Source organism: Bidens hawaiensis, unplaced genomic scaffold (assembly GCF_021521415.1).
Source record: "Bidens hawaiensis isolate Kalapana, Puna unplaced genomic scaffold, B.hawaiensis_p1.1 tig00009413_1, whole genome shotgun sequence".
NCBI classification, from domain to species: Eukaryota; Viridiplantae; Streptophyta; class Magnoliopsida; order Asterales; family Asteraceae; genus Bidens; species Bidens hawaiensis.
In genome coordinates, this window is record NW_027491695.1 from 377,970 (window position 1) to 450,058 (window position 72,089).

The following is a 72,089-nucleotide window of genomic DNA, read 5'->3' on the forward strand; positions in this document are numbered from 1 at the left end:
ATGGGATATCTTAACAACCGCCTCCATGAACCACATTTCTATGCTTGCAAAGACACGTTAAAGCAAGTAAACCAATGGGAGAGGTACAAGAAATTCGTGAAAGGGCCATGGTTGCATGTTTTGAATCAAAAGGGTAAAGTTGTAACCGAACTGACCAAGGAGTTTTTAGCCTCGTTCTTTTTCAAGAAGAGGAATTTGTCTATGTGGGATGATGATGCAGTTGAGTTTAGGTGTGGGGGAGAGTGGTACATGACATCGATCACTCAGTTGGGGATCGATTTGGGTATTTAGACGAGTGATGAAATCGACAGTCCCATCTGGTACGACATCATGACTACATTTCCAGATAAGGATGCTGACGAGTAAGCAGAAGCGGGTGATACCTAGTAACAAGCATGGGAATAATTGAGCTTTGGGGATGAGGCCTACTGTGCCAGCAGCACAAAGAGCACCGCCTTACATGACCCACTCATGAGATACATTCACCAACTGCTGAGCCACACAGTCACAACACGTGGTCAGAGTGAGGGAGTCGTGAATCTTAGGGATTTATGGGCCCTGTATTGCATCAAGAATGACATAGCTTTCAAAATCACTTATCTGTTCTGTCGGCTGTTCAAAACAAATGCAAATACAAAGAGCTTAAGTACCCCGATATTTGGTGGTCCGTGGGGATATACAAGATTTACAAAGCTTACCGTGCAGACACAGAGGGTACCTGAATCCCAAATCCGATCGCACTCGACCTCAGTTTCTGTATCAGCATGCAAATGGTTCAAAAATTCAGCTGACACCCGGAGTTGTGGAGCTTTCAGGATGCCCTGAACCATATTTGGGATCCTGAGGACCCGACTGAGATGACGATAAAGGGCATACCCGAGAGGAGAGGAGGATCACCACCCCGTAGGGCTGTTCTAAAAGCTCGCGGATCGTGGCTGCTCGAAACCCACTCGAAAAAAGCTCGGCTCGAAAATGCTCGATTCTGAATGAGCTCGACTCGACTCGGCTCGATTTCTAAACGAGCCAAGCACGAGCCAGGGTCATCTCATCTCGTGGCTTGGTCTTCTCTCGACTCGTTAGCTCGGCTCTTTGGTTCGTTTAGATTAAACCCTAAATTTTAATATCTATATATAATAATATCATACCAAGAAATAAATAAATAAATAAAAATTATACATAGATTATGTCATTCGATACCTAAAACCTTATAAAAGAATAACGAAAATAAAACAAGTAAATTTATAAATTCTCTAGTTTATAAATTTTTATAATATGTATGTTTAAGTTATATTTTTTGTATTTTATATATCAAAATTTGTAAAATACAAAATAAAAAAAATAATAAATAAAAAATAAAAAAATTAAAGGAGTCCGGCTCGACGAGCTCAAGCTCGGCTCGAGCTTTATACAAGCCGATCTCGAACTCGTTTTTTCAGCTCGATAAAGAAAACGAGCCGAGCTCGAGCCAACTCGATTTATTTCAAGCTCGAGCACACTCTGGCTCGACTCGACTCGGCTCTTTTACAGCCGACCTTCCGCCACACTTACCATCCGCAGGGCGGCAAATCATCATCAGGAGACGGCCCCAGCTCGTCATACCACAACCAGTACTCGTTTGAGGGCCTATACCGGCTCATTGACCAATTCCAGACTCACACTACCGCCTCTTTTGACAGGTTATCAGGACAGATTGCGGACTCAAACGCATAAAGGGCCGAAGATTATGCAGAGACGATGTGAGAGATCAACCAGTTGAGTGATCGCATGGACAGGCAATGGGGACACTTCGACCCGGACATGGGAAACTGGCGAGCAGCGGCACTGGTAGGTCTGGTATGGGCATGGGTTTGGGTAGAAGTACTTTATTGACATTATTATCATGTTTGTTTAAACAATTTACATTCTGTCATTTATTTGTTTGGTTGGATACTTTTTATGGTCGTGGGTGTCGAGACATTTTCATAGGTACTTATTTAGCCCATGTGGGCAGGGTATGCATGATTCCATACCCGATTTTCAGTAGTATTATGCTTGGTTGTTTATAGTTGTTTGCAGTTTTTATTATTCAGGTACAAAACAGGAAAAATGATGAAAAACAGGGGACGCTCTGTCGAAATTTCGTTAACCCGTAGGGTAGTACCTTTCCACTTCATATAAATCTGATTATAAATCGTTTATGAATCTTTTCACATTGAGGACAATGTGAGATTCAAGTGTGGGGAGGTGAATTACTTGACCAATTGCTTGCTCAACTAATTATAAAATTCTCTATTAAACAAAATTTCTGTAGCAAACAAAGACTATTGTTCAAAATCAAACCAAAATAAAGTCTAAGAAATTTTTTTACAAATAGCCAACCAAAAATCTATTATAACCAAAAGTGAAAAAGTAAAAAGAAGTTTTGTAATATTGAGAATAAATTTGTGCAAAATATGGCGTTTATACCAATTCCTCCGTTACTGTGAAATAAACCTCATGCCATATAAATAATTTTTTCGGAAGCTTTGAGTGAGTCATATGTTTCGTGTGATTTAAACTTGTCGCAATTATTCATTTCAAGACCGCACGAAGCGTTGTATATGGAAGAAGGTAATATTTACGCCATCCCCTCAAACCATTCTCCAAATTACAAATCCCAACTAAACCAAAACCTTACCACTTTATCTCTCTCACCGATAAAATACAACACTGGTCTTTTACCAGCAGACCCTAAAGAACTGGAAATGCATTCTTTCGATTTCAATTTCCTTTGAAACATACATTTCGCAACACCTTGGTTGCCTCCAGAACTTAGGGAGAGAATTTTTCTCTTTAAAAATTAGGTGAGGAAAAAGTGGCGGCAAGACGAACAAAGGCCACCATTTTGTGAACTTTCTAAAAACGCAATGAAAAGAAGAGCAAAAGGATATAAATGATGCTTAGGATGTAGAAACTGGTCCCACGAAGGAAGATGTAGGAAAAGTCAAACTCGGTCTCAACATGAATATACCGAACTAATGAGGGTGGGGGGTTTTTAGGCTCAAAGCCGAACGATCCATTAGAGTTGGGAGTTATGTTCAGAGCAGGATTGAGGAAGAACTGATTCACATCCTTGACAAAACTGGTCTTGACGATCTGACCATAAAAGAGTCACTAGGTTTGTAAAAAAAATGTAAATCGGGAGAAAAGAAGCTAATCATTGAAGATATCTTAAGATTCCTGGCAATCAGAAGAAGTTGTATTTACCATCCTCATTAACCAAAGCCCATGAACCAACAAACACCAATCCCTATTTAAACAAAACAAACCCATATTAGCTTGTAACTTCCCGTTTTCTCATTTCGGTTAATAAAATAAAATGTGAGTTATTATGAGTTGGGCTAGTGTTGGGTTAAATAGATATGGGTTATGAACATAGATAAAAAAGGAAGGAAGAAAAGCCCATGGGCTTATGGCTTAAGCCCATGATCCATGATATATAAACCTTAGTTAACCCATAATCTATTAATTCCACTCATTCCATTAGCCGAAATAACCAAGGAAACCCGAGTATCGATCCGAGGTAATAACGTTATGATATTAAATGGATCAAACCCGCTAGATCTAATCGCGAAATGACGAGCCGACACCCTAAACTGTTAAAGTCACGGATCTAATCGCGAAATGACGAAGCTTAGACTTTTACTGCTTTCACAGAGATATCCTAAATAATGAGTCTTTTCTTTAGGTACCGTATCACTTAGTTGGGAGAATAGCCCCAATCTCCTTTTGCTGAAGGTGTAGAAGCATTACCGTAGCCTCTTCTGTTGCTTGGCCATTTCGATCTACGAATGGCTAAGCTCTATTGGGCGGTGGCTTATCGAAGCACTACTTGATAAAATCAGTAATATCAAGAAAGACTTGCCCTTTTGGTGAAGTTGCTTTTCTTCTCTTACGATATTTCTCGATATTTCTAGTTGGATGAAAAGATCGCTCCTAAATGAGGTCTCTCTTACAGTTCAAGAGTTTTGAAAGGCTTTTAGCACGGGAAGGGGATTTTACTTCTTAGAAGGATATAAACTACCTAGATATTTGTATGTACGGGTCTCTTTAATGGAGGACTCAAAGAAATACCTTAAGCTCTTATGATCTGTGTAGATAGTACACTTAGTACCATGCAGATAATGTCTCCATATCTTGAGAGCATGTACTACTGCTGCTAGCTCTAGATCATGCGTCAGATAATTACTCTCATGAAACTTCAACTGTCTAGACGCATAAGCGATCACTTTTCCTCGTTGCATCAACACGCAACCTAACCCACGATGCGAGGCATCAGTACAAACAACCAAATCCTCGTTGCCATCAGGTAGAGAAAGGATTGGAGCTTGTGTGAGTCTTTTCTTTAATTCCTCGAAAGCTTCTTCTTGAAACTTACCCCAACTGAATACTACGGTCTTTCGGGTCATCCCGGTCAATGGTGCGGCTATCTTAGAGAAGTCTTCGATGAATCTCCTGTAATAACTAGCCAACCCTAAGAAACTTCGTATATCAGTCAGGTTTTGCGGAGTCTTCCAGTTTGTTATCGCCTCCATTTTAGCCGATATTGGTACATGTGTGTCAGTAGTTCATAGTCTAGCATTTGTAATCGAGTCTGTAATGCAATTATGTTTTGATTATGTTTATTTTTGTAACACGCGAAGTTGTCAACAAGTTCGCTCTGGCGAACTTGTTGAATCAGCGAAGTTATTGACAACTTCGCCTATGGCGAAGTTGTCGTGTTTATATACTGTTTCAGCCGAAACAGTTAGTGTTGGTCGTTTAGGGTTTTCGGTTCAGTTGTTCAGTGAACGTGTTACGTGTCATTATCTGTAATAGTGACCTCGGGTCACGTGTTTGTTATCAATATAACGTGTTTGGTTTATTGCTTGTGTGTTCGATCTCTACATACTCTACACTCGTATCTACCTACGCAGGGATTCCGCACCTGCGTTGTTAGCGACATCCCGTGTACGATCCGTTCAGGAGCCTACAATTGGTATCAGAGCCATCGGCTCGATTGTGAGGTTCGGGATTTCAAGCGGGTGTAGAAAACGTCTCGTTTAACCTATTCGCGGGACGTGTTTTTGTTGGGATTGTGTTTTGCTCGTGCTTGACAGTCATTTTCATGCCATTGCATTGATCGGAAACTGCTGGATTGACGAAATCAGATCTAAACAGTTTCCTTGTTCATCGGGCGAAGTTACCGTTCTTCGGGCGAAGTTACCATTCTTCAGGCGAAGTTGCCGTCACTGGAATTAGGGTTTCGGCGAAGATATAAGGATTAGCGAAGTTAACCACAACTTCGCTTACCTCATAAGTTCGCCTTAGCGAAGTTATCCGCAACTTCGCTTTCCACCCAAGTTCGCTTACCTCCTAAGTTCGCTCATTCTAAGCGAAGTTATTTTTAACTTCGCCAAGTCAAGCGAATTTAAGACCCAGCGAAGTTCTCTTTTCAGCGAAGTTAACTTTCAAGCGAAGTTATTCTTAACTTCGCCTACTGAGCTGAATATTTTTTTTATTCTCAGGTTTTTCAGGTTTTCGCAAGGATGTCGTCAATTAACATCTCCGATTTGGTCAAGATGGAAGTAGAAGCGGGGTCAGCCACTAAGGCCCCGAGGTTGATGAAAGGAACTGACTTCGTGGCATGGAAGGACAGATTCATCCAATACAATAAATACCAGGATGCCAAAATGTGGGTGTGCATCCAGGAATGATATATCCCTCCAACTATGCAATACGAAGGCCGTGACGTGGTTAGGAAGTACAGCAAAATGGAGGACGAAGAAAAGAAAATGTATGAGGCTGAGAGCAAGGCCCATGCAGCTATAACAATGGCACTTCCTCAAGAGGTTCTCCACACTTTCAGAAAGTACACTTCTGCGAGAGAGCTTTGGGATGCTCTTGAAAATAGATTCGAGGGGAATGTGGGTATCCGTGCATCAAAGATCAAACTCTTAAAGACCCAGTTCTCCGTCTTCAAATTTTTGAAGAACGAATCACTGGATGATATTATCACCAGATACTATCATCTAATGACAGAGCTTAGCAATTATTCGATTGCCTATCGAGAAGAAGAGATTGTTGAAAAGCTTCTCGATGCTCTCCCACCGAAGTGGGAAATGTACACCGTTCTTATGAGGGAAGAAAGAGACTTTCCAAATTATGATCTGGAAACAGCAGTAAACAAGCTCAGAACTTATGAGCTTAATATGGTTCGAAAAGAAACACCAACAGATCAGATACAAGACCCTGGTATGTATGGTGCAAAGGTTAACTCAGGCTCAAGTTCGAGGCCTGAATCTGCTGCTTTTTACTCGAAAGGGGAGTCAGGTCCTGACTCTTCTCATGAAGGAAACGTTTCTGTGAACATGAACGGTGATGTCTGTTTCGTTGCTGGAGGATCAAGTACTTCAAAGCCTCAAGCATCCTCAAGTGGTTTTTCTGCAAATGCCTCAAGCAATAATTATTCCAAGATGCCTATGAGTGTAAAATCTGCTGAAGAGCAGTTTGCAGTCTATGCATCATTTATTGCTTCCTACGAAAACTACATCCAGGGGAAGATTGTGGACCCTGCTGTACTGGATGAGGACTACGACCAGATCGATGCTGATGATCTGGAGGAGATGGATTTGCAATGGCAAATGGCTATGATTGTGAGGCGTGTAAAACGGTTTATGAACAAAACTGGGAGAAAGTTTGTTGGTGGTAGGCCCGGGTTCGACAAATCCAAGGTAAGGTGCTATAATTGTCAACAGTACGGGCACTTTGCCAAGGAATGCAGAAATGAGAGGGTTGAACGAGGACAAGGTCGGCCTACACAACACTCTGGAGTTAACAGAGAGATTAACGCCATGTTGACCAGAGAAGCAGGTGAGTACAACTGGAACCTGCATTCAAGTGGTTCTGGTGAGCAAGCGAACATGGCTGAGTCTGAAGTTGAAGAATGTGAGAAGATTGATGGAAATGAGAAAGCTAATGAAGAAGAAACCGCTTTCATGGCAGATGACAAGGATAATCGCTCCGAGGTAAGTACTAAGAATATTTGTACTAGTTGTGAGAATTTGTCTGAGCAACTCACTACGATAACTGATCAGTACGTCCGTTTAGATGCTGATTTTAAAACTATTAAAGAAGATCACCATTTTACGAAAGCAAGAGAAACAAGTTATAAAACTAAAATAAAATCATGTGAAAAAGACATTCAAAGCTTAAAAACTAAACTTGCTGAGAAAATTGAAATAATTGATCTTAGTTATGAAGTTTTAGAAGAAAAAACTAAAGTGATTGCTGATCGGAATAAACAGATTGCTGACCACCAGGTGAAGGTGGTGGAACTGAACCGCAAACTTGAGCAGTTCAGGAATTCCTCGGCCATCCTTGATCACCTCGTGAGTGATCAAGGTACCTCTGCAAAGAGGGGAGGAATCGGTTATCACGAAGTTCCACCACCCTTTAACCACAACTATACGTATAATCCGAGTGTTCAGAAATCTGTTGATTTCGAGGTTACTCAGACAACTCCCATCAAGGTTACAAATATAGAACCAAGTGTTAGCTGTGGCGAATCGAGTTCGCCTGTTTCTAGTGTGAATATTTCTGTTTCGAGTCCAGTCTCATCGGATTCGGATAAGTTGTCCGAATCTGGTCAGACAAAAGAGAAGGTAGGGTTACCCACCGATGGAGATAAAAATAAAACTTCTAAAAAGAGTTCTCCACTCAATCCGTACGTCCCACCTTATGTGAAACGAACGGCTGGTAACGCTGCCTCTACATCCAAACCAACATTTGACAAGAAAATGGAGAGTCGATGTTGCTTTAGATGTAACAAGTTAGGACATCTAGTTGCAGATTGCCCTTTGAAGCCGAGATTCAGAGGTGTGAAGCCAAATAAAACTGAGTATAAGCGTCATTTTGCTACTGCTAAAAATGAAAACTTTACAAAATGCCAAAATGTAACGAATTCAAGTTTCCATAAAAACAAACCTCAGTTTTACAACCAAACCAAAAGATATAACACTGTAAATTCACAAAGGTTTGGGAGGCTTTACCCTCAATCTGCAAGGAGATTTTCTAACAGGACTTACAGAAATTATCCTGATGCTAACTTGAGAAAGCCAGGGTACGGGACGTATCGATCCAAGACCAATTGGTCTTGGGTCCCAAGATTCTAACTCTTTGTTTTATTGTGCAGGAACAGTTGAACAGGGCTGCCAACAATCTCTGGATTGTAGATAGCGGCTGTTCCCGGCACATGACGGGCAACAAACACTTGTTGCAAGATTTAAAACCTGTTCAGGGAGCAAGAGTTAGTTTTGCTGGTGAGAGCGGTGGTAGGATTACTGGTAGAGGAACAGTGTCGAATGGGAGAATGACACTTGAGAATGTAAATTTTGTGGAGGAATTAAAGCACAATCTGCTGAGTGTGTCGCAGATTTGTGATAAAGATTACACTGTCCATTTCACGAAGAATGAAGCGATCGTATTGAAGCCTGGTTTTCAGATACCAGACGAATGGATAGTTATGAAAGCTCCACGTGAAACGAATACATATGTGATGGACATGAGGTCTACTGAAATGGCCACCGGAGAATCTTGTTTAATGACAAAAGCAAGCGAATCAGAATCAGAATTGTGGCACAGGAGAATGGGACATATTCATCTTCGGAAGATGAACTTCATTGTCAAGAATGGGCTTGTGATGGGCGTTCCCTTAAAAAGTTTTAACTTTGAAGACAAATGTATAGCATGCAAGAAGGGAAAGCAACACAAGAAATCCCATCTCACCAAGAAGATTAATTCTATTGCCGGTACTCTAGAACTACTTCATATGGATCTCTTCGGTCCAGTGAATGTAAAAAGTCTAGGTGGTACTTCTTACTGCTTGGTGATAACTGATGACTACTCGCGATACTCGTGGGTATATTTTCTGAAAACAAAAGACGAGACAACTCAGATGGTGAAGAATCTAATTACAAAAGTTGAGAACGTCATGAGTAAATCAGTTAAATACATCAGAAGCGACAATGGGACAGAGTTCAAGAACTTTGAAATGGAAATCTTCTGTCTTCAGAAGGGAATTGAACATCAATACAGCGCTCCGTATACTCCACAACAGAATGGAGTGGCTGAAAGGAAGAACCGAACGTTAATTGAAGGAGCCAGAACTATGCTGGCAGACTCGAAGCTTCCTGTGATGTTCTGGGCTGAAGCAGTTGCTACAGCCTGCTATGTTCTGAATAGGGTGTTAACCGTTAAGAGACTTGGAAAAACTTGTTACGAGCTTATGCACGGAAGGAAGCCCAACTTGTGCGGTCTTGAACCATTTGGGTCTCCTTGTTCGATTTTGAAGACTAATTCGAAATTTGGTGAAGTAGCCGATGAAGGAATCCTAGTCGGTTATGTTGTTGGGACTCCCAATAGACGGGTCTTCAATACGTCGACTTGCAAGGTGGAGGTGGTTTGTAACACCGACATTACTAGTTACCAACCGCCAAAACCAAGCAATGGACCTGCTGAGCTTTTCGACTATGTTAAACTTTTTAAGTCGTTTAACGTACCTGATTTGGAAATTTCTGAAGAAGACGAAAGAGCTGTGACGAAGATGATACTTGATGAGGAAGAGAATCTATTGCAACATCAGATGGTTGAGAAATCTCAACCTTCCACATCAAACCCTATCGATACCCCTGCGGCCTCAACTGAAGATGAGTTTATCAATCCTTTTCACTCTCAGCCAGAAACAACCATAGATGAGATCTCTTCAAATTTGGAAGATAATTTGCATGTTGGTGCTGTTCCGACCACGAGAATTCACAAAGATCACCCATTGGAGAATATTATAGGTGATGTGTCCTCCGGTGTACAAACCAGAAGTAGCTTGAATGAGCACACCTGTGTTTATACAAGCATAAAAGAAACGGGTATAATGAATGAATGTTTGTACTCCTGCTTTATAAGCCAAATTGAACCAAAGAATTATCAAATGGCTTTAAAGGACAGCTCGTGGGTCGAAGCCATGCAAGAAGAGTTGGCTCAGTTCGAGAAAATGGAAGTTTGGACTTTGGTTGAAAAACCAAGGAATGTGCATGCTATAGGCACAAAATGGGTGTTCAAGTGTAAGAGAGATGATAAGGGAATTATCGTAAGAAATAAGGCTAGGCTGGTTGTTAAAGGTTTTAATCAGCAAGAGGGTATTGATTACAATGAGGTGTTCGCTCCTGTTGCCCGGTTAGAAGCGATTCGATTGTTTTTGGCGTTTGCTGCATTTAAAAAGATGAAGGTATTTCAGTTGGATGTGAAGAGCGCGTTTCTAAACGGGAAAGTTGATGAGGTTGTGTATGTTGAGCAACCTCCGGGTTTTCCTGACCCAGACTTTCCTGATCACGTATACAGGTTGAGCAAGGCGTTGTATGGGCTACATCAGGCACCTCGTGCCTGGTATTCAACGTTATCAGACTACTTGCTGGAAAATGGTTTTGAAAGGGGATTGATCGACAGTACGTTGTTTGTGAAGAGAGAAGGATGTGACTTCCTGCTGGTTCAAGTCTACGTGGATGATATCATTTTTGCTGCATCAAGAGTATCCATGTGTCAGGATTTTGAGGCTGTCATGAAGAAACGATTCGAGATGAGTGCTATGGGTGAACTAACTTTCTTTCTAGGATTGCAGGTTGATCAGAAGAAGGACGGGATGTTCATTCATCAAACGAAGTACGTTCATGATGTGCTGAAAAGATTCAAGATGGAGGACAGTTCTCCATATGATACTCCAATCTGCGTCAATCACAAATTGGGTGCTGAAACAGATGGTGACGCAGATGTGGTCCCAACTCTGTATCGGGCGATAATAGGTTCTTTAATGTATTTAACTGCTTCTAGGCCTGATATAATGTTTGCTGTTTGTCTTTGTGCTCGTTTTCAGGCAAACCCAAAGGAATCTCACATGAAAGGTGTGAAGAGGATTTTGCGGTATCTCAGAGGCAAGCCGAAACTAGGGTTGTGGTACCCGAAGGGAGGAGACGTTGAACTGGTGGCATATACAGATTCTGATTATGGAGGATGCAATCAGAGTCGGAAGTCAACCTCAGGAGGCTGTCAGTTTCTTGGAGGAAGATTAGTTTCCTGGCAGTGCAAGAAACAGACATCAGTTGCAATTTCAACATGCGAAGCTGAATACATGGCAGCATCCAACTGCTGCTCTCAGGTTTTGTGGATTCAGCAACAATTGCGCGACTATGGTCTGAATTTCTTACTCACTCCTATTTTAATTGATAACACTGCCGCCATCTCAGTAATTAACAATCCCGTGAAGCACAGTAAAACTAAGCATATTGACATTCGTCATCATTTCATACGGGATTGTGCTGAGAAGAAACTGATCAAGATAGAAAAAGTTGATACACTTGAAAATTTTGCTGACTTGTTTACAAAAGCGTTTGATAAATCCAGATTTCAAAACCTAATTGAGCTGAACGGGATGATCAATCCCGAGTAACCATGTCTTTGTGTGTATTAAAAAAAAAAATTGTGTCATTATTGCTTAAAATTAGTCGGTTACCTCAGTTTGACGGACATATCCACGGATATGTTTTGGTCCTCGTTTCTACTTAGAAAATGAGGGTCGCCATTAACCGGAAGACTGAAAGTGACCGGGGCAGTTATGACGTGTGTTCTTTCAGTTGCTGAAAATTAGTCGGTCATTCTTAGTAAGAAGGACACAAACCTGTATGTGGTCGGTCCAGTTGATCCATTGGATCTTCAGGATTGCCGTTTACCTGACGACTTTGACGTGATCGGGGCGATTGAAATCAAAATTTTAGAGGGAAATGAAATTACTTTTCAAGTCTAATACTTCGTAAGAAGTTCTTTGCTGTGTTTAACAGAAAATTGATCCAACCTTGGAAAATGATATATATACTGATTGTGTGTGCTTAACTAGTGAAGTTATTAGGCTTAAAAGGCTTTAGAACAGTCATTGTATGTCATGGTAATTTTTATGGTGCGTAAAAGTGTATGTGATACTAACTTAAACTACTCGAATTTACGTGGAAACTCCTTAAGAGTTTTGTATGTCTTCATACATATCTTTTCGAAGGATAGGCAGAAAAGCAACTACCCAGTCATACACGAGCCCGTGAGTGTTCTGATTCCCGTGAAGAAAGCATTTCAAGACACTGCAGTGATCCAGATTCGGGACTTGCAGTGGTTTAGTACTCCGAAGTCAATAAGAATGTTTGGTTAAAAAAAAAAAAAAAAAAAATTTATTATTATACATGTATATTTTTTTTAGTACTTATGAGAAATAGTAACAATCAAGACTTCTCAATTTTGGAGTAAGAAGAGAACGGGAAGCATACAACGAGTATATACAAGTTAATCAGACACTATGGGTCGAAGTCAATTCGGGGTGACTTGGGTATAGCCAAATACGCTTTGAGAATAGATAGAAGACATCATTATCTCTGAGTTGTTGCCCACTTAAAATTTTGAGCTTAACTGAACCTTAATCCGTATCACAGAAACGATGAAAACCATTTAAGTTATTTACATGCTTACAACCTGTTTCTCTATGTCATAATACAGCTAAACACGGATCCAAGTGACAGTCACGCAGTTAGTATGATTCCTGTTCGGATCTTTTCTAAAAACGTAGTGGTCCCTGACTAGACTGAAATTTGATCCCTTATTTCGTTAAATTTTTATAAGTTTTTCTATTTTTGTAGTTGTGTTATTGTAAAACTGGTTACTTGGACATGATCATTTTTGTTTAACTCTTTTTGGAAGCTTCTAATGTTAAGTGCAGGATTCTTCAAACTTAAAGGGTTGATTTTGAAAATTACGGGCGAAGTTGTTGAATTCGGCGAAGTTGTTCTTAACTTCGCCTAGGCGAAGTTAAGCGTAACTTCGCCTGAACAGACTCTGCCCTATATAAGGATTTTCTTTCTGGAACAGTACCATTTATTTCAAAACTCCGGCGAACATAAAATCATAAACCTTATTATCCGGCGATCTTGTTTACCTTCCGTTTTCGATCTTTGATTTCAGTTTCTAGTGTTCATTGACGGTATGTGTTGTCAATATCATTCCCAAACTTACTCGTTCGTTATAGTTTAACCCGGTTCGAGACCTCGGGTCGTCGAACCTTCAAAACCTAGTTTTTCAACCGTGTATTACGTGTTCATGGACGACCTTTACGTCTCAAAATCATTAATCTATGCTGTTCTCCACTCCTAAATCGTCAAATCGTTGCGAAAACATCGGACCTAAACCGATTGAATCTGAACAGTCGCCGTTTCAGATTCAGGCGAAGTTATGGTTAAGGCGAAGTTATCCGCAACTTCGCCTGAAGCTTAATTTCGCCTGTGGCGAAGTTATCCGTAACTTCGCCCTGAACTCAAGTTCGCCTAAGGCGATGTTGTGATAAGGCGAAGTTATCATCAACTTCGCCTATACCAATTTACTTAACAGTTTTTAGACGAACTTACAGATAAAGCGAAGTTGTTCCCAACTTCGCCTCACCTTTAAGTTCGCCTGTACAGGTTTATTCACAACTTCGCACGTGGTACAAAGCGAACTTGTGAGTTGCTTAACTGTTCTCTAACTTGTTTTGTTTTGTGCAGATATGGCCGCTGTTGGAGGTGCTGGTGGTGATGACGGTGATGATCAACGACAATTCTTTCCGGCCCATAACCAGTACATCATTTTAGATCCAGACGTAAGAGGCGTAGAAGACTACAGGGAGATAATCACATTTCTCCAGCGATCAAGAGTCTTTCATGCGATCACAAATACACTGCCCATTTCCCTGCCTAACATTGAAGACCTTTGGCAGACAGTGTACTATGATTGCAGGCCTGAGCCTCCGGTGATGCGAGCAACCGTAAATGGTCATAACATACAGTTTTCCTCGGAAGATATACGGTTGGCTCTGCAGTTCGGTGAAGAAACAAGAGATGACCCAACGGAGTTCGTAGCTCCTTTCCGTGATGGAGCTTATTTGAGGATGGGTTATTCGGGTCCGCTGGGGGACTCGCAGAGGAGGAAAGGGTTTTGCTGGATCAATGGCGCTTCCTGATGCATGTATTGATTGTATGCATGTCCGGCAGGAAGGCAGGAACAGATGGGATGGGAGCGACGATGCAGTCAGCCATGATAGCGCTGACTTACAACCGCCGATATTCTTTTAGTCAGCTGATATTCTACGAGATCGATCGTCAGAGAAGGGCTGTGGCGCGCGAGCGATTCACTATGTATCCTCGTTTCTTACAGATGATTTTGAATCATGTCGCTCCGTCACTACCGCAGAGACGCCCGATTAGATACGTCGAATGCGTGACGAAACGTATCTTTGCTCAGTGCCGCACTTCGAGCACTCGTAGCAAGCCTGAGCTGCGTCCCAGGCATACTCCATTATTCGGGTATCTCATCAATCCGGAGTATGTTCCTGCAGGAGGGGACGAGTTCAGAGACCCGCAACCACATCAGGCGGCAGCACCACATGCTGTATCAGCTGCGCCTGTTGTATCTACTGTTGCCTCTGCTGCTGTGCCAGCTGCGGTATCTCCTGCTGTGTCTACTGCTGAAGACGTTGATCTTGATGCTGCCTTTGGCGGACATGGTTTGTTTGATATGGATGTCTCGGGTCCTCAGTTTATGGATGTTACTAGAGCAGTTACTTCGGTAGCTGACTCCGATCTAGACGAAACGTTTGCTGAAGCGAGACGACTTATGGTGTCTCGGGAGAGAACTACGGGAAAGAGGCCGAGAACTGTAGACGAGGATGAGGACGAAGTTGATGAAGAGGAGGCAGTGCAGATTGTGCTCAGACGTTCACGAAGAGAACGGACAGGTATGGGTTCCGGAGCTGGAGAATCTTCAAGGCTGGTACGTTTTGCTCCACCTGCCTTGTCTGGTATGTCTCTTATTCCTTCCACAGCACAGGTTACTGCTGTCGAGACGTCGGCCCCAGCAATTGTGTCTCTACCACCCCAACCGCTTAATCCACCGGTGGTAGTTGCACGATTTGTTGAGTCGACCATCACTACTACTGCAGGGTTACCAAGTGTACCACCTGTGGTCACTTCTGCTGCTGATGTCCCGCCAACTCCAACGCCTACTTCAGATTCTGAGAGGATTACATCACTAGAGCGGATTGTTGCTGATCAGATAAAGACCATTCAAAGCCTAGTGGAATCCAATCGACTACAAGCAGCCCTCCTGGTAGAACACGGAAAAGTAATAGATGCCTTCAAGGCATTCTTGGCATCTCAGGGGGAGAAGACTTGTAGGGGTGATGAGTTGAGGACGAAACGAAGAGAAGATCATGACGATGATCCCAATGCACCGGAAGGTGCAGGTGGTGAGCTGCCAAGAACCTCTCAGGCTCTTGGGGCTTCCACAGCTGAGGGGGAGTCTACAAATGCAGCTGGTGACGACGTGGTAGCGGTTGATGATGATGCTGATGTTGAAGATGTTATCGACGCATTGAAAGAGTTGGATGAGGAGGATGATGAGTTTATGATTGAAGATGATGTGCTGCCAATTGATGAGATCGAGAGGATTGGAGAGCAGATTACGGTTGAAAACGTGTTAGAGGAAGGGGAGATTGTTGATGACTCCGTGGAACACGAGATTCCGGAGGTTGAGAGACCAGAGTTGGGTGATGAGAACGCGGAGGAAGATGCTGAGTGGGAGGAACAACCGAAATGGAAGGAGGGTTGTGCCCACTGGTTCGTAAAGACGAAGAAGCCGGCGGTCCCTAAGATGTTCAGAAAAAGTTACAATATTAAGGGATACGCGGAAGCCAAGAAAGGTATTATCTGCTGGTTATACGACGAGCAGCTGCGGCTCTTCGTGATCAAGAGATACGATGGCATTCAGTACTTCCAGAGAAAGTTGAGATCTCTAAACACACTGCCAGAATGTGAAGTAAAAGATTTAGCCAGATTGGGATTGATAAACAGAAGTGAAGACAATATGGCTAGAATCATTGCGAAGATCGTGTGGAAAGAATGCGTTAAAGAGAAAAAGTTTGAGCTACTGAAACCACAAAAAGGGAAACTTGTCGAAGACAAGGATAGAGGTCTGAGAGTTGATGGAAAACCTTGGATGGTCATGAAATACAAACCGATCCGGTGCCTTAAAGAAGTACCGATGAAGTTCATGCCCAAGGACGTGCTCAAAGATCTAAAATGGTGGTACGTGGATTGTGAGACAGCTGAGGCGGTAATGGAAGATGAGGATGAACAAGAAGTACTTCGGGTTTACGACCCGATGCATCTTGTTAATCTATCGCAGGCTGATCTGAAAGTACTCAACGAGAAGAAGATCTTCTACATTCCTGCTTGGAAGGATCAAGCTAGGAAATATCAACGGGTGGTGTCGGTATGTGTTAGAGAAAGGGCGCATGCGTAGATATGCAAGATTACAAGACTCAAGATTTGAAGATCAAGATATGAAGCTACTGCCAAGGGGGAGTCTGTTGGTACATGTGTGTCAGTAGTTCATAGTCTAGCATTTGTAATCGAGTCTGTAATGCAATTATGTTTTGATTATGTTTATTTTTGTAACATGCGAAGTTGTCAACAAGTTCGCTCTGGCGAACTTGTTGAATCAGCGAAGTTATTGACAACTTCGCCTATGGCGAAGTTGTCGTGTTTATATACTGTTTCAGCCGAAACAGTTAGTGTTGGTCGTTTAGGGTTTTCGTTTCAGTTGTTCAGTGAACGTGTTACGTGTCATTATCTGTAATAGTGACCTCGGGTCACGTGTTTGTTATCAATATAACGTGTTTGGTTTATTGCTTGTGTGTTCGATCTCTACATACTCTACACTCGTATCTACCTACGCAGGGATTCCGCACCTGCGTTGTTAGCGACATCCCGTGTACGATCCGTTCAGGAGCCTACAGCCGGGTCCACGGTAATCCCTTCAGGATTATTCACGTGACCAAGAAAGTACACTTCACGCAACCAGAATGCGCATTTTGAAAACTTAGCACACAGTTTCTCTTCCTTCAAAACCTCCAATACTTCTCTTAGATGCTTAGCATGACCAGACTTGCTCTTTTAATAAAGCAATATATCATAGATAAAAACGATGACTGACTTGTCTAACATCGGCCGACATTCCCTATTCATCATATCCATAAATGCTGCATAATCATTTGTTAGACTGAACGACATCACGAGGAACTCGTAGTGTCCATACCGTGTTCAAAACGTTGTCTTAGGGATGTCTGCCTCCTTCACTTTCAGCTGATGATAGCCTGATCTAAGGTCTATCCGCGAGATTCAGCTCGAACCTTGTAATTGATCAAACAAATCATCAATCCGTGGCAACAGATATCTGTTCTTCACCGTAAGCGTGTTCAACTCTCGGTAATCTATATACATTCTTATACTTCCATCCTTCAGCTTAACAAACAGCACCGGTGCAACCCACGGGGAAACACTTGGCCTAATAAAACCCTTGTCGAGGAGTTCTTGCAGTTGGGACATCAGTTCTTTCATCTCGGATAGTGCTAGGCGGTAAGTTGATTTCGCGACGGGTTGGGCTCCTAGTATGAAGTCTATCTAGAATTCTATCTCACACTCCAGTGGCAACCCCAAAAGGTCCTCAGGGAACACTTCTGGAGAGTCGCGCATTATATGAACATCCTTCACTTCTTTTGTCTCGGTCGTAGCCTTGACAACATACGCTAGGTAGGCACCACACCTTCGCCTTAACATTCCTTCAGCTTTTATCATCGAGATGACATTAAGCCCTGAACTTTTTTTATCACCATAAACCATTACCGTACCACCATCCAAAGACCTTAACCTTATCAATCTACTCTTACACATTATCTCAGCCTCAAACTCAGATAGCCAATCCATTCCTAAAACCACATCGAACCCTCCTAAGGTTATAACATACAAAGTAACATGGAACCCATGTCCCTCTAATTCTATCTTACAATCATTAACCATTCTCAGTATTCTAACCGAGGTCTCACTCGCGGTCTCTACCTTAAAAGTTTCAGGCACACGGAAACATTTCATTTTTGCTAACTTACTAAATGTCGTAGCTACACAACTTCCATTTGTACCTGAATCGAACAATACGGAAGCAAAAATACCTTTCACTAGAAACGTACCTGTCACGACATTAGGAATTTTTCTGGCCTGTTCTTGAGTCAGCATATAGGCCCTAGTCCTTGGCCTCCCTTGTTCAGCATCTATTTTGTCCTTCCTTCCAGCTTTGCCACTCGTACAAGTCCTCGTCAAATGATCTGTCTGTCCGCACTTATAACACGTGGGCTTCGCCTGGCAATCCTGAGCAAAGTGACCCATCTTTCCACATTTATAACAAGCATTCGACCCTAATCAGCATTCCCCACCATGGGACTCCCCACACGTATGGCACACATTAGAACAAGTTCCCCACTTGCACTCTCCAGCGTGCATCTTCCCGCAAGTCCTATATGGCCTCTTCTCCCACACTTTATGTCGCTTATCCATAGGGTTCCATGTTTGAGTACCGTGTCTCTTGGCAGGAACAACCCATTTCTTCTCTTTCTTTTCTTTCAACACCACATCATCCACAGCCAGGTCATCGTTAACCATCTCTGCGAGTTCAACAGCAGAGTCAAAGGTAGCAGGTTTACTTGCCCTGACTAAGGTGCGGACGTTCTGTGGAAGTCCCCTGAGGTAGCATTTGATTCTTTTCACTTCAGTGTTCACCATATCCGGCACCAACCTAGACATGGGGTTGTATTCGGCATTGTACTCGCGGTGTGTCATCTTACCCGCCTTCAAGTTTAGAAAATTCATCTCAACCCTCTCAACCTCAGCATCAGCACAGAAACGTTTCATAACCATATTCTTCAAGTCATCCCACCTCATAGCCTTAATCTCTTCTTGACTCTTCCTCGGCTACACAGTCTCCCACCAATACATAGCCTCTTCCCCAAACAACTAAGTTGCATAACCCACTGCTTGGTCAAGATGGCGTCACAGTGGGTTATGCGACCTGTCGTGTTCCGTAAAGTGTGGATTTCCCACTGCTTCTCCTGACTCAATCTCGTTCATAGTCACGATTTAAACATATACTCAGTTTTTCCCGACGGAGTGGCATAACCCACTGCTTGGTCGGTTGTACACCATTTCTTTGTGAAAGAAGTTAGACGACACGGTTCTTTTTACTATGACTTTCAAAAAGAGTTGCCTTATCTCGGTAACGGGGTCTGTTGATTTGGAATCGTGGGATGAGTAGATGTAACAGATGATGAATCTTTCTGTGAGATTCTAGGTATTAAATAGTTCCTTGCTGCGTCAATTGCCAATTCTTAGTCATTGAGATTCATGGGCGATTCGGATGTTTATTTAGGTTTGGAACCGTATATTTCTTTTTTCCCCTTTCAAATAAAACGAAATGCTTTAAGTTTTTCTTTTTGGAATCGTGTTAGGTCTAATTTCTATTACTTTTTGGCTGAATTATTCGTCACTACATATTTACAAAACAGGCGCGGCGATCAGTGGGACCTTTAAATCATTAACATCTCTTTTTTTTATTGACTTTCTCCTTTGTTTTATCCGCAGGAGGTTCACTTCGGGTCGTTGTTCAAATGAGTGAAGTTATTGAATTCTAATTAGACCTACCAAGAACAGAATCACACTCTATAGGATTTAAACCTACGACATCAGGTTTTGGAGACCCACGTTCTACCGAACTGAACTAAGAACGCTTTCTTATCACAGTAGATACGACTAAAAAGAAAAGGATTCTTTTGGTACCCCTAAAACTAAACATGCATAAAGTGTCAGAAAATGAAAATGATGTATGTCTGAATCGATCACAATGGATCCCTCGTGACTACCCAGAGGAGAAGAATAGGCAAGGATGACAGGATTGGAACCCATGATTTGACCCATAACAAAGGCGCTACCAAGCCGCGCTAAATCCTTTTCATTTGGTCTACAGTGTCGTTGTAGAGAATCCCTGCCCTGTTTTTAACAGCGGCAATGCACCTCCATCGATATTAAATTATCTTGCCATTTCTTCTTTATTGATTTATATACTCATCATCATCCCGCCGACCACACCAACTTTTTCTTAATTATCTTAGGAGCAAGGTTCTAAATAATAAGCCCTTTGATTTGAATAAGCGAGGCTTTCACGATAGAAAGATTTTCCGGTGACAGAGATCCCAATTCCATGTATACGGTTAAGCAAGCCCCACCGCCAGCTTCCACCCAGACAAAAAAGGTGAGCGCCTAGCGCGAAAGGTTGCTTTACTAAGTAATATAAACGTTAGCCCTTTAGTTTGTTTGATTGCTCGTTAGTTTCGTGTTCAAAAAGTGGCGGAGCTTGAAGAAGCGAGCCCAGAGTAGCAGCGCAGCCTATTACATTTTTGAGGCCCCTTTTATTTTTATTCTATTAGTAAAGCGGTAGCGCCCCTATAGAGTCAGGATATTCTGCTATCCATGAAACCGAAAGAAAGAAAAAAACCCGTGCTTTTCGTATAAATCGAAACTTGTAGCTTGATTCATTACTCATTCCATACTGGGAAGAATTGCAGGCGATAACACTTCTTCCTTTTTTTATATTAACAAAGATATCCGAGATCAAGACAATTTCCGTGAAAGTCTTTCATAGAAGTGAATTCTTATTCTAACAAAGAAAATAGCATTTCCTTTTGGTTTGTCCCTTGGACCTATTCTAATTCTGAATTATCCGTCGCTACGCTGTTCCCAAGGACTTGCAGAATCGAAATAGCAAAATTCTTGGGTCATCTCAATCTGTTCAGAAACCACACGTTTCTTTGGATCACCATAGCGTACATCCAAATATCCAATCAGAGGAAGGTCTTTTCTTAATGGATGACCCTCGAAACCATAATCTGTTGATATACGGCGTAGATCTGGATGATTGATGGAAGAAACACCAAACATATCCCAAACTTCTCGCTCCCACCGGCCGGCTGATGGAAATGGACTGACTACTGGGGATATTTGTGTTACTTCGTTTACATTGGTTTGTACACGAATGCATGAGTTATACCGAGTACTCAATAAATTATAGACCACTTCAAATCTTCGTTTTCAAGAGGGATGGTCAACTCCGCAAATATCGATCAAAACTTGAACCCTTGTATAGGTATGCAATTGAAGAAAGCACAACATTTGAAATGGGCAGTCCGTATTGGTATTAGAGCTATTCCCATGTCCGATCTTTCCATTTTTTTACCCATTTCTTGGGTAAAGTCTCCTAACTATATTTGAAAATGAAATGGTTATCCATAAAGATAAAGAAAGCTTTCTTGTAGTTCTGCTTCTTGCTCTAAAAAATAGGAAAGACTTGTCTGAAATAGTTGGCTTGGTCCGACCAAGAAAGATAGGGGACTCTTTTGGCATTGCTTGGGTCGAGTGAAGTAAAGACTGGCTACCTAGAATATAAAGATCCCTCACTGCACACTTTAGATATATGTTTCCTTCCAATCAAAGATGGCAAAGCGCCTCTAATCTAAAGGCCAAAGAGTGCTCTTTGACCTACTACACATCCTTACTCATAGTATAGTGCAAGTTTGGTTTGGATATAGCAGGACTTGAACCTGCGACCATTCGGTTAAAAGCCCAATGCTCTACCAACTGAGCTATACACCCCAAAAAATATGTAGCAATAAATAAGGATTGGTGCCGAAAATCAAAGATGGCGGGGCCCCTCTTCATCATATTAAAGGGGCGCGGCTTTGTATGAGGCTCTTACTGCAGAGCAAGAAAAGAAAACGTAAGGGCGCGTGCTAGCACTCTTGTAAGAAAACAGCCTAGCTAACGCGCCCCTTATTGAAAAGTCATGGATATTGAATGATCGATATGAGAATGAAGCGCTCAAGCTTTCGAAGAAAGCCAGCCTTACTCAACAAGCACCTTTCTTAGCTTAGTAAGGTTGCTTGTTTCCACTCATTGAAGATTCTCTCTACAAAAAAGGTCAACAGGGGGGGGGGACTAAAATGGCTCTCACTGACACCATCTATGAGAAGGTGAGGTCGTATTTATTTCCAGCCGCCAAACGGTTCGCCTTAAAGCCTTAAAGACGAAGAAGGGGAGGAGCAATTATCAAGGTAATTACGGTCTTTGTTGGCTGGGGCGAGCACTCTCTTTTCTTTGTCAAATTCCGTCTTACCAAACAAGACTGACTTCTTACCAACCCACGAAGGGTTGTGAGGCTGGACCAGGTACGAAGAATGAATCTATATCTGTGCACGGAAGGGCCGGCGGCCGCTCAACTTTTCGAGCGCAATGCAGTGGTATTGGTTCCGCTTCGACAAAGGTAGAATTCCTGGTCTAAGGTCCTATATAGTAGGTAGCAGGTATGTTCATTTTTGCTCCCGAGCGAGAATGAGAAAGAGCCGATGCACCTTCCTTACTTCTACGTACATCGACCTTGACTTGACAGATTCATCCAATTGAACCCAAACCCAAAGGAGGACCACAAGCTTGGGGCTCTACGAAAGAGAAAGTCTCGGCATTAAGAAAATGGGGTTAGCTGTGAAAGAAAGAGCCCGACATTCATTTTGGAATATTCATAGCTGAGTTTACTAAAAGAGGGACTAGCTCATCATAGTGATTAGAGGACACCTCTGATCGTTCACCTCTAATGTGACACGTTCCCTCCCAGTTTGATCAACGGGATCAGTCGGCTAGAGAGCGGGACTATTCTTCTTCCGAGGAGACAAAGTAATATTTTGTACTGACCGAACCCTCAGTTCGGAAGTCTTCGTCAACATGCTACAAAGCTCCAGTCTAGCGGTTAACTTGATGCGGGAGAGGCATGAGTGCAGTTCGATCTTGTGGTGTATTCCTTTGTAGTGAGTAGGGCCTATTTCTCGTTGATCAGTTCGCCTCCGCTCTATTGAAATGTCTCCATTCCTACGACGGTTTTTTTATCAATGAACCCGTGGATAAGTAGGCCTTTCTGGCAGACTGATCTTCTGCCGAGTTCCTTCCTTTGTAGTAAAATCTGATGATACGCTTGGGCGATATTACCTACCAAATAAAAGGCCTGCTAGGTGATCGAAGTAGCTCAGGTCAGCGAGGACTCACTCACCTACTCCTTATCTAATACTTTCTTCTATTTACTGAATTAAAAGGGTGACCCGCCGCGTCGGGCTATAAGATAAGACACAGGGTACTTGACTGGTGAGAAAGAGCTTTCGTAAGAACTGGAAGATTCTTGTATGTACGATGACCCTATCTTCCACTACTGGGGGACAGTTGCACATAAAGGCCGACAGAAGCAACCTTTCTTAGCGCGCTTTTCAAGCGCTTAGCTTCTGCTAGAAAAGGGCGGCAAGGCCATAACGTAAGTGAAGTCGCAAGCCTAAGCCAAGAAGGTACGAATGAAGTGACGGGCCCTTTTAGAGATAGGTGCGGCTTTCTTGTGGTAGTTATTGCGAACATCTCTCCTCTTCTTTTAGCTTGCACAGCTTGCTTACGCCTTAGGCACATCTATCTTTCTTAGTTTCACGCTGGCCTAATGAATTGAATATGAATAAAAGTCAGTCTTTTAGTAAGCGTGTATAAGCAGTTGTTTAGTGTATAAGCAATTCTTTAGTGGTCGCATCGGTATGATGGAGGTTGGTTGAAGATGATGTTACTCAGCGTTTAGAACTAGTATTGAAGTGAATGAATTAGAAAGAACGAAGAAGTAAGGAAATTAGTCGACTCTTTCTTGAACTATATTATTAACAGACCTTCCCCTCCACACCAATTACCAGTTTTTCTCCATTCCCCTCATATATCGTCGTAACGCCCTTAATGCTAGATTTGAAAAAGACTTTTCATGTCATTCCCATTTAGGTCCGATTAGGATCCCTCCGTTGTTTTCTTTTCCTTCCGCACCTTTTCCTCGAAATGAGGAAGAAGATGGTACATTTGAATTGTATTATTTAAGTGCTTATTGCTTGCCAAAAATTCTACTTCTACAATTGGTAGGTCACCGGGTTATTCAAATAAGTCGTGTTTTCAGTGCTTTTCCCATGTTACAACTTCTGTACCAATTCGGTCGGATCAGAATGGATCGGTTAAACATTCCATTAGGGAGGCTGGTCTTGACTTTTCCAGTATGGTATTCATTCTCGTTCGGCTCTTGGAATCACATCCAGCAGTGGTGGGAACAGCTCGCAAAACCCAACCACTTCACCTACTTCATTGCCCCCTACCCTTTCTCGTACCTCTATTGAAACAAAATGATTTCATGTTCTTTCATCAATTGGTTATTCCTTTCCGTTCGTATCTCTTTCTCCAATTTTGGTCTCATTTAGTTTACAAGATTGAATGGCCAATTCTCCTCCAGACCCTTGATTCGATTGTTTTCTAAGAAGGTTGAGTCGGGTATGTAAGCCATGTATTTGGGAGGAACTTAAAAGATTGGCTTTCAGTTTTTTTCACCCTGTTTTGTGGTCATGCAGCTATTTCAATAAATAAGAATATAAAATGATATATAATAGAAGACTTTTTAAGAAGAAAGATTCTATCAATGTTTTAAAAACTGGTATTTTATTAGTACCGGATTGAGCTAAAAATGGTACAACCGGTTGAACCGGGTTATAATGGGATGTTCAACCGGTTGAATAGTTTACCTTATAATTTTCTATAAATGTAATTTTAATCCAAAAATAACCCAAAACTTAATGATTCTTATAACAAAAAATAATCTGAAAGTTAATTCATATTAAAAAAATAATGCAAAAGCAATCCATTTTAAAAAAACAGTCCTAAAGTTTACACATTTGAATGTTAATTGTTCGGTTAAAAGTATTTTTGAAAAAATATGGGCCGCAAATATCAAAAATTTCTCGTGCTTAAAACCGATTTGCCTGTAAAAACCGGTATTTTAGACAAAAACCGCCGGTACAATGTTCTAGCAAACTGGTCATAAATACCGGACTCAAAATACCGGCCTAGAATGCGGAATCCGGTTTAACCGGTTCAACAGGCCGGTTTGAACCGGTTTTTAAAACACTGGATTCTATATATGTCCAATCACCAGTGGTGGTGGGACCAACCAAGATGTATGTCGTCCAACCCAACCTCAGACTCTTTCTTCCCGACCTATTTTACTCTCTGGCCGCAGTTATAGTTATTTAGGTGGTATCCCGATATTAAAGAGATCGAATTCCTCCGGGGAACACACGAAACAAAGATATGAACTAGGTAAATAGAAATGGAAAAGAGATGTTTCTAATTCATCAAAATGAGAAGGTTTTTCTACATCCATATGATCTACTAAAGTAGATCGGTATTGCCTATATAATAAAAGCAGATCTTGGTCCATGGAATCCCAAGAAGGTAAGAACTCCAACCTGTTCGATGCTTCTTCGGCCATATATGATATACAAGTGGGACCTGCACTATGCGCAAGTTGTGCGAAAAAACGCTTCTTTTTCCTGGTTCTGAAACAACTTGGGCGAAATAGGGTTCTACCGGGAAACCATCGATTTCTTAGTTTTCGCCATTGGTTATTTGTCGAGTGATATACATCTATTTATACATCTCGAATCCCGTGTAAAGTTGTGTTTCTTTAATGTTTTGAGTTCGGTTTGATTCGTATTTCGTTTATCTTTTATTAATTTAGGTTTTGAATCAAGTATTAAATGTTTATTGTGTTTTATATCGTTTGGTGTCTTGAATGTTAAGCTTTAATTCTTTCTATCATTTCATGATAAGTTTGAGTTCGTTTTGCTCGTTAATGATTACATGATTATTCCACTTAGCGTTTCGATTTGTTTTCATGTAGATGGTGATTTGTAAGTCAAGAAAAAGAAGATCTAGAAGCTTCTCATCGTTACTTGGAGTTCAAGAATGAGTTTTAACAAGATCTAGCATGAAATAACATGGAAATTTCGTTACCTCTCCCTAAAGCACGCCGCGCCGCGCGACGGGGGTGGCCAGGCCCGGTCGCGCGGCGCCTAGGCCTTCTGGTCAACATATTTTTGCAAGTCCAAGCCCGTTTCTCGCTATATAAACTTAAGATTGCAAACCTAGACGAATTCAGGCTGTACTCCAGCCGATTTTGAGAGAGAAACCAAGGTGTTGAAGGTATTTTGAAGCTAAGAATCAAGAAGGATCAAGAGCTCTTTCAAGGAGGTGTTCAAGGATCAATTGCTAAGGGTTTTATCGCTCTAACTTTCATTCCTTGTGTTTGATCCCGGATTAACAATCAATAACAATTAACAGATCTCAGATCTGTGAATATCCGATTAATACTATTAAAGATCTAGCTCATAATTAACCTTGATTTAATGTTATGTATGTGTATATATTATCAATATATTAGATGTATAACGTTAAGGTGAAGCTTGAGAGAGAGAGAGAGATTACTCAAAATCCTTTCTATTATTCTCAAAAACTTACATTAAAGTGAACAGTAGTTCACTATATATATAGAAGGTGATCTGGTTCGCTAACATCCCCTAGCGAACCAGCTTCCCCTTCGTTACATAAATTAATATAACGAACCACCCCCTGATTCGTTAACATCCCCTAACGAATCAGGATGGAATACATTATAATATCTTAGTTCACTAACATCCCTAGCGAACTAGACTTAACCTTAACGAACTAGTTAATAATAAACATTAAATATTACATTAATTAATAAATAAAACATTAACGATAAATACAAAGACTCTAGACGCAAAACCGTGCACTAACAGACACCCCCTCGTCTTGAGCTCTTTGTCTTTAACTTATTTAAAGCGCTTGGACTGCCAATCTCTGCAACTATGAATTCCATGTTCATGACACACACGAACGACTCGTTGGAATTGCATAGCCAGGTCGTAATCTTCTTGGCGTTCAAACAAAATCTGCTTCCTGTGTAGCACGTCGTTGTCTGTCTCTAATAAATTAACCAACCACATTGGGTCAATTATCTTGAGGAGCTTAGTCTGCAGTCCTCGACCACGAACAATAACGGCCTCGCCAGTACGATTGCCATAGTACCAACGGTTGAAAGACAGATAAATATCTTGAGGCATTTTCTTCACAGGAACCTTTTTCATCGTCTTTGGTGGCTTCACTTTCAAGACAAGTTTCTTCCAGCCGGTCCTTGGATCAATATCATCAATGCGCTTACGTCTTGGGACCTGGGGTTTGAAGAATTTGAAGCCATGATTGACCTCGAACAGTAAGTGTTGATGAAACCACTCAGCCATTCGGTGACCCCCACGATTGATAAATGGACGTCTCGCGAGGGTACGTACATCCCAACGCGGTAGAGTTAAAACATCCATTATCCTCTCGTAATACTGGACACCCTTTTCCCACTTTACTATACATACCTTAAGGTCAGAGTCATAAGCCCATGAAACAATATCACCGTGTACCTTTGAAACAGTCTTGAAGGTAGTCACCTGATTAGCCTCAATCCAAGAAGCAGCAGTATCTTTTCTTTCTTGATCTACATAATGATAAGCACTGATAATTTTACCCAGTTTCTGAAGTTTGAACCATCTTTCTACGTCCTCATCAGTCACTTCTTTGAGTGAAGGAACTGTTCGCTACACAACCTTTTCCAGGTCATCCTCAGTCTCTTTAATTACTTCTTCATGAAATACCGGAGCACCTTGATCAACGTTTGCGTGTTGGTAAAAGTCCGGGTACTCTTCAGCTGTAACATCCTCCATCTCAATCTCTTCATCCTCATAAATAAAGTTTGTGTTCATAAATAACGGATCAACTTCCAATTCTTCCTCAGTTATAACTTCGACATCGGGCTCAGTCTCTAAAGCAGTCAACTGATCGTCATTCAGCCCAAGCAAAATCGAAATCTGCTCCCGTGTCAAGCAGTCAACTAATCACAAACTCACCAGCCTCTATCTCATCTTTGTTTACCACACTACAAACTACCCCTGATCCATCAACAAATACCACTGTGTTAGCTGCAATCATTTCAATTGGCTTAGCAGCTGTTGGATCTTGATAAATAATTATCTGCTTGCTCGAATCATCACCGCCACTAACATCTGCACCAGAGGATGAACCATGCGATTGTTTAGGCTCACCTCCTGCATCAGAATCGTCAGGATCATCATCGTTATTCTTAAGTTTCTTGAGGGCGTCTTCTTTACAAGTTAGTTGTAAAATCAACTCTTCTTGTTCTTTTAATTTCACCCCCTGAGACTCAACAATCGTACGTAACGACTTAGTCTCTTTTTGACAAAAAGAAATATAACTCATCATTCGTCGTTGATTCTCCATGATTCGTTCTTGAGTTTGACGGTCAGCTGCCATTTGATTTTCATATAGATGTAGCAGATTTAACAGCATTTCAGTTTGACGACCTAGTGGAAAGTTGTATACGGATGGATGAACAGGATGAACAGGTCCTTGAGGCCGAGTAATTCTCATGAAAGAGACATCACTAGGCGGAGGTGGAGAAAGAGTAGTTGTTGGTGTAGGAGGAGGTCTCATTGATGTGGTAGACGAGACTGTAGACAACACAGCAGGAGGCCTCGGTATTTCGGTTAACGCCATTTGAGGAATAAGACCGAGCCTCTCATGTGACACCATCGTCGTCGTCAAGGTGAGCATCAGAGTGCTAGTAGTTAGCGGCACCGCCGAGCTTTGAGGAGTTGATTGACGTGGTGGTGGAGTTCCAATAATTACCCTAGCCCTAGCAGACACGCGGGGCTTCTTTGATGGTTCACCAGTAGCTACAGCTTTACCCTTTCTTTTTCTTTCCAGCTGAGCTTTCATGGTGGCAACTAGAGCAGCATCGATTGCATCCTGTTGTTCTTTAGGAGCACGTTCACCAGCTTCACCATCACCATCACCATCACCATCATCATCTCCACCATCATTGTTCCCACCTTCTTCCCCTTCACGCTCGGAATCCGAATCATCGTGGATCCAGCGCTCATTAGGAGGACATACGTAATCCGGATTGATTATATGACCATCATCCGTTTATCTTGTGGCTTGTCTTTTCTATAAATTAACATACGATGCACCGTTTCATCTTTCATATGTTCCATATCAAGAACATCGTTCACCAACGATCTATCAATCACCAAATTCAGAATCAAATCCTGAATAATTAGCTGTAAAAAGCGAGGGTACATCAAGAACTTCTTTGACGGTAGAGTTTGCTGAACTTGCTCTTTCAGATGATCAAAGATGAGTTTTGAGTAGTTGAAGGGCTTGTTCAGGATTAGAGCAACAAATGCCGACTGCAAACTTATTCTACATTCATCAAAACCACCGCGACGTCCACTCATACAATGAAGTAAAACATGCAACAAATACTTGTATGGTGGACACAACCCATTCTTGTTCAACATAGATTTACGAATATCACCTCCATAATTCAAACGTGTGAATAAACCCCTAACCAATGTCCTGTCAAATTCACTCGGGTTATCATCATTATCGTCAAATTGAAGTACTCGACGAATGACCTCAACATCAATCGTAATTGGAGTCTGATTAATTGTAGCTCGAACCCAGTTATCTGCTTCAACATATTCCGCCGTGTTCCAAAATTGTTTGATTATACTAAGATACACTTTAGGTTTAGCAGTGATTGCATAGTATATCTTTGAACGTCGCAAGAAAGTTAACATAGCTCCAAACGTTCTCAAATCAGTCACATCGTGATCAACATAAGCACAGATGTTGTGCTTCTTATCGAATGGCAGTAAGATCACTTCAGCTTGTTGATCTTGTTGTTGTGGTTTTCCTTGTGGAGGTTGTTCTTGTGGTGGTTGATTTTGTTGTTCTTGATCAGCCATGTTTTACTGTATTAAGAAAACCGAATATAAGAATAGATCTCAAAATATATAATCAAAGATATGTGTAATTAATATATTTACGTATTAGACGATTTAAATCCTTTAATTAAATTAAATGAATTTAATTAATGTCATTCGTTAGGAATCACTCTGATTCGTTACAATAAGATAACGAATCAGGCAATTCACTATCAAGTAAATATCTTAACGAACTGAACATAGCGAATTACTATTTAATTTTAACGAACTAAACTCTAGTTCATTATATTTTAAGCGAAACCAAATCTGATTCGTGTAACATCTTATTCGCTTAGCTAGTTCGTGTAAAATCTTAACGAATTAGACACGAAACAGTTCCAATTCGCTAAGACTAACGAATGGTCATAATTAAGACTTGTTTTTTGACTTCATAAAGTCAAGGTCAAAATTAGGATGAACACAGATAGTCAACCAGATGAACCCGAAAACAATTAGGCCATAACTATCGTCGAATCATCACAATAATGAGCTCATTGTACTCGGAATTACAGTCGTAATCGAAGATGAATGAGATTAATACTCAAAATCTCTAAGTACATAGGTTAGACGAACCTACTGTAAACACCAATATCACAAAACAATAATTAACCCAGCAAACAACAATCAAATCATTAATGAAGCCCACCAAGGGTATCGGAATATGATTCCGATCACAATGACATCAAAATCATACAGTTATTATCATAAATTATACACAAATGGATTTCAAAACATCGGAAACCCTTAAGCTCTTAAAAGTTCATAATTTAACTATCAATTCGTAGCCATTTTTTACGAAAATTATATCGCCATGATCGGCTATACCTTAGACACTCAAATATATCCTTGGAATATCCAAATAAGAAAGTTGAGATTTCAGAGAAAATTTGAACAGGGTTTATTAAAGATGAAGGAAGAAGGCGAACAGTGGAAGACTGTTCGTTTTCTTGTCTTATATAACAATGCACGCAACCCAAGGTACAACTTGTACGAATCAGACGATTCGTTTAAATTAAAGTTAACGAATTAGCCCATTTGCTAACTCAATTCATTACCTTATGTTGGCGAATCGCTACTTGATTCGTTAAATTAAAGGTAGCGAATCAAGACATGATTCGTGTCATGATTTGTTAAATATGCATAACGAAGGGATGATTCGTTACAGAGTGCGGAAGCGAATTAGGTTAGCGAACCAGAGGCTAGTTCGCTAAAGAACCACCTCGTTCGTTATCCATAAATAACGAATTAGATTGTAATTAAAAAATCTTTTATTTAATTTTAAATTAAATAATTAAATGAATTAAATAATTAAATAAAATAAATAAAATTAGGTTATCGAGAAACCTTTTATCCCGACAACCAAATACCTTAAAAAACGTTTCAGTTTTCCGAAACATAACTTAAAACTATTTAAGTATTTTGTACAAAGAAGACGAAAATAATTTTTGGTATTTTATAAAAAATAAAGAACGTATTTACAAAAGAATATCCGGTCCAAAAAAAATAGACAATCTTTTTGTGTTTTTCAATGATTTTTATCAAAAGTGGTACATATTTTTGTATTTTTGTTGAGTTTGAGCAGAGAATCATAATGACTAAATTGCCCTTCCATCACAGTTTTATATTTCAGCGATATTATGACTGACGATAAGTCGGTCATTGGTATTGTTATCCACATAAATCTAATAACACACATTCAAGTATTTTTGTGATATGATTAATTTGTTCAATTAAAGCACAGAATATCAGAAACTATCAGCCTCTAATCTCGGTTCAAGCTTAATTTGATTTTTGCCAAATCACCCTAACTTGACTTAAACCATTATATTGTTGATCAAAATTTTGATACCGATTTCGAAATTTTATGCAATGCATCAAGTTTCCTTTACTGTGAGTGAGTATGCACGAGTCCATCTGTTGGCTTACATACATTGTATCCCCTGGGGTCCGTTTCTTATTGGTATTAAGACGCACGCAAGGGATGAATAATTGTATGACTAACAGCGGATTTTGATCAAGTCAGTAATTTAAATTGTATGAAGTACAGAGGTGATCAAGTTTAATGACTTTGGGTTTGCTCTAGAAAGCGAGTGAAATATTCATGCTTATGAATACCCAGACGGTTAAGCCGCATAAATACTCACAATGTCCAGAATCTTAACGCTTGTTATTTGCTTTAGTTTATTTTTGGGTGATCAACAAATATAAGGCTTAAGTATGACTGGTTATTACATTACTGCCATCCTCACCAAGACTTTTTCTAGAGACTAACACCCCTTTCAATTTGGCATTTCTTTATGTTTATATCACATACTATACTCTACTGGGTTGTTTTAAGATCTACCAATGCACCAATGCAATTAAGCACACAGTCTTTTAAGCTTACTTTTTTCTGAATTTGGGGTCAAGATAATCAATGTACTATCATGTTCTCTTTTTGGTTCAAAAACTCAAAATTTTGAGGAGCATAAAGTAAATAAAAGATAAATTTAATCGCCCCAGTTAATTTAAGTTTATAAATACATGGCTATCCATCAATTCACAAGTGAATAATAGGATCAAGACATGCAAGCATGCTTCACAAACTTAAATAAGCGACATAATTTTCAGCGAGAAAATAATCTAAAAATCTTTTTGGTTTTTCTCTATACAAACTTTAAAAACACAATATTTTTGTCTTTTCAAATTTCTTATAAACAAAATAACTTTCACAATCTTTTTGGATTATCGGATTTTTCTGTACAAAACATAAATCACATTCTTTTTGGTTTTTCAAAAATTTTAAAATGTTTTTGGTTTTTCTAAATATTTAAACGAAAAACATTAAAGAACAGAAATCACAATATTTTTGAATTTTGAATTTTTAATGTTTTTGGATTTTATCTAAACAATCGAAAAAACACATTCTTTTTGTATTTTCTAGATTTTCACCCCCTAAAACCAAAATAAATTTTAAAAGAAAAATATGACAGAAAATAAAGATAGTCATCCTTGTTTAAGGATATCAGCGAGGGTCTTCAATCCGTTTAAATCAAGCAAAAATTTAAAACGTGTTTTGTCAAAAGCTTTAGTAAACAGATCGGCTTTCTGAAAATCAGTATGTACTTTCTCAAGATCGATTAATTTCTTTTCATAGCAATCCTGTATAAAATGATATCGAATTTCGATATGTTTCGTTTTAGAATGTTGTACGGGATTCTTGGTGATACTAATAGCAGCAGAATTATCAATCAAAATAGGAGTAGTAAGAAACTTCAAACCGTAGTCACGAAGATGTTGTTGTATCCACAAAACCTGGGAACAGCAACTCGAGGCTGCAACTTACTCAGCTTCGGCGGTTGAAGTGGAGACCGTTGTCTGCTTCTTACACTGCCAGGAAACAAGCCGGTTTCGTAAAAATTGACATCCCGCAGTCGTTGATTTGAAATTGATCTTGCATCCTCCATAATCTGAGTCTGAGTAGGCAGTAAAGTCGAAAGTATCATCCTTGGGGTACCACAACCCGATGTCTGGATTTCCCCTAAAATACTGAAGAATTCTCTTGACTGCAGCTAGGTGAGTCACTCGTGGACTTGCTTGATACCTAGCACAAAGACAAACAGCAAACATAATATCAGGGCGAGAAGCCGTTAAATACATTAAAGAACCAATCATGGCACGATAGAGGGTAGGATCAACGGAATCCTCCAATTCATCCGGTGATAAATTGTGCCCTACTGGAAGAGGAGTAGAAGGGATTTTTCCGACAGAAATCTTGAATCGGCTCAAGACGTCATTCACATACTTAGTCTGGTGAATAAAATTTCCGTGAGCAGACTGATGAACCTGCAACCCTAAAAAGAAATTCATCTCTCCCATCGAGCTCATCTCGAACTTTGTTTGCATGGACTTCTCGAACTCCTTACACAATGTGTCGTTTGTAGACCCAAAAATAATATCGTCAACATAAATCTGGACTAGAAGAAGATCATCACCAACAGTTTTATGAAATAAAGTGCAGTCAACAGTTCCTCGTTTGAAGCCATTATATGTCAGATGGTCGGCGAGCGTGCCATACCAAGCTCTCGGGGCTTGATGTAGACCATACATGGCCTTGTTTAATAGGTAAACACGGTCCGGATAATCAGGATCTTCAAAACCAGGTGGTTGTTGGACAAACACTTCCTCGTGTAATTCACCATTGAGAAAAGCACTTTTAACATCCATTTGATAGACCTTAATATTCTTATAAGCTGCATAAGCCAGGAAGATTCGAATCGACTCTAATCTTGCAACTGGAGCATATACCTCTGTGTAATCAATACCCTCTTGCTGAAAAAAACCTTGCACCACTAAACGTGCTTTGTTTCTGACAATCACCCCTCGATCGTCCTTCTTACACTTAAATACCCACTTAGTCGGAATAACTTTCTTAACTCTAGCAGGTTTGTCTATTAAATCCCAAACACCCAAACGTGCAAATTGCTGTAATTCCTCTTGCATAGCTTCTACCCAAGAAGGATCTTCAAGTGCCTTACGAGCTGTCGTTGGCTCAACTTGAGATAGAAAGCAATAGAATTTAGCAATATTCACAATTCCTGAAGAATGTAATTTAGTATAAGCACACAATACGTTATGATCACTTGACGAAGCAACTTGATGACGTGTACGAACGCCCACATCAAGTTCACCAATGATGTTTTCCTGTGGATGATATCCATGAATCCAAAGAGTGGGATTCTCAGGAACAACAACATTATCGAATAAGTTAGTGTAATGTTCACCCAACTCGGGAGATGAAACATTATCACTGTCAAGATCAATAACTTAAACTTCAGCTTGATCATCATCAGAAGAAGTAGAAACATTATCAATAACAACTGGAGAAACAACTTGAGGTTCTTCAGTTGGAGCATCTGGTTGAGCTTCAACATCATTAGAACTTGAAGATCTTGGAATGGTCAAATGATCTTCAAAGTATGCTCGAACCAGATCTTCATCGATGTGTTCAGTCGAAGGAGTGAATGAATTAAATAAACTATCGTAATCAAACATCCAGTCTGGACCTCTCCCTTGAGGAGGAGTTGTGTACTTTTGACAGTCCACATGGTACCATTTTTCAACACAACCAGATGTGAAATTAAAAACCCTTTTCTTTGGAGATGCATATCCCAAGAAATAACCTTCGATAGCTTTTTCTTCAAATTTACCCGAATCCTTCTTCAACATTGTACACGGACACCCAAATGGTTCCAGGTACTTTAAATTAGGTTTTCTATTATTTAAGATCTCATAGCTTGTTTTCTTGAGTCGTTTCACAGTTAGAACTCGATTAAGGGTATAACAAGCTGTCTTCACTGCCTCATTCCAGAATTGGACAGGAAGCTTTGAATCAGCAAGCATAGTACGTGCAGCTTCAATCAGAGTTCTATTTTTCCATTCAGCAACACCGTTTTGTTGAGGTACATAAGGTGCACTATATTCTCTGTGAATTCCCTTTTGAATACAAAAGAAATCCAATATAGTGTTATTGAATTCAGTACCGTTATCACTCCGGATTCTCCTCACCTTTTGTTTATACAGTGATTCGATCTTAGTAATAAGATTTTGCACCAAAACCGGTGTTTGATCTTTTGAACTCATAAATAATACCCAAGAGTATTTTGAATAATCATCAGTCACTACAAGACAATACCAGTCTCCAGAAATACTCGCACGATTCACTAGACCAAACAAATCCATATGAAGTCGTTCAAGAGGAGTATCAATGGAATTCAATAACTTAGAGGGATGTGTCTGCTTCTTCTGCTTGCCCTTTTTACATGCAACGCGGTGATCGGATAACTTAAAATTCTTTAACGAGACACCCTCAACTAAGTCATTTGCCATTAAATAATTCATCTTTCGGACATGTATATGACCCATTCTACGATGCCATAGAATCGAGTCTTTCTCGGTTTCTTTCGAGACAAAACATGTTTCGATCGATGCGGATACTTTAGAACTCATATTTAAGACATAAATATCATTTGATCGTGGTGATCGCATGACAACCATGTCCTCGGGAATAACATAACCCGGTTTCAAGATAAGACATTCTTTGTCAGTAAATATCGTAGTGTACTTTTTATCACAAATCTGCGATACACTCAATAAGTTATGATCAACTTTGTCGCAATAATTTACTTTCTCGAACATAATGTGACCATTTAAAACTTCACCCTCTTGTGTGATCATGACTCCAAAATTCCCTGCAAATGCTACATAACCTCCTTGAATATTTCTTACGTTGGTTAAAAGGTCAAGATTCCCAGTGATATGACGAGAACATCCGCTATCCATGATCCAGTTTTCACCAGAAATGGTCTTGGATGAACCCTTCACACAAACAAAAGTGATTAGTTTAAAAGGGCAGCCCAGGCCTCAGTCTTGGGCACCTTTTGGTTTTCTCTTTGATCATTAACTTTAACAGATTTCAACTGTTGTTCAGCTATATGTGAATAAGTTACCGGCTTCCTAGACTTTCGTCTTAAATAAGCTGCCTGAACAATATTTAAATTCTTGTTTTGACATATGGGCTCAGTTGGAATGAATTTTGGCTTCACTTGACCGTGTGTCTCATTGACATGAAGAACCTTCTGAGGATTCACATTAGAGAACAAAATATGAGTATCATCAGCAAACGACACAGGTCGTTTCAGGATCTCCTTGACCAATGGAATTGGCTTAGATTTGTCCTTTATAAAAGGATGAAGATTCTGATATTTCTGCTGACTACAATTCCTTACAACATGACCTTGTTGACCGCATAAGAAACAAGTTCGCATGTCTACATGATGATGTTGTGAAGTAATTGGAATAAATGATGCAGACGGTTGAAGATGACTCACATTTTTAGTCATCCTCTTAGAAAACTCATCAGATAATTAAGTTTTTTTCTTTAAATAAAAATCTAAATTAGAACAGTTCGAAAAACTTTTAAGTGTATCTGTTCCTGTTGACTTCACAAGTTAACTTTCTTAGCTTGTTTTACAAATTGTTTTGCCTTAGTCAATGGGTCAGATTTAACTGATGTTTTTGTTTGAGCATACACACGTTCAAGTTCTTGAATTTTTGAAGTTTCATTGACAAAAACATTCTCAATAAGTTCAGGTTTGATAATACTTATTGGAATATCTTTTTCAGTGAACATCGTATCCATTCCCTTTAACTTAAAAACTCTAGCCGATGAAGACTTAGAACTCGGAGGATTAATAAAACGCATTAAGTCCTCGTCAGAAATCTTTGGTTTAACTAACTTCTTTTCCCTCACTGGTTTGGTTTTCACAGTTTCTTCCTTGTTCATTTGATATTTGAATGAACCATACACAGCTTCCTCAAACTCTTGAGGTTCACAAAGAATATGATTAGAACTAGGAATGTTCTTATGCTTGTGTATTATCTCAGGTTCAAACACATCCTCAATAATCACTTTGTCAACATTTTCAACAAAGACCTTTTTACTTTCCACATGAGGTTTTTGAGGAGCAACTTGGGGTTTGATTTCAGGTTTAACCAATTTAGGTTTTTCAGAAATCATAGATTCTTTTTGAATCAAATCCTCTTCTTTTCTTGTAAAAGGGTTAATTTTATAATCATTATGAAAAGGTGGTGGAATTTCAACAAAACCAATACCTTTCTTGGAATCTTTTTGTTTTCCAGATACTTCAGTAATTTCATTCAACAGAAAAGATGAATTCCTAAATTTCCCCAATTTATTCTTCAACTCAAGAACCTCATTCTCAAGCTCAGTTATCTTAGAACGATGTTTCAAAATTTCCTGAAACTTTTGGTCATTAATGGTCATTTTCACAGATAACTCGGCTTTGAGATCGTGGTTACTTGTCGACAATGCTTCAATCTTTTCTCGAGATCTCCTTTGAGATTCAAGAGATTGTCGATAAGTATCCTTAAGAGAAGCAATTTCTCTTATAAGATTATCATTTTGATTTTTCAATACTTCTAACTTAGATTTGTTAGATTCACAGTCAACACATGATGTTTTAACAACTGAAGTAGCAGAAATAGAGTTACTAACCTCGTTGATCTTGGCCATACAAGCAAACATTGATTCAGAAGGCTTGTTGCAAGAGTCGTCAGAATCAGATCCAGAATCGTTATCAGAAGACATCTCACTACCAGTAGCATCTTGACAATCTTTATGTAACCCAAACATAGCAAAATTTGCTTGAACATCATTGCATAGTAACCGTTGTGACCAATCAGTTCCATTTGCTAACATTGCTTGTGTTGTAGAAGAAGACGGTTTCTTTTCAGCATCACTTCCTCGTGGTGAAGAAGCATTTTGACTTTGACCACGAGGTCCAGTGTATTCTTTCCTTGGTTTGTCACATTCCTTCGTGAAATGCCCAAATTCTTGACAATTATAACACTTTACTTTTAATTTGTCAAAACCCAACTTCTTATTTAAAGCTGGAAGATCTTTTCCGGTTCTCTGCGTGAATCTTTTAACTTTACGAACGATCATAGCCATGTTTCATTTTAAATCCTTGATTTCTAGATCATATGGATCTATCTGATCATAGTCCTCATCTGTTAAATCACTAGTGGCAATCTTACTACTCACTAAGTTTTCATATGAAGACATAAAAGCTGTCAGAAAAGCAAAATTTTGCCCAGCTTCTTTCATATTAACACTAGGTGGTGTAGCTAATGGATTGGTATTAGTTGAACTTCCAGAACCATCTAAATTATCAGCAGAGTAGAAACAAACTTTTGGATCATTAAACATAATTGATTCTTTTTCACTTGCAGCATGAGTAAGAAAAGCAGTGATTGGAGAGATCGTTGAACTAAGAGGCATACTTCCACCATAGAAAGCTGGATCTTGATTTTTTTTGGAGGATTTTTGACACTTAAGATCATATTCTCTAGCTTCGATCTTTTGTAGAAATTCAAGTGCCGTCAAGTCTTCATTCAGAAAATAATCATTTTCTTTCAAAACCATTAGAAATGTTGAGTAGGAACTTGGAAGCACACTTTTAATAGTGTCAATTTTATCTCTTTCAGAAATTTCCATATTCATCTTGTCCATTTCAGCAATTAAATGATTAAATCTTGTAGTCATCTTTTCAACTGTTTCTCCTTTCAATAAGTTAAAGTTTCGAAACTGAAACTTGAGCATCACTTTCTTACTCTCAGCTGTGTTTCCCATGCTTCTCATACGCAGATGTTGAAATAAAGACGCACATCTCTTGATACTACCAACTTGATGAAAAATATTTTCTGGTAATGCCATAGTCAAAGTAGAATATGCTTTTATCTCGATTTCTAAAGCTTTTTTCTCTTCTTGTGAGTATTGAGAAACGGCTTTAGGATTATACCCAATAGTATCATCACCAATCATTGGTGCAACATAAACTTCATCAAGACAATATGAGCAGTCAAGATGAACAGATCCCAAATGTGCACGAAACCGAGGTTCCCACTTGGCAAAGTCACAGAACTTCATCAAACGTGGACATTTAGAATGTGAACTATCTCGGTATCAAGTTGCAACATCTGTTGCATCAACATGTTTTGAGACGCTAATGCATACATACCAGCCATTTTTGAAAATTTAAGTGTTTAACGAATCAAAGAGTGAAATAGATTAACGAATAGTGAACAGTTATAGCGAACTGTGAATAGTTATAGCGAATCAATCCTTAATGAAGTTAAGACTAATCAGTAACGAAACACCTTAACGAATGAGGTGAGTGTTTAACGAATCAAAAGTCAACTTAACGAGTCAACTTAACGAATCACGAATAAGGTTAACGAATCATCCAAATGGTATAAGATGAAGGTTTAGCGAATCACAAGTCAACTTAGCGAATTGACTAAACGAATCACAAAGGATTAGTTTAGCGTATCAAATGATAATCAGTAACGAATCACTAAGAAATGCTTAGCGAATTAATATAACGAATCAGCTACAGTAGACTAGCGAATCACACTATAGTGAATCAGGTTGTTACGACCGTTTGTAACAAACTCTGACACCTTATGCCACGTGGCAAAGGTTGTTATGACACAAATCCCAAGAAGAACACGTGTCACACGAATCGGTTAATCTAGTTAACGAATTAGATAACACGAACCAATAACTCACACGAATTGATTAACGAACTGGGTAGTGAATTAACACTGTTGATAACGAATCACCAAGAAGAAGATAACGAATTACATTCATCTTCAAATCTTCAAAACTTCAAACGAATTTCCATAAATTTTGAAGATCAAACCCAGAAACTCAACAATACCAAATTCGTAATACAACCTCGTTACTCAACCAAAATGCACAAATAACCTACCAATCTACTCGTAAACCAAATCCGAATCCAATACACATAACCTCGTAACCGATTAACACCTTAAACCAAATCAATTTGATCAAAAACAAACCCCTGTTTCAGACTTAAACCAAAACCAAAACCAAACCACACAAATCCAAATCAAACCTCAATCTCTTTTAATCCACACCTATCCAATACCTTAACCAACACAAATTCCATTCGATCCGTCCATAATTCAACCAAACTAAACACAAACTGATTCAAAATCAAACAAAAACCGAAAAACTTGATAACAATAACAATTAACACATCAAATCAAGTGTAAAGAGCACCAACAGCTCTGATACCACTTGTTTGATCCCGGATTAACAATCAATAACAATTAACAGATCTCAGATATGTGAATATCCGATTAATACTATTAAAGATCTAGCTCATAATTAACCTTGATTTAATGTTATGTATGTGTATATATTATCAATATATTATATGTATAACGTTAAGGTGAAGCTTGAGAGAGAGAGATTACTCAAAGTCCTTTCTATTATTCTCAAAAACTTACATTAAAGTGAACAGTAGTTCACTATATATATAGAAGGTGATCTGGTTCGCTAACATCCCCTAGCGAACCAGCTTCCCCTTCGTTACATAAATTAATATAACGAACCACCCCCTGATTCGTTAACATTCCCTAACGAATCAGGAGGGAATACATCATAATATCTTAGTTCGCTAACATCCCTAGCGAACTAGACTTAACCTTAACGAACTAGTTAATAATAAACATTAAATATTACATTAATTAATAAATAAAACATTAACGATAAATACAAAGACTCTAGACGCAAAACCGTGTACCAACACCTTGTTCACTATTTGTCATGTCTTTCCTCTTTGTTTTTAAGACTTGTTTAGGATTGTTTTTAATAATGATTCTAGGCTTGACTTCATGTCTACCTAGGTTTGATGAACATGTTTGATGCTTGATTCTTGCTTTGGACAATTAATTTGATTATGGTTTTGTTTTATTAATAGTAAAAGACTTGATTTTGCTTTCATGATGCATATGAGTATTTGTTATCTTGATTGATTATTAACTATTGCTTCACATAAATCTTTTATCTCTTGATTGTGTTCTTTAGATTTAGGGTTTATATTTAATCATTACTTGGTGTTTTGATTATTATGATTGAATAGGCCTATTATATCATAGAAGCTTGTTGATTAGGATTTTGAATGTTTTGCTAAATTCCAATAGCTGTAAGGTGAGGAGTTGTTCATGTGTCTTGGTCAATCGCATGCTAGGATAGATTAGTGACAATATTCTTGATTATTGTGTTGATCCTTGTTCATGATGTCATGTTTAGCTTATCAAGTTATCTAGGGTTTAGTGTTTCGTGAGATTGCCTGCCTATGATACTATTAATTAACCCTAATTGATAACTGTAAGGAAATCAATATAACTGATTGCTTAATAATCTAATAATTATTATTTAGGATTTTACTTAATGCGATCAAGGGTTCTTTAGGGTTTGTTAGATAAATACGTTTAGAAATCAGTTCCCATATCATGTTATTTGTCCATTGCTTGATGATTGTTGATGAATGGGATTCTTACCTAGGTAGATTCCTTCTCTGATTGGTTTCGATCTTGTGTTTAATTGTTTATTTCTAGTTTACTCGTTCATTTATTTTTCTTAGTTTAATATTAGTTTAACCCCCCCCCCCCCCTTAAAACATTTATAATAAATAGTCGTGTCGTAAGTCGAGTCTAATTAGTGAATTAACGTAATTTATAGAGTCCTGTGGGTTCGATATTCCGGACTTACTTAGCTTTAGTACAATTGACCGGTTCACTTGCCAGTGTTTTGTGTAGTTGAGTCTTAAGTCTAGTTTTTGTTACTTGTTTAGTTTAGTTAATATTTAATTGACTGTTTTAAGCACATCATTGAGCCACTGGAATGGAATGAGATAAGAAACTCTGGAGATCTTTCCTCTCCTCTTACTCGTAACAGGCTTTCCCTCTGTAGAACACTTCTTCCAAATGGCATAATTGGGAGATTGATTCCTCGATCTTCAAAGAAAACTGACTCCTCCTACTCCTTATTCTCCTTTAGGATAGGATCGTCGTTGGTCCCTCTTTCACTAACGATCTGATGATCTCACCATTTTCTAGTAGTTCTCGCGAACGCGCGAGGGACTATCCTTTCTATTGCTTGCCCTTTCTTTTCACTCTCAAGACAAGGATCTCTCTCTTTTATAAAGCGAAGCAAAGCGCATGGCGCTGAAGCTCAATAAACACAGACGAACATGATGTAGGGCATAGCATAAATGAAACCGCTGATCATTTCATAAAACATATATGCTTTCCCTTTCTCGATGCTTTTTTTGGGTGACTCACCAACCGACCCAGCAGTGATCGATGACATAATGGTACGAACAAATCAAAGTAATTGGATTTGGTAGTTCTCCATGGACTTCTCTCTTTAGCCCTTTGTATATGTTCATAAATGGGTGTGCACCTCCAGAGTTGGGCCGGCCTCCCACTCTCTTATTTTATGCAGCAGTGATTAGCTTAGCTGGGTTGGGTGGATTGTGCAATAAGCCTCTCTCGACCCTTCTTTTATCATACGTCTTTATGAAAGCCTCTCGCCTTTTGAGATCCGGTCCATCATCAACTCAGTCAGATCTTCTTGTTTGCGCGCATTGATTAGGCTTCCTTTAACGGATTTGATCGGCATTTCGTGCCTACAGTCCTGCTGAATTCGACCTTTTATCAGGGAAGTGTCGTAAGGTTAGAGGCGCAACTAGAATAGTTGGCCCTCTTTCTTCTTTTTTTTTTTATCAATTAGATTGCAGTCTTTGAAGTCCTTCTTGATTGATGGTCCCCATTAGGATTAGTGCTAGTTAGCAACCTTTTTGGAAGGCGAGATACTTATGTGTGACCGCGGATTCCATGGTAGCAGTAGTTCTGGCTCTACATTAGGAGCAGGGGGCTCTACCTAAAGGAGGTACGGACCCCTCCCATAGTACGGTACGATGCAGCTGAAAAACTAAATACGCTACCGTGGCCTGCTTCGCTTTTGTTGCGGAACTCACTGCTTTTAGAGTAGTGCTTGCAGCTTGCTGCTTTCTGTTCAAGCGGAGCTCGCTATCTACTCCACTAGTCGCCACAGCTTCGCCTACACCACTTGTATATAGACAACAATGGTGCCCAAGATTTGCCCTTTGCGTAGTTCATTGACCCTTCCAACTTCACTCCGTGGCCTGTGCTAAAAAAGCGTCTCTTAACTAATTCCTTTGAACTCATTTCAGCTATTCTACCTCTCGATATCTCCTCACCTTGCACCTTTTCTTTCTTTTCCTAATCACATGATCCTTTCCCGTGTCATGGAAGTGTAGCAGTCCTCCTTCATTCATCATAACGACTATAACCAAGCTACCAACCAGCGCCTACGCCTAATAGGCTAGCTGAACAAGAGAGATTTGGGTTACCCTTACGTTTGGTATAGTGCTTTCATCTTTCACTTTTGCTCTGTCTTATTAACTTCTCTCTGATCTCATAGAACTTCAATTGAGGCGATCTGTGCTGGTCTTACAATCACCGACTCGAAATCAGGCGTTTTGTCGAGGAATCGGTGTCGTGGTGGTGCTACAAGATGGAGATTTATCGTATAGAAGAATGGATCTGCGGACCTATTGATTTACCATAGATGCGAACCGATCGACCGCTAAGAGAAGATAAGTAGTTCTTCTATCGTTCAAGGGAAAGGGGAGAACATGTAGCGGCTTACTTAGATCTCGTATTCCCCACGTAGTCCGTCGAACAACCAACGATTCTCCTCTCAAAGTAATGGAGAGATCCTTTTCTTTTTCCGGTATGTAGCTCCGTGAGCAAGGAGCGCATCATCAGATCAGGGCGAAAACGAACATAGGATCATGGCCCTTTTCTTCTTTCTTTTGTTGCTGATCTCACATCGAGAACAGCACCTTCGTGTTCAGGATGATCGGATGAGAGATCTTCCTCCGACTTTGATAAATCGGTCAAGCGGAAGGCTACCCTCGACTTACCTCTCTCTATAACCCCCACCCCCCTGGAGGAGAGCATAAGCTCCAGGTTGAGTATGTCCTGGATTACCGGATTCATTCTCGTTCTGATCCACCATGAAAAATTTTTCAAAATAAAAACGATAGGAAAGGGCTCGTAATGATCTTTGAGAATATCACAAGGTGCTGAACATGATAGGGGGTCTGTAGGCCTTTGTGAAAGGGATGCACTTCTCATGTTATTGCTGAAAAGAAAAAGCGAATTCCTCTATTTGATGTCGATTCACCCACACTTCCATTCCTTGTAGAGGGGGCTAACTGCTTGCTGGTTGGGAGCTGTATGAACGGTAACATCCACGTACGGCTCCGTGAGAAGGACGGTGGACAGAAATGGCCTTGTTGTACCTCACTCTCGTCTTCAATGAGGTCTGCTCTTTCTTTTTTGGGAGATTATGCCAATATGATCATAATGAGATGTGGGGCTTTGCATCTGACATTCGTTGGGCTTCCCTCTTTGGGAGCCTGCGTCCCGGCGTTTTTGCGCAATAAACCCCTCCGGCCAAAGACTATTGGTAGGTGGTCCCGCGGAGCTTTTGAAAAATGGTTGCCTAGTGCGTATACACAGTAATGAACCGCGGCGAACCCCCAAACAACCTATCAAAGATTAGGGGGAGATCCTCAATAGTGATGACCCTTTCACTCTTCCACGGACTGATACATGTATCGAATGCTCATACGGGATAGTTAACTCCTGGGTCTGGAACCTGGGGGGTTGCTCCGATAAATCCTTTCTTTCTCGTCCACTCAGGGGGAGTGCGGACACACCTGCGTGGATTAAAGGTGATAGTTACAAGAATGGTGGGGAAGTTAACAATACCCGACGACATTCAAGGATGGATGTAGACCCATCGGGCAGGGATAATCATTTCGGTCCTGTGAGAGGTGGCAACCATTCTCAAGAACCGAAAAGACTGAGCTGAGGGGAAGCCCTATGACTCACTGAAATGACGGCAGGAGGGCCCTTGATCTTTCAATATAGGGAGAAAAAAGGGCTTTGCTCCCCTTTACAATATAAATGATGAAAGAAATAATGGTTGAAGTTTAGACCGCTCACAGCAGTTCTACCGATAGAAAGGATCATGAAAGAGGCTATCAGAATAGTACTCGAATCCATTTACGATCCCGAGTTTCCAGACACATCGCACTTCTGCTCGGGTCGAGGCTGCCACTCGGCCCTAAGACGGATCAAAGAAGAGTGGGGAACCTCTCGTTGGTTTTTGGAATTCGACATCAGGAAGTGTTTTCACACCATTGACCGACATCGAGTCATCTCCATCTTTAAGGAAGAGATCGGTGACCCCAATTTCTTTTACTCCATTCAGAAAGTCTTTTCTTTCGGACGACTCGTAGGGGCGGATAAAGGCCCTTACTCCGTCCCACACAGTGTATTACTATCGGATGTACCAGACAACATCTACCTACACAAGCTCGATTAGGAGATAGAGAGGATCCAACGGAAGTAAGAAATTTCAATTGTTCAGAGAATAAGATCGGTTATATTAAGGACAGGTCGTATTGATGACCAAGAAGTCTCTGGAGAAGAAGCAGTGGGTTATGCCCACTGCTTGGTTAAACGAAAGGGGATATATGGATTTGGGTGAAGTTGGTTCGTCTTTTATAACCGAAATTATAAGCCATTAGGTGTAGGGGCTTTCCATAGGGGGAATCTTCTAGTTCTTCCTATTGTCGTGACCCGAAACCGATCGATCTAGCCATGAGCAGGTTGAAGAGAGCTCTAGCAGGCCTTGGAGGATGGTTGAAGTTGATAAAGGACTACGACTATGATATCAAATATCATCCTGGTAAGGCTAATGTGGTTGATGACGTGCTAAGCCGTAAGAATGAAGAATTCATTGCAACAATGAATTTGTATAAGTTGATTGTTAACTAAGATATCTTCGAAGAAATTATCAAGGCGCAGTTTAAGGTGCTTGCAAATGAAGAAGTAAGAATTGTCGGACAGCAAGACGAGTTGATGGAAAACACTCATGGCGTTAAGATTAGAATGACCGTATGTGGATTCCAGGCCATGGAAATATCAGAGGTCTAATCTTAGATGAAGCTCACAAGTCAAGATACTCGATTTATCCGGGATCCACCAAGATGTACCAAGAGCTAAAGAGATACTACTGGTGTCCAGGGATGAAGAATGATGTAGTAGATTATGTTAGTAAGTGCTTAACTTGCTTGCAATTCAAAGCTGAACACCAGGAACCTTATGGAAAGTTGCAGCCTTTAGAGATACCAGAATGGAAATGGGAACACATCACCATGGATTTCATAACTAAGCTACCCCGTCCAACTAAACAACATGATACCATTTGGGTAATTGTGGACCGTTTGACGAAAAGTGCTCACTTTCTGCCTATACGAGAAGCCATCTTGTCAGAAACGTTAGCAAATGTGTTCATAATGGAAGTTGTGGCTAAGCATGGAGTGGCATTGTCAATAGTGTCTGATAGAGATACTCGTTTTACTTCAAAATTTTGGAAGAAGTTTCATGAAACTATGGGAACAAGATTGAACATCAGTATGGTGTATCATCCTCAAACAGATACGCAGTCTGAAAGGACTATCCAAACCCTTGAGGATATGCTACGTGCATGTGTCTTAGACTTTGGAGAAAGTTGGGATGATCATTTGCATCTTGCAGAATTCTCTTACAATAACAGCTACCATTCGAGTATTGGCATGCCACCGTTTGAGATGATATACGATAGAAGTTGTAGAACCCCTGTGTGTTGGGGGAGAGATTGGTCAGAAGGATATTGGAAGTTTGGAAATTGTGCAAGAAACCTCGTCAAGGTTTGATCAGGTCAAGGCAAGAATGAAAGTTGCTCAACACCGACAGAAGTCATATGCTGATAAGCGGTGATGACCGATTGAGTTCAACGTTGGTGAAAATGTGATGATCAAGGTCTCGCCCTGGAAGGGAATTATTCGTTGCGAGAAGAGAGGAAAGCTAAGTCCTAGGTACATTGGATCGTTTAAGATTGTTGAGCATGTGGATGAAGTAGCTTGCAAGCTTGATTTACCCGAGAAGCTAGAAGGAATTCATCCTACCTTTCATGTTTCTCAAATGAGGATATGTCTAGCTGATGACACGTCACATGTGCCATTAGTAGACATTGAGGTTGATGAACAGTTAAACTATATCGAGCAGCCTGTAGAGATCGTTGACCGCAAGGAAAATCAACTCCGTTACAAGGTCATTCCCATGTAAAAGTGACATGGAAGCATCACAAAGGTCGGATGTCACTTGGGAAGTTGAAGAAGAGATGCTCAAGTTTTATCCAGATTTGTTTCAGTAACAGTTAGGTTTCGGGGATGAAACCTCTTTAAGGAGGGAAGACTTGTAACATTCCGTTTTCTCGTTTCGGTTAATAAAATAAAATATGCGTTATTATGAGTCGGGCTAGTTTTGGGATAAATAGATATGGGTTATGGACTTGAATTAAAAAGGAAGGAAGAAAAGACCATGGGCTTAAGCCCATGATCCATGATATATAAACCTTATTTAACCCATAATCTATTGTTTCCACTCATTTCATACACCATCAAAAACACACACTTAAGCTCTCTCTCATCTTTCTCTTCTCTCTAGCCGAAATAACCAAGGAAACCCGAGCATCGATCCGAGGTAATAACGTTATGATATTATATGGATCCAAACTAGCTAGATCTAGTCATGAAACGACGAGCCGACACCCTAAACCGTTAAAGTCACGGGATCCGAATGGAATCGGGTATAAACCAATCAAAAGATAAGCTTAGGGGTCACCCTATCTCATATCTGGATCGAACGGGACAAAAAACTGTGGGAAACGAGTGAGATCTCGCTTTTCCGGTGAGATCCCGGTTTTCTGGCGATAACGGCGCCGGAAAACGGAGTACGAGGTTAAAGGGAATGTCAAAGAATATTCTAACATTGTACCCTGCTAGGGGCTGCCGCCCCTAGAACCCTGCTGTCAGGGGCGCTGCCCCTGGACCCCCGTTCGTTGAGGGTTATAATTAAACTAGAAATGTGATATGGGTAGTGATAGTTAATTGATACGTGTAATTGTTATATAGTTAGTCGCGCACAGCTAAAGAAAGGAATAACCATTAACGGTGAATGTAACAAGACTCAGGTGAATTTCTAGCCCCACTTCCTTGTTATATTTTCGGGGTTGTGTGCATACTCAATGTGAACGTTAATACGCTTACCTTAATTGGTAAGCGTATGATATAATGATTGATTTGATGGTATGTATGAATGTTATGAATGAATGCTTGTCGGTACGTGAACGATCTTTGGATATTGCACGTGTCGACAGGGGAAAGTAATATGTAGTATGCCAAGTATGAAATGTGTATGTATGAAAGTACGTAATGAAATGAGTATGTACGAAAGTACGATTATATAAAGAAAGGTATGTATGGTTATATGACGAATGGAAGGTATGGTTGAAAAAGGAACCGACCCTAATAATATCGGCGAATGTAGGGAACTGACCCTAATAAAATCGGCGAATATAGGGAACCGACCCTAATAATATCGGTGAATGTAGGGAACCGACCCTAATAATATCTACGAAGGTTATAGGGCGGAATTCTCTTTAAAACGTATGATTGAAAGTATGCATGTATATAAGTATGAAAGAAAGAATGAAGATATGTATGTGTGTAAGTATGTGAATGTAGTGTATGTTGCCTGATTAACTAGAACTCACTCTGCGTAGTTGACTTTTAGTACGCACGCAGGTTAATAGACTGAGATAGCTGGTTTGAAAGGGACACATCGCATGATTGAAGAGGCTGGCATATGAAGATTTGTCATGATGTTTTGAATGTTATAAATTATGTTATGTTTTAAAAGACAAGTTATGGATGTTTATAATGCATGGTTGACCTTTAATGATACTCCGGGAAAGTTTTAATTCACTATGATAATTAGAACTGTGTTTATGAGTAAATCCAAAGCTAACGTAGGGCACCGGGACGGGGCTTTACATGTTCTTATAACAGCCCAGCTTCCACCGCACCATAATATTGTCCACTTTGGCGGGGACGTACCACAATCACCTCATGGATTTGCTTTTAGTTGTCCAGGTGATCACCCATCCTCATACTATTCCCACCTGAGCACGCTTAACTGTGGAATTCTCTCTCATCCACTACTATTAAGCGCCCAAAACGCGTTATGATCAATATTTTCATGACCGGACCGGACCGTCCAGTCGAACCGGTCCAATTGGGCATAGTTAGCCCGCTGTTGAGAAAATCGGCCGATCAAGAACGGTTGAGCGGTTAAACCGCGAACCGGAATCGGCGATCGGACCGGAAATAGACATGAGTCAATGATGCCAAGCTTGTTCCTACCAGATCTGGACAACTAACGTGTTTGAGACATGACGATCTGAACATGGAATGGGAGGTATGAGCGGTGGATCTAAACGCAGAACGATGGGAGCCGGATTTGAAGATGCAACATTGATGGCCACAAGCAATTGCAGGTTTGAAGGCTGTTGCTGTTTGCTAGGAAGGAGATGTAATGCTTGGAAATAATAGAATTTATATTTAGGGTTTTTTTTAATCTTTACGTTTAGTTTTTGATGGCCCAAATAAAATTAGAAATAAGTTTTTTGATGGGCCAACTATTGGGCTAACAAACACTATTTCAACATCACAGCCTAAATGAAATCCGGTTCTTAAATCCGATTCATCCGGTTCGACCGGTCCGACCAGTGAACCAGTTAGGTGTCCGATTCAGTGTCCGATCCGGTTATGAAAACATTGGTTATGATGTGGAAGGTATCCACCTCCTTATAAAGAATGCTTAGTTCTCCTTCCCAACCGATGTGGGATGTCACATACCTTCTGATCTATGCAACCCTTCGCAAAGGTGGAGAATTGAACTTGCTACAAGCTTATTTTTCACAGGTCACATTTTGACTAAAAGTGTTCACATACAGACATCACATGTATGATCAGATATATAAACCGAGTGTGAGTGAACAATGTGAGAACGTGACGTTTTGCATAAACAAAAGCTCATAAAAACAAATCACCTTTTTATATATCACTAAATATACTCCTATGATTTAAGGTTGGTTATTTTGTTCCCATTTCTTAGAACTCTTTTGGGGATGTTCGAAGCTATGGTCCTAACTTACTATTTTTAGAGAATATTTATAAGTAGCTTGCTTAAGGACAAGCAAGGTTCAAGTGTGGTGATGTTTAATGTACATAAAATTATACATCATTTTATCATCAAATAATCTCTAAAAACTGCAACTTCTATCAAATTATATAGCTCAGAAGGCTACTTATCACATTAAAATACATTTTCAGGTAAACCCAAGGCTTAAATGAAGAAAAAAGTGAAAAGATGAAGAAAAACGAAAGAAAACCCAAGAAAACACTCAAACACGCCCACGTGCTCCCAGAAACACGCCCCATTATTCTGAACACAAGAAAAGACAAAATTCTGCAAGAAACGAAAAACACTGGACGTAGAAGCACGGGGCCGTGCCGTAGCAACCATGAGGCTGTGGTCACCTTTCAGAAAAGACAAAAAGAATTAGCACATGTCACTAAAAAGCGTGGGGCCGTGCTTCATAGAGCATGCCCCCATGGTGAGTCATCATGTACGATCTGACAAAGCATTTAATGCAACTGGACACCTGGACACGGGGGCGTGCCTCCAGAAGCACAGGGCCGTGCCTATATCCTCAAACTGCCTATAAATAGAGGAGAATGTTGCATTAATCAAGTGTTCTTAAAGAAAATCTCCCTACGGGTTTTTCTTATAAAAACACTCACATTACACTCATATTGAATAGTTTGAAGGCTTGGAGGTTACCATTGTTATCTATCATCATCAACATCATCATTATCCATCATCATCATTAAGAAGTGAGATTCATTCACATTTGGTTAGATTGTTCTAGTTTAATCATGTGTTTGTTATCATCATCTTTTTTAATGTTCATAACAATGTTCATTATGAGCTAAACTTCATTTACCATCTAATATCTATGAAGAAGCTTTGTTTTACTTGATGATTATGTGAAACATGTGGTTTAGTTTGGTAAAGTACATGGTTATTTTGCAATTATCCATTGATGAAGAAATGTTTTATCACTTTAACTCAATACATCAAGGTTGATGACTAAAAATCATTCATGTTCACTCATGTTCTTGGAGACATGAAATGGTAAAAAGAATACTTTGATAACTTATTTAAGATAAAACATGGATCCTTATGTTGTACTTAGAAATGATGAGATATAAATTATGATCTATTTCTCTAGTTTTGATAACTCTAAAATAACACTGTTAACAGGATTTCTTAGGTTATCATGCTAGTTAAAGAAATCATATGTTAATGGAATGAGTAATTATAACCTAATTAAATCAACAAAGGGGAGGTTGCGTGATTTAACTAAAACCACTCGAAGTTGTTAGGGTTGGTATTTGAGAAATCGAAGTCAATCCTAATCATTCTACTTTACCAAAGTGTTTGTCTACTTAAATTGACATTCTCGTGATAGCATGATATTAAGCATAGGATGGACTTGAAAATACGCATACTACTTTCTTTTATGTCATAGAATAGGTTCACTTAGAAATGAGGGACTATTCAATCATATATTATTAGGACAAGTTTATCACTTGTTTATTTGATAATTATCAAAGAAAAATGGAGTGGATTCTTGATCTTAGATGGTAACCTTCATATAATTGAATTACTTATTTAGAATTTCTCTTCTTGTCACCTATATATTATATATAAATATTTATATTTTATAAAAAGTTTAAAAAATCAACCCAAAATGACTAAACTCTCCGATTAAAGTAAAATGAAGATTCATTATTGTCCACTGATCGATACTTGGTTCTTACCAATACTATTCTACATATACGATAGGTACACTTGCCTATTTTTTGTGTGTTTAGTTTTAGTAGAAATCACTTTTATAAATTTAAAACATGATCTTGTGCAAAAGGTAAAACCCCATCCATTATAATATTTACCACCACGTACGCACCACATCAAACGTCAATAGTACTATTCGTATATTCTTGTGGCTAACTCCGTTAGCTAATGGTTCTAGATAGCAAGCAAGGGACTTATAGCACTACATTTTTCAACTCATGTTCACATAAGGATTGTGTGTTTTGCTTTTAATTATCGTATATAAAAGTAGATGTGTATGCCCCCCCCCACCCCGGATTAATAAAACAGTAAAACAATAAAAAGAGGGTAATGAAACTCACCTCGTTAATGTAGTGTCTCGTTCCCTATAAGTTTAAGTTTAAACTCGAGGTCTGCTGTCTTCACACGTTCTAAACGCCCAAGGTCGGTTAGTTACCGTTATCGACTCGAAAGTCAGTTTATGCTAATTGCTTTCACCCAACTACTCGTTTCGTTAATTCATTTGTGTCGGTTTCTTTCACCAACCAGTCATTTCGTTTGTCGTGTCGATTGCTTTCACCAACCGATCGTTTCGTTTAAGGTGTCGGTTGCTTTCACCAACCGATCGTTTCGTTTAAGATGTCGGTTGCTTTCACCAACCGATCGTTTCGTTTAGGGTGTCAGTTGCTTTCACCAACCGATCGTTTCGTTTAGGGTGTCAGTTGCTTTCACCAACCGATCGTTTTATTTATGTTATTTCAACCATTATGTAATGTTTTGAATTGAATGGTTCAGGAGGTTCGATGTAATTAGATCCAATTTTTTTAAAGCTAATTTACATCCATTCATAAGTAATAAAATTTACTGCTTTTAAGTTCCAAGGTAGTCCGCTTCGATATCTAATAAACATATGATATAATTAGAACTAAAAGTAGAGTATGTAAGTTAACGACCTTTCTTAGCTTCCTTTCATCCACAAATTTTATTTGAGGTTAAATGGTAAATTTCATAGTGATCTTGAGGGTCATGGTTCTCACCAAACCTGGATATCCCTTAAATAGGTTATAACATCTCATCTATTTGTGAAACCATGTAATCATCAAACAACTATTTTCACGGTTCATGGGTTTCAGCAAACATGGATAACCTTTAAACAATTTATAACATCTCGATCGACACACCATTTAGTTCTTGTAATTAAACAGCATAGCCAGTTATTTAACTTCTGTCACTTTGCTTAGATATGAATTCATTAGCAAGATGGCATTGGAATATGGTGCTGTCATGAAAGAACTAGACATAACAAAATGTGGTCTCTTAATTGATCAGCTGTTGGTAGCATGAAGGTTAGTCTTAGCTTTCTAAATCCTAATAAAATATGTTATTTAAAAAGTGTTATTTTAAGCTAATTGTTTAAACTGTATTTAAAGATGCAATGAAGGAACACATGAAACTATATATTTACTGGTAATAGATGGTTTGTAATGCATAAACTATATATATACAAGTAGCCTCATATAATGTGTTTTATATGTAGTTGGAGGAACACATGAAACAAGTACGAATTCACGCTAGCCTAAACAGATGGAATGAGCCTGTTTTTGAAGGCTGAAAGTATATTGTTAGCGACATATTTATATTTCTGACTTTTTTAGTACTTTATTTGGTTGTTAGTTAGCTTTTGAAACCTCGAAACTATGATTTTATTTTTGATGATTCATGTATGTTTATGCTTTAACACCAATACTGAATTTATGATACGCTTAATTTAGGTACGGATAGTGTATGTATGTTTTCTGGAAACGTTGTTAGTGTTCTTTCTACCATTTGTTGGCATCTGCATTGAGGATTTCATACAAGAAGATTTATATGTTTGGTAATTAATTTCAACCACCACCACTTTAGATAAAGTGTTCCTTTTTTTAACTTTATGTTATTGGATTTCATTAATTCAAGTATATTTCACATACAGATAGTATGTAGTTAGAATAAGATTGATATGAAACTCTATGCTGCATATTTACTAACTGTTAAATGGGAGTTGAATTTGATTTTTTTAATCATGCATATCTGTTTATTATGTGATTGTTATAGGCTATTAAGTTGATCTAATAATATAGTTAGTTTCATGATTTTGGATGCTGACATGTGACGTTTCCTATTGTTCTAGGCTGTAAGAATAGAACACTATGAATGGATTCATGTGATATCACTAGCGAAGCATATATGCATTGCTAATTGTTGTGTGTATTCTTTTTTAGTGTAAACAAACAACCCCTTTTCGTCTAGGACAACCATAAGCTACAGTATGTTTGCGAAAATAATCATCATTTTCTTATATCTAAAATCAAAATTTTTAATCTTTACTGGTAATAGATGGTTTGTAATGCATAAACTATATATTTACAAGTAGCCTCATATAATGTGTTTTATCTGCAGTTGGAGGAACACATGAAACAAGTACGAACTGACGCTAGCCTATACAGACGGAATGAGCCTGTTTTTGAAGGCTGAAAGTATATTGTTAGCGACATATTTATATTTCTGACTTTTTTAGTACTTTATATGGTTGTTAGTTAGCTTTTGAAACCTCGAAACTATGATTTTATATTTGATGATTCATGTATGTTTATGCTTTAACGCCAATACTGAATTTATGATACGCTTAGTTTAGGTACGGATAGTGTATGTTTGTTTTCTAGAAACGTTGTTAGTGTTCTTTCTACCATTTGTTGGCATTTATTTGTTTTTAATTTGTTTTTGTATTACATTTGTATGGTTTATATACGCAAATAACTATAGTTATATTATTTTTGTCATTTTGCAATATGTATCCATAATATCTATTCCTGAAAACCCCCCTTTCGATTGTTCGACAAAATATTAACGAACGAACACATTCACCTTCAAGGGCTAGAAATGTAAGTTCATCTTTTTAGAAAATAATAATGTTACTTCACAAATTTTATAAAATCTAGTTTTTTTTATTCACATAAACATTTGATTAAATATTAGTTTTATAAGAAATCTGGCAATGAAATTTTCATAACTAAATTATGATACAAACTTATGTTTTTTTTTTGTCCGGGGTTTGTCGACGCGTTCTTTCCCTCACTCAGGTAATATGGACCAATATTAAATTTATGTAAATATACAATACAAGTTTCAACTAAATTTAGCTGTGTAATCATAATTTGTCTAAGATTGCTTATATACCTTACAAGTGGGTTGAGTTGGGTGACGAGTCAAGAGGTGAAGTTGATTTACCCGTTTAACACTTTTGTTATTTATTTTTTTTAATAGGTTTAAATATGCAACATGTTAGTAAAATATAATGAAGAGAGAAATGTTTATTTGACTTGATGACTCGGAATTGCAAATTTGATGCAAACTAACAAAATTATTCATAATTATTTGTTTCTAAATTTCGCAAAACAAGAGTGAGAAACAATACATTTACATTTATAACATTTTCTTTTATGTTTAAGAAACAAATATGGTTCATTTTAAAAATAAACAAATAATTAGAAAATATAATTACAAAATATTAAAAAAAAAAGCCTAAATAAACCCGCGTAACACGCGAGCTAAAAACTAGTGTGTGTGTGTGTGTGTGTGTGTATAGGGGTGATTTCAATTAAGAACTTATATGAGTTTTAAGAACTAAAGAACCCATTTTAACCATTGATCTTAATAATCAAGAGTTTAAATTAGATCTTGATTTTTTTTTGCATTAACATATGATTAAAATTAATGAAGGATATAATGGTAATTTGTCTTATCTTTTTCTCCCTCCCGATATTAAATGATTTAAATCACAACCACATTTATCTTAACGTTTTTATGTAGTTTGTAGTTTCTTTCATTAATTAATTTAAACAATTATAAATATGAAAAAAACCTACTTCAAGTTTGGCTAACAAATCTAGAAATATGGAGATAACATATTAAATATAAATCAGTTTATTGTATTGGTTTATATTTGAAATAAAAAAAGTAGATATCGATATGTATCAAGATATCTAATCTAATCTAATCTATCTAACCTCTCTAATAAAATAATCCAGTATATAACACGTGCCCCTTTAGTATTCATTGTTTTCCCGCCCATCTAATTATTTTAGGATTTATTCACAAAAACGAATATAAACAATCGCAACTCCTCTCCTTATTCTCCAGGCTACGCCGCTAGGGGTTTTTCTTCTCCAGGTTCACAATATCGGAAGCCTATATTCTATTCATTGCAATTAATGAACACACAACCAGTGATTAATCAACTCTTTTCGATTAGTATGTTAGTCGTCTGCAGTTTTGTGTTTCCTAATTGAGAACGAACTCTTATTCTCATAGCAATCAGGTGAGTGCGATCAGGTTTTAAGTAGTGTTTGAGAAATTAAGATTCACTCCGTTGTTTATTTAGCTTTAAAGTGGAGATCATTGTCTTGAAATGATTATGGATTTGGATTGTAAAGTAGATATATTTTGATATGTGAAATGGGTTTTATTTGATTGTTATATGCTTTGTTATTAGGGGCCCGTTTAAAAAAGAAATTACTGATATCTAGGTTTGCTTCATTCGACCTTTTCCTATTTTTTAAGGTTTTGAGATTTATGCTTGAATGTTGATTGTGATATGCATTATGAATTATATTTGATTAGCTTATATGCTCTATGCAATATCAATGGGGACTTGCTCAATATCACCTCTTTTCAATATCAAGCTGATGTTTGTATATTTGAAATCATTTAGGGATGAAAATGATTAAATACATGGTTTATCTAATCAATCTAACCTGCATTTTGGGATGATAGACATTGAAATCATCAGGTCTTAAATGCCACTTCTGAACCTTTTTGTAATTAGCAATTTCTTCTTTAGCTAAATATGAAAAACTTTTTTACTTTGCATTTCTATTTGTTGTATAGAGTGGCTTTCTGGCAAAAGACATCAGGGCATTCTTTGTTTAAGGATTAAGATGGAAATGCAGTAAATTGTTACTTCTTTTCAACTATTATAGTCTTAATTATGTTTTGTTAACTAAACCATTATGATGTGTGATATATAATAATTAATAATTTGTTTATTTAATTAAGTTGGAGTGTATTGGTATGTTTGCATTCCCTCTTTCAATTTATTATTATTATTATTATGATTATTACTATTATTATTATTATTATTATTATTATTATTATTATTATCATTTCAACCTCTTTTCTAAATATTGTATTAAACACTGTTGTTGTTTTCTATAAGGTTTTACTGAACCCGGCCTCATCAGAGATGCTTCTTCATTAGCATCTACATGAACAGCATGAGTTCACATTGGTTTGGAAGGTATATAACAAATCACTTCATTATCTTTTTCTCTTTAACACGGTGGCCTATTTTTGCCCTTTTGACATTTGTTTTTGATACGTAATCTTTTATCAAACTGTATGAATCCATATTATTATGTTTAGAGGTGTTTATGGTATGATGGAATTTCATAAATCATACGAACTTTTTGGTCATGGTTTCATTTTCTTTATTTTTTATTTACGGGTGGTTGATTATCTTTCCGCTTGCGTTATTTGTAGGTTAATGATGTAGTCAATGTCTAGATACTAAACTGTTATTTGACTAAGGCGTTGTAAGATACTAACAATTTATACATTTTCTTTCTTATTCTTTTAAGTTCTATTTTAATCATTTAATAGAGTTGAATGACATTATTTTTTATTGAACGGTTTATTTTTGTGTTTGTGATGTAAGTATAGATACTTGTTGCTACATCAAACCGTGCACCCGACACTCTTTATGAAGGCGGATTGGAAAGGGACTTTTTCTACCATTTATCGCATTTTTAAAGGTAATCTCATTAATTTGACCCGTTTCTTTTGCAGCAAACTTAAAACATATATATTTTACCAATTAGTATCTTACAACGCCATTGCTAAAAAGATGGTCAAATAAATTGTTTAGTATCTAGACATCGACTACATCATTAACCTACAAATAACGTAAATGGAAACATTTTCACTCTCTTTTTATAAATATTATCTTTTAAAAACCATATTCTTTAAGTTAAGTTTTAGATTGTTTTACTTTGCAAAGAATGAGTCTGATTTCTTATTATTTGAGTTTATGTTATATGAAATGTGTATTATTTTAAGTGACACAAGTTTACTTATAATGTGTAATTGGTAGGTACCGTTGGGGTGCTAACGGATATGCATATTTCCCTTTTAAAGCACTTTGTGATAAAGCTCTTGGTGCTGCTGACTATCTTATTTATGTAATACTTTAATAATATTATCTAATTATTATTATTATTATTATTATTATTTAAATAAGTTTTTACCAAATATTATAATTTGGGATCCAATTTGTAGTTAATCGATGTGGTCATATTTGAAATAATGAAATTAATCACTTCTAGTTTCAAATTTATTTTAGATCAATCTTATCACATTCTTTGTTGAAAATGAATCACGTGTTAAATTATGGTTATTATTTACACATAAATAATATTAAATTTATTTAAATAGTAATATTTTATGTAATATATATAATTTATGTATTTTATATAATATTTATATTTATATTTTGTATTGTGTAATTTATGTACTTTTGTAGTAAATATAATTAGTTATTTACGTAACTTTGTGTATTTCATGGTTGGGTAATTAATGTAATATGGTAATTTGTAATTGATGTAGGTGTAGGTAAATAATGAAATTCGTGTAATCGGTGTAGATGTAATTTGAGTAACTTATGTAATATGTGTAATTATATAGTATCTGGGTAATTTGTGTAACTGATGTAGATGTAATTTCGGTTAATTTTTTTTACAAATGTTTTGTTTTTATTATTTAAAAAGTTTGTAAAACTTTAAATTGATTTTTTAAATTTTGAAAATTGTTTGTTTTTTGTTTTTTGTTTTTTGTTTTTTGTTTTTGTGTATTCATAGTTGATAGTTCTTTTATGTTCAATGATAATTTGAAGAAACGAATATCAAAATGGTTTTAAGTTTGGTAATTTGTTATAATAGGTGTTTGTGGTATTAATTAAAAAAATATCAGATTTAAAAAAGAATATATAAAATAAATTATTGATTTGAAAGATCGACTTATTTAATCATTGAAGATGTGTTGGTTGTGTTAATGCCAATAATACCTTTTAATCTATTAAAATACAATTTTAATCCAACATTATAATATTTTATTTATGTTTAATCACAACATAAAAAAACCAAATAATTAATTGAATGTGTGATTAGAATTGATCCTCAAATATCTTCAAATAATTAATTGAATGTGTGATTAGAATTGATCCTTAAATATCTTAAAACTCACAAGGTTTCAAATTATCTCTTCTCTATATATACAGATCCTTAAATATCTTAAAACTCACAAGGTTTCAAATTATCTCTTCTCTATATATACATATATATATATATATAAGTATTATAAGTATATCCTAATAATAATAATAGTAATAATAAAAAAACAATAATAATAAACCATGATTATTTTATTAAAACCCGACACCATTATTGATGTTTTTCTTGTCATCGAACGTCTTTTACAAACTTCTCATATTTGTTATGTGTGTATATATATGTGTATTATATATATGTGTATGTGTGTGTATATATATATATATGTATTATTTTATTTAATAAAAAACACAATAAACGTATTAAAGAGTTTAAATATATCTTTACCACTAATTTTCGTCAAAGACTCGAAATAAAGATTTATTCACATGTTATTATATGTATAAAGTACATAATATATATATATATATATATATATATAATATTTACTCAAATATTATTATAAGCATATTTTGCATTATATTTATTTAAGCAGTATTATCATATATATTATAATTATTTAAACTATTTGTTTCCTTATGTTTTATCTATTTAATACAATATAAATTACATATAATTAGTTATGCATTATTCACATTAAAAATTATTTATTTATATATTTATATTCAATTTATCATAGTTAAATCTTAAATTATATCTAAACTAATAATTTATAAGTTTAATTACATATTATTTATATTGAGAATAACTAATGATTTTTTAATAATAATAATAGAAATTACTCGTTTAATCAATAGCACTCTAATCACAATCGTAACTCAAATCACGTCGAAACCCGAATCTATTATACATGTTATGTAATTTACAATTAATTCATATTATATTATTTAACTAGAAATCCTTGTCGGTGAATCCCAAAGGGGTTTAACTGCTCATATTCTCAAATCCTCACTTTTGTATTGTTCTTCTAATCGGGTGAGTAATTACTCCCCTATTTTACTTATTTTAAACGTTTTGTGGACTTATGTGTACATTCTATCAAGCTTTATTTTTTACATTGTACTATCAAATGTAAACTGTTAATATTTGTGTTGTGTATCAAATGACTACTTGCCATTTGTTATTTGTTTATATGTTTATTTCGCATTCAGGGAGGTCTATCATTTATCATTATTATCACATCATGTCGTAGTGGTCGACATCCGATCGCATGACAATAGTTTCACCGACAACTCAATTATGGTAACCAACGCCCGATACACATGGCAACGGTTTAGCCCACATATCATTATTTGTTTGCAATATTTATATGTTATGGTATGATTGGTTATACTCACAGATAACATTTTTGCTCTTTATTTATATATTAATATATTGTATTTAAAACTGGTGATTTTTCTCACTCAACCTCGTGTTGACAAACCTTTTCTATTGTGTACGCATATACAGGTTGAATAGTTTATCAAGATGAAGATAACTTAGAGAAAGCTTTTAGGATATAAAACTTATACAAGAATTGTCTGATATTATTTTGTAATTTATTTATATTTGATGTACTCATTTGCAAATTATTTATTTAAATAAATTAAATAGATATTGTCATATATTAATTTGTATGATAGTACCTTGTGAGTTATGAATAATCAGTTCGCGCGCTCGACATTTCCGTCTTAGCTTGGGGTGTGACAGATTCGCTCCCTTGTTTTTCAAATGGTGACGTGGTGGTGGCTTGTGCCTACGATAAAGACAAGAAAGGAGCAGGAGTAAAGAAGAGTACTAACTTGGTGCTGAAAACTCTTTCAGTGACACCACCGGAGAGACTTGCAGGCGTGGAACGTTGGGGAATGGTAGAAAACGTACGGAGGGAAAAAGTTAGAGAGAGAGAGAGAGAGAGAAACCATGGTATGGTACGCGAATACTTTTTAAAATATTTTGTTAGGCTTTTTTATTTTTATTTTTTTGATTTATATGTTAAAATTCTATTTTCTTTATATATTTAGTTTTTGTATAATATCTGTTTTTTCTTTTCTAAATATGTTAATGTAATGAACGTAATCAATACCTGAAAAATTCGCGTCGACTCATTGCCGAGAACATGTATTTTACAGACCGTTTTTTTTGGTCTTTTATTTTAGAGAAAATTCCAATATGCCTCCCAGGGTTATATCGTCGGGCGATGGATTAACCACTGAAAAAGAATTTGCTCATGTTGTATCATTGGATTTCTCCAGTGGGTTTTTTTGACTCATACCGTCAGTTGACTGTTGGATGGTAAGGGTATTTTAGCAATCTTCTTCTAATAAAAAACAAATATAATAATAATGTAACATCCCGAAATTTCTAAAAATATTATAATTAAATAAATTAATATCAGTGGGAAAGTTTACTCGGGTTAGTCGGGAAATAATTAATAGAGTAGAAGCTAGTATAGGTTGGGCTAGTGTTGGGTAATGGATATGGGTTATGGACTTGGGAAGGAAGGAAGAGGCCATGGGCTTAAGCCCATGATCCATAATTATATAAACATTAATCCCCATTTTTCATTCATTTCACACATAATCCATACACCACCAAAACACACACTTAGCTCTCTCTCATCCTACTCTCTCTCTCTCGAAATCAAGAGGAAGAAGAAGGATAAACGATTTCCGACCCGTGGTAATGGTAGTATGATGTTATTTATACTCAAACCCGTTAGTTATAGTCGCGTAACGACGAGCCGACACCGTTAAACCGTTTAAATCACAAGATCCGGGTGGAATCGGGTATAAACCGGACCTAAGATGAGTTTAGGGATCACCCTAGCTCAAATCTGGATCAAACGGGACGAAAAACGATGAAAACGGTGGAAGAACGAGTGAGATCTCGTTTTTCCGGCGAAAACGCGGTTTTCCCGGCGATGACGGCGCAGGAAAAGATAAAGGTGTCAGGGAATGTTCCCTGACCTAACCCTAGTTCTCTAAGGAAACTTAGAGAACTAGAGGGTGATTCTTTAGCTAGTTCGCTAAGGAAACTTAGAGAACTAGAGGGTGATTCGTTAGCTAGTTCGCTAAGGAAACTTAGAGAACTAGAGGGTGATTCGTTAGCTAGTTCGTTATGGGAGCTTAGCGAATCAGAGGGTGATTCGTTAGCTAGTTCGTTATGGGAGCTTAGCGAATCAGAGGGTGATTCGTTAGCTAGTTCGTTATGGGAGCTTAGCGAATCAGAGGGTGATTCGTTAGCTAGTTCGTTATGGGAGCTTAGCGAATCAGAGGGTGATTCGTTAGCTAGTTTGTTATGGGAGCTTAGCGAATCAGAGGATGATTCTTTACCCAATTCGTTAAGGGAAAACTAACGAACTAGGAGTTTAATATAAAGACAGAATGGTCCCTGGACTTAGAAAAGAATTATATAATTACATAACAGCCCTTGGAGTTTGGCAATTTATGAAAGATACCTTTAAAGGTTAATGAGTATTGATTAACTAACCAGGTAATGATTCAATGAAGTAAAATCGGCTTAGACACGTAAGACTAATTAAGTAGTAATGAGGATGGCTAGAGTAGTATTTGATATTCAATTATTAAACAGTTAGACGCGCACAGCTCGAGAAGGAATAACCAGTAGCCGAAGAAGTAACCAAGTTCAGGTGAGTTTCTAGCCCCATTCCGTTATGTTTTCGGGGCTGTGTGCATACTCGATGTGTTTGTTAATACATTTATCCTAAGTGATAAGTGTATGCCATATGTGATATATGTGACAGATATGAATGATTGCTTGTCGGTACGCGAACGATCTTCGGATAATGCGCGTACTGTCAGGTTATAAATAAAGATATAAATATTATATATGGATGATGTATGATTGTTATGAATGAATGCTTGTCGGGGCGTGAACGATCTTCGGATATTGCACATGCCGACAAGGAGTATGATTGTTAATAGAATGATGTGAAGAACGCCTAGAGTGTTCTTATGCTATAAACTGTATATGTGAAGAATGTGTATGCAGGTACAGGAACAGTGTGGTAGTTCTACGTCCGACGTAGCGAGTTAGGATGGCAAATCCCTCTAACGCCCGTTAGACATGGACTTGGCAGGTGATGGCGTAGTTAAGGACTGTGGGCCTTATACGTGATATAGATGATAGATGGAAACGTAGATAGGGACAGTGGGCCTTATACGTGTTATAGGTATAGACGTCAACGTAGATAAGGACTGCGTACCTTATACGTACTGTTGATAGGCGTCAGCACAGGAAAGGACGGTGGACCTTATACGTGCTATATTTGTGTTGTGGCAGCATAGGAAAGGACTGTGGACCTTACATGTGTTGTATTTGTGTTGTGGTAGCATAGGGGAGGACTGCGGACTTCGTACGTGCTATGGTTGGGTTGCAACATAGGGAAGGACTGAGGACCTTGTACGTGTTGTTAATATAGGATGGTATAGGGAAGGACTGCGGACCTTGCACGTACCATAATCGGTGAACATAGGTAAGGACTGCGGACCTTTTACATGTTCACGACCTTGAGTACAGGTATAGACGGCGGACTATGAACGTACTCTCGGTTGACTGAGGATTGTGATTGTAGATATGTATGGTAGTAAGTATGTATGTAGAACAGAAGGGTAACTAGTTAAGTATGAGTATGTATCTTCGGATACGTAAGTATGTATGATATGTGTATGTAATGTATGATTATCTGATTAACTAGAACTCACTCAGCGTAGCTGACTTTTAGTATGCACGCAGGTATACATGTTTATCGAGATGGCATGAGGATGACACATGGCATGGATTGAACGGCTGGCATCTGAAGATTGAAGATAAGATGTTTTAAATATAATGATTTGTTTTATGGTATCAAAGAAAAGACTTAATGTTTTGTAACAAATGATTTTAATTAACGTTTCCGCGAAAGTTTTAATGAACTCTGATATGTAGAACTGTGTTTATGAGTAAATCCGACGCTAAAGTAGGGCTACCGGTAACGGGGCCTTACAAATAATAACAACAACAACAACAATAATAATAATAATAATAATAATAATAATAATCGTGATAATATAACATCATCAGCTCATATTAAATCCTCACCATATTAATCATCATCAGCACAGCAGCTTATTTTCATCATTATCAACCTCAAACATACTTAATATTATTCATCATCATCAACCTCAAATCCTCAAACCCACCACCAAGTAATCCCTCTTAAATCTCATCATCTTCATCATCAGTTTTATAACAAGTAATCGAATCTCTCAAATCCTCAAACCCTAGATTTCATCACTCAAACCCTTAAATCTCTCATATCCCACCACCAATCGCTTCAATAATTCAACCACCGCACCCATAAATCATTCCGATCAAAACCCCTAACCTCCGGCACCACGCCGCCGCCATGGATTCCGGCCATCTCGTTTTTCCGGTCATCTCGTTTTTCCGGTCATCAGCGCCACGGCAGCCACCGCCACGACACCCATTGCCACCATGGGTTCCGGAATCATGGATAACGACCTGTGAATGGATGGATGGTGTATGGGTGGTGCAGATTTTGGTTGTTTAATATTTGGATATGGATATCAATGATATATTGGTATAGTGATTATTGGTGATGTTGATTTAGATCTTTCATAGGTGACAATTTTCTGGAAATAAAACTTAAGAACCCTAATTTTAATTGGGGAAAATGAAGTGATAAAAGTGATAATATATATTTTATGTTGTATAGCTATACCAAACACTAACTTAGTTCAACTGGTTGTTTTGGTGAAATGTTAAGCCGGAGGTCTCGGGTTCGAATCCCGGCATTTACATGGTTTTGGATGATTATTTTTAAACTGAATTAAAGGCTTAGGGGTAGAAACGTAATTTCAACATTTTTTAACAAGTCAACGCTTGGTCAACTGACGGTAGGAGTCAAAAAACCTGCCGAGAAATACAATGGTACAACATGCGCAAATTCTTTTTTAGTGGTTATTCCATCTTGCGACGATATATTCCAGGGAGGCAAATTGGAATTTTCTCTTTATTTTAAATATGCTAATTTGACAACTTTATTATTCAAGTTTATTTCCGATACCATAACGAACGTCATTAATACCGACCTAATCCGTATCGATTTGATCATAAATTTTAACATGTGCCAAACGACTCATTTACATAATTACCTTTTGAATTTAGCGCTGAAGGTTGGTTAATTTGTATATGTTTTAGTTAGTTTATTTCTTAGTTTTAATCTTTTATTTTAGGACTTCGATACTTCATACGTGTATTACTGTATTTCAGGTCACAGACGTTAAAGTACTCAATTTGGACCTGTTATGACACGGAATGAAGTCCCGGGACGTCCATCAAGCGAAATGAGAAATATTCATGAAGTTTTCTGGTGGCAAGTCCCATCGCGATACGCGATGGGCTTGGCTGAAGGCCCATCGCGTATCGCGATGGGGTGAAATATAATGTTGACTTTCTGGTCCATCGCAATACGCGATGGACCGGTGAAGACCCCATCGCGTATTGCGATGGGGTGTGTAGACGGGAAAATTAGGGTTAAAACATATTCTTCATCATAAACGACCATATCTTCGTTTTTAACACAAGAGGCGATTTCTAGAGCTTGAGGCAGCTGATTCCATCATTCCAGACCGTGTCAAGACCATACACATGATCCATATCATCAATATTGATTATCTAACGATGTCAAGGCTCGGCTAATCTCCTAGAATCTCACCCGGGGATGTATAGGTTGTAATATTTCCAGTTTTCTCATGTAACTAAGAACACTATGTATAATTGTTAATGGTTGATATATGATTATTGATGTTTGGTATTTCTGTGTGTTCAATCAGTTTAGGTTTACGTTGGCCTGAACGATTTGTTACAAGTTGCTAGATAATTGATCATATGACTGTTTGATTAGATTGAATACGATAAAAGATATAATGCCCTTAACTGAGTCACTCTGGCAAGGACTGTTTGATAACCAGTGCCGTGTGTAAAGCGATTGTTGATGTTTAAGGTTTTGTCTGATTAATCAGTCTGTAGTTAACCAGTAATAATTAATCTTTTATGTTGCATGAGATCACTGTAGGTTGCTTACTTGAATTCCCGGGTGTGATTTGCTTTTGTTAATTGATTGAAACTTGTTTACGTGCTTGCTTACTTAATTCTCTAAATTCAACTTAATTGCTTGTGTGATCAGCACTAAATCTGTTACTTCATAATTTTGAAACTGTTTACACGATTACATTGACCACATATCCTGGTGGATATAATACCTTATTTACCCCATCTACTTAGGTTATTTAGGTTTTTCATGACTCAAACGACGGTCATCAAGCGCTGGTGGTGTAATAAAGTTTTAACAATACCGAAATCGAGTTCAAGTATTTGGATTTTGCTATGTTTGGGATTGAGTTTGGAAATTGCTTATTGGTTTATTGATGTTTTCAAAAAGTCAAAAAGTTTAAATGTGTTTGACAATCACAAAAAAACTTTCTTATTTTAGCTTTTTGAAAGGGTTAAAAAACAGTTTTCAAAAGCCACAAATCCTGACTTTTCAAAATGACTTTTATAAGAAACCAAATAAACTAATAAACATATTTCCAACTCAATCCCAAACAAACCCTTAATCGACTTCAAAAACAAACTCCTAACACAGCCTCAATAGATAACAAAGTATAAACACACATCCATAACCATGAAGAGAAACAGAGAAAACATGGAGATCGTATGGCAAACTCCTGCCAACCCACCCCAACGCCATGACTACATCTTCCGTAGCGGTAATAATAATCCAAATTATTACCGTTCTAGTTATTGTACATTCATAAACCCTAATTAATTACTTTCAGGAATCCGCTATGTTAAACCATATTACTTCGAATTCATTTCTCATGTACGTACGCACATACCTTATTCAGTTACTTCCGGTTGACTCTACACTCTAATTGAACCCCCTAATTGCTGGATTTCAACTACAGGCCAAGAATCGGTGGGCCGGGAAGACCATTGTTGACCTCTTTGCTGACGAATTTAAAGGCCGAAACCGTGATTATTATGTAATTCATTTATATATATTTGATTTTGAAATTTTTTGGAGTACAAGTTTTACCTAATTTGTTTCATGATATGTTGTAGGATTCTGCAGTTAAATCGGGTCGCATACAAGTGGATGGAAAGACTGTGCCTGTTTTGTACATAGTTCAATCATCACAAAAGATCAGTCACTTTGTGCATAGGTGTGTAATATTAAACAAAAATATAATGTTAGTTTCTTAATGTATTTCTCTGAAATCAAGATGCTAATTTTATATGAAATTTAGGCATGAGCCCCCGGTGATGGGTTTGGATGTTACAATTTTGCATAAAGCTGAAGATGTGCTTACGGTTTGTAAGCCTGCTTCAGTTCCCGTAAGTTCAAGTTCTCTACTTTTGTTTGTTTATGTTCACATTCATGAACCGTTCGTTTAGTTTATACCGTTGATGAACGAACACGAACACCTTCATTTTCTTAATGAACGAACACGAAAACCCCCTTCGTTTAATTGTGTGTGTTCGACCATTTGTTCAGTTATAGTTGCATGAACAAAACATGAACATGCTTTTACGGGCCGGCCTACTTGTGTTTAATGTTGGATCAAACCAACTTACATTCGACATTTTAGCAGTTTAGTCCCTTATCTTTTTTCTAGAAATTTCCCTCAACTTTTTTTTAGATCGGTTAAAAATGCAATTTTGAGGAGTTAAAACAAGTTAAATCATTTTGTGGCCGCCACACATACCAAACAATTAAAAAAAAAATAATGAAAGTAAAATGTTAAGGGACTAAAAACACTAGCATGTTGAAAGTTGGTTGGTTAGTTTCAATATTAACACATATATAAACTTGTTCAACATAAATATTTAACCTGTTAAACATGTCAAATTGGCATTTTCAACAAGTATTTAAATAAACAGATAGTAAAAGGCTATAAGTCTATAACAACTGCTGGTGGGCTTTATCTTTTATTCTCTATTTTCTTCAGGTACATCCATGTGGGCAATACCGTAAAAACACCGTTGTTGGTATTCTTCAGGCAGAACATGATTTGGCACCTCTCTTTCGTATCCAACTTGTTATTTTGCAAATTACCATCCTGCCCCTTTAAAAGTTTAATTACATTCAAATTTGAAAATGTCTTTCATCTTAACTCTATAAAAGCTGTTCATCGGTTAGACCGGCTGGTTTCAGGCCTTCTTATTCTTGCTAGAAGTGCTTCTCAAGCTGATATTTTCAGGCAACAAGTACACAATTAGTTTATTTGTTTAATTTTTTTTAAGTTTTTATATTCATATGCTTAAAAGTTGTTGCATAATCAATTTTGCTAGATTGAAGCTGGGGCGGTGCAGAAACAGTATATTGCAAAAGTGGTTGGTGAATTTCCCAAAGAAGAGGTAATATTTCCATTTGAGGGTTGTTTGACTAATGATGATTTTTTTTCTTATGCTGATTTTCTTATTAATATCATTCAGCAAATTGTGAATTTGAGGGTAAATTTTAATGCTCGGGAAGGAAGGAGTACAGCAGAGGTAAAAAAGGCTTATATGTATGAGTAACAATTACTTTTGTAACTATAGTTACTATGCCTACTTTATGTACACAATCTGAGACATTTAATGGTAACCCCCTCAGTAGGGCTGTTCAAAAAGCTCTCGGTTCCTTAAAAAAGATCGTTTGTAAACCAGCCGAGCTGGATTGGTTTATAACCGAACCGAGCCAGGTTGGTTTATAAATGAGCCGAGCCAGAGGCAGGGTTGGACCGGCTCGGTAAATGGCTTGTTGGCTCGCTCTATTGGCTCGTTTAAATTATACCTCAAATTTTATTATATAATAACAGTATCAAGATATAAATATATCTAAAAAAACAGAAAGAATACATATAATATTTTGAATCCACCTCTCGTACTTTAGAAAAAAACAAAAAACAAAAGTAATTCATATAAATGTTAAAAATTCTGTAGTTTATAAATTTTTATAACGTGTATGTTACAATTTATTTGTTGTCTTATATATATATATATATATTAATGCATGTAAGACAAACGAGCTAAGCTCTAGGTCCTATGTTGCACGGGAACGGGAAACGGGCACGGGTACAGGAACGGGAAACGACAAAACTCAAAAAATCAAGAAACGGGGACGGCAAGGGTACGACAATAAATGCATATAAAAATTAAATATATATTATAAATAATGTACCACAAAGGCCAAAATATATTCATATGTTGATGTAAACTTCAAAATTCATACATCTTCCAATAAAAATCAATCATAAGTCTTCAAAATCAATCATAATCAGTCATAGTAATAATAGAGAGGGTTAAATATTGAAATACACAAACTAATTTTAAACCTTTTATGTTAAAACTTATAAGTTTTGAGAACTAGATACAAACAATTGAAAGTTAAAGGGGTTAAATGTTAAAATATCTAAAGTTATTTAAACCTAAATAACCTAATTCTAAGTTACAGCCGCTATACTCTTCTTCTTCCTTGTTTCCGGACAGCTCCGGCGCCGGAATATGCCGCTGGAAACGTTTAAAAGTCGTCCCCAAAGTTCTGGAAACATTTCGAAACACCATTTGAATTTTCGAAACGGTCAACGACCGTCCCCAACTTCAAGGAAACGGTCAAGAAACGTTTCCTGCCGTCCCCGTCGGCGTTTCCGTCCCCGGCGAGTTTCCGGGACGGGGTACGGCACCTTGGTGGCGTTTCCGTGCATCAGAGACTATGTTGACTTTCAAGGTTGTTAAAAAGTAATGAGCTGAGCGGAGCTATCTCTTTTATGTCCGAGACCGAGCCCAACCTTGCTCGGATTGGCACAAACCTCCCCTGGCCCGTGTTAATGGGTCAGAACATGTAACTCTTACTTGAAGCCAAGACCATAGTTACCTAATTCGCGGTTTGTTTTGGTACGGGTTTGCGGATCGGGTACGCAATTCGCTAAAGGTAACGTATTCGGTACGGAGGGGGTATGCTCATTTCGGTACGAACCGGTACGGTGTAGCATGTAGTTCGATTCGAAATACCCAAATAAAAAATTTGCTATTTATAATTTATATATAATTGTGTATGTATCGTGTTGATGTTACTTTTTATGTATAAACTTATAAGTTTAAGAATCAAATGTAAACTAGTGAAAAATGTGGGAGTTAATTGTTAATAAACACAAATTAATTTTACTATTTTTATTGTTTTTATGTTAATATTTATAAACTTTAGGGACTAAATGTAAGCAGGTGAAAGCTTAAGGGGTTGAATGTCAAATTAACCAAACTTTTATAACCTATAACAAAACTACCCACGTTCTAACTTCATATACGCCGCTGTCAGTTCCAATTTCCTCCTTTTCCGGCAAAAATGGCAGCACCACTATCAGAAATTGACACCGCGTACGTGAGCGAGTTGGAACACCAAATTCGTTGGGAGAGTACCCTTTGTGCTACCTCCGATTTCAGTTGCGTAGGTTCGGCGCATGATGAGGATTTGGATCGCCGAATCGGGCTTAATCGGAACGCCGAATTGATCGGAATAGGAACGCCGAACCAAAGCGATTGAATTCGCTTTCGAATTCCGATTCGGTACGAACCGATCCTGTACGAAATTCGCGGCTAGGGTAGCGAATTAGGTAGCTATGGCCAAGACTGGTCGGGCTGACCCAAGTACTCCTTTTTTTTGGTTAAATACGTAGTTTAAATGTCAAATATGATTTAAAGAACCACAGTATATCATTACTATGAATATGATAATATAAATGCATGTATAAAACAATTTAAGAGGTTTGATGCATTCGAATACCCTTTGGGTTATTAGTTGCTTTTCTCCATTCAATCCGTTTTCATTCTAGCTATATTTTAAAGTTTATCTGTTTGACCTAAGAGAGTATAAACCGAACTGACCTGTTTACTCACATTTACTAAATTCCATGTTGTAGGTAGGGGACCTTGATGAAAAAGATAGTAAGACATTAAACGGGAAGGCTGCATGCACAAAATTTACTAGAATTTGTACTAACGGGAAATATAGTATTGTATCATGTCATCCAATCACCGGAAGAACTCATCAAGTAAGAAAATGCATTTTGAGGTGGAAAAATGGGTGGGTCAATGGATCAAAACGAGTAATATTTTCTTCAAAGTCACTATTTATATCTGGAAGGTTTTATGCATGAAAACTATAAATTGACCAACATTTGACCCATTCAGATTATACCCTATTAGAGAAAAAATATCCAAATCTGCCCATTTGACGTTGACCTTTTGACTTCTCTTTGTCTTGAATAGATTCGTGTACATCTGCAATCAACGGGCCACCCAATAGCCAACGACACTCTGTACCTAACTGATTATGCTGATAATAGCTCTAGGAGATCATTTAACGTGGTGAAGTCAGACCATTCGTTGAAAGTCAACTCTAATGATAATTGCAATAGTCAACACGAAGATTCCAATGAAGGTTTTGACATTGATCCCATGTGCACTAATTGCCCAAACTTGGCTCCTATAGGGTAAGTAATAAGCATTTAAATTTAAATTTTGTAAATACTTTTCATTTTATTTTCTCAATTTTAATTTGGTTTGTGAATAAAAGTATTGTTTTGAATACAGATATGATGGCAGTGAAG

The 72,089-nt window shown here is 37.9% G+C and overlaps 2 protein-coding genes, 1 non-coding gene and 1 pseudogene across 3 annotated transcripts in view; 2 read left to right on the forward strand and 2 right to left on the reverse strand.

The window, feature by feature from the left end:
• Nucleotides 1-21,571: 21,571 nt before the first annotated feature.
• TRNAK-UUU (transfer RNA lysine (anticodon UUU)) lies at nucleotides 21,572-21,644 on the reverse strand. Its single transcript has one exon. It is a non-coding gene; the product is annotated as a tRNA-Lys (tRNA).
• Nucleotides 21,645-25,064: 3,420 nt separating this feature from the next.
• LOC143532227 (putative mitochondrial protein ymf1) lies at nucleotides 25,065-42,221 on the reverse strand. The gene is made up of 2 exons (XM_077027337.1): nucleotides 42,064-42,221; nucleotides 25,065-25,513 (listed from the first exon to the last, which is right to left on the reverse strand). Exons 1-2 carry the CDS (start codon nucleotides 42,159-42,161, stop codon nucleotides 25,123-25,125), a joined length of 489 nt encoding a protein of 162 aa, XP_076883452.1. The 5' UTR covers nucleotides 42,162-42,221; the 3' UTR covers nucleotides 25,065-25,122.
• A 1,828-nt stretch (nucleotides 42,222-44,049) lies between these two features.
• On the forward strand, nucleotides 44,050-44,347 carry LOC143532228 (putative mitochondrial protein AtMg00530 pseudogene; annotated as a pseudogene).
• A 22,776-nt stretch (nucleotides 44,348-67,123) lies between these two features.
• LOC143532229 (RNA pseudouridine synthase 7-like) overlaps nucleotides 67,124-72,089 on the forward strand; it is a 5,052-nt gene continuing 86 nt past the window's right edge. Inside the window, exons 1-12 of the mRNA XM_077027339.1 lie at nucleotides 67,124-67,208; nucleotides 67,278-67,321; nucleotides 67,407-67,484; nucleotides 67,564-67,664; nucleotides 67,749-67,836; nucleotides 68,451-68,529; nucleotides 68,627-68,709; nucleotides 68,794-68,859; nucleotides 68,938-68,994; nucleotides 71,400-71,531; nucleotides 71,749-71,972; nucleotides 72,073-72,089. The exon at nucleotides 72,073-72,089 is cut by the window's right edge and continues 86 nt beyond it. Of these exons, the coding sequence (XP_076883454.1) occupies nucleotides 67,124-67,208; nucleotides 67,278-67,321; nucleotides 67,407-67,484; nucleotides 67,564-67,664; nucleotides 67,749-67,836; nucleotides 68,451-68,529; nucleotides 68,627-68,709; nucleotides 68,794-68,859; nucleotides 68,938-68,994; nucleotides 71,400-71,531; nucleotides 71,749-71,972; nucleotides 72,073-72,089 (1,054 nt within the window). The remainder of the gene's footprint in view (nucleotides 67,209-67,277; nucleotides 67,322-67,406; nucleotides 67,485-67,563; nucleotides 67,665-67,748; nucleotides 67,837-68,450; nucleotides 68,530-68,626; nucleotides 68,710-68,793; nucleotides 68,860-68,937; nucleotides 68,995-71,399; nucleotides 71,532-71,748; nucleotides 71,973-72,072) is intronic.

What these genes read in the sequence shown, in the direction of transcription:
- LOC143532227 (XM_077027337.1), bottom strand. Translation starts at nt 42,161, where the DNA reads ATGCCATTTGGAAGAAGTGTTCTACAGAGGGAAAGCCTGTTACGAGTA. An exon ending in ATCTCATTCCATTCCAGTGG is followed by an intron (nt 25,514 to 42,063) that starts CTCAATGATGTG and finishes AGATGTATATCA; the next exon opens with CTCGACAAATAACCAATGGC.